At 35.5% G+C, this 72,089-nt stretch overlaps 2 protein-coding genes and 1 long non-coding RNA gene across 9 annotated transcripts; 1 reads left to right on the top strand and 2 right to left on the bottom strand.

The window, feature by feature from the left end:
* Positions 1 to 5,212: 5,212 nt before the first annotated feature.
* LOC116119129 (agamous-like MADS-box protein AGL17) lies at positions 5,213 to 7,292 on the bottom strand. Its single transcript, XM_031405077.1, has 6 exons — positions 7,235 to 7,292; positions 6,256 to 6,355; positions 6,120 to 6,161; positions 5,992 to 6,033; positions 5,523 to 5,677; positions 5,213 to 5,418 (listed from the first exon to the last, which is right to left on the bottom strand). The coding sequence occupies exons 2-6, from the start codon at positions 6,346 to 6,348 to the stop codon at positions 5,403 to 5,405; spliced, it is 348 nt and encodes a 115-aa protein (XP_031260937.1). The 5' UTR covers positions 6,349 to 6,355; positions 7,235 to 7,292; the 3' UTR covers positions 5,213 to 5,402.
* An 8,320-nt stretch (positions 7,293 to 15,612) lies between these two features.
* On the top strand, positions 15,613 to 30,647 carry LOC116119101. Of its 3 annotated transcripts, XR_004126320.1 has the most exons (5): positions 15,613 to 16,027; positions 20,390 to 20,525; positions 27,224 to 27,316; positions 27,441 to 27,532; positions 29,730 to 30,647. It is a non-coding gene; the product is annotated as an uncharacterized LOC116119101 (long non-coding RNA). The 3 variants fall into 3 exon arrangements; XR_004126321.1 differs by lacking the exon at positions 20,390 to 20,525; XR_004126322.1 differs by lacking the exons at positions 27,224 to 27,316; positions 27,441 to 27,532.
* On the bottom strand, positions 20,626 to 38,602 carry LOC116119100 (MADS-box transcription factor 23-like). Of its 5 annotated transcripts, none has more exons than XR_004126319.1 (10): positions 38,464 to 38,602; positions 37,951 to 38,180; positions 30,732 to 30,810; positions 23,871 to 23,932; positions 22,892 to 22,991; positions 22,756 to 22,797; positions 22,628 to 22,669; positions 22,159 to 22,313; positions 21,957 to 22,054; positions 20,627 to 20,975 (listed from the first exon to the last, which is right to left on the bottom strand). XR_004126319.1 is itself a non-coding variant. In XM_031405053.1 (9 exons), exons 2-8 carry the CDS (start codon positions 38,130 to 38,132, stop codon positions 22,155 to 22,157), a joined length of 708 nt encoding a protein of 235 aa, XP_031260913.1. In that variant the 5' UTR covers positions 38,133 to 38,180; positions 38,464 to 38,602; the 3' UTR covers positions 20,626 to 20,975; positions 22,135 to 22,154. The 5 variants fall into 5 exon arrangements, 2 of the variants coding, with proteins under 2 accessions (XP_031260913.1, XP_031260912.1); XR_004126318.1 differs by having other exon boundaries at positions 22,586 to 22,669; positions 37,951 to 38,199; positions 38,464 to 38,596; XR_004126317.1 differs by having other exon boundaries at positions 20,628 to 20,975; positions 22,586 to 22,669.
* Positions 38,603 to 72,089: the final 33,487 nt, after the last annotated feature.

Below are 72,089 nucleotides of genomic sequence, written 5' to 3'. Positions count from 1 at the left end.
TTTGTTGGAGAGTGATTGGTGGATTTCAATGATACTTCTTTCAGTTTGAAAACATGGATGAGAATGCTATCTTCTACATAATCAATCTTTGGTAATTCCTAAGGGTTAAGCCATTTTACAACAATGTTATTTGATACAAACAAAAAGGAAATAGTACCACCATGTATGCTCTTTCCCATTTATTAGAGAAATCATCTTTCTTTAACAGTTCAAGTCAGTGTGTCTTATTGAGTTTTACTGGACCAGTCCAGGAAAGAAAATATATGATTAATAATTTGCATCTGAATTTTTCTTGTTTTGCTACTGAAAGTTTTCTAAGTCTAAATTATAGGTATTGTTGAAAGGAGAAGTAGTGTGTCTTTGAATTTTGCAGTGTATCTTTATAGTTTACAACTCTGAGGCACTAATGAATTTATTAAGGGCGTTTATCTTAGTTTTTGTTGTTTTTAGGACCATTTTACAATGTCCTGATCTCTCTATATTGATCTTTTGTTTATTTAGCGGTCAGGACCTATACACATATAGATATACTGTAGAAAACATGGTCATTGCTCTATAAATCCTTCTTCAACCAATATAAGCCTTTTATCAAATAAAATACTTATTGAAAGAGTCATAGAGTTTGAATTCAAAACTTTTTTTAGTAATCACTGAAACTTGTTATAACCTTTTAACTTATTGATTGATCACATCAGTATACTTGTGCTGTTGTGCATGAAAATTACGTTAGATTGTTCTACTGTTCTAATGAGGATCTTGGATAGTAAAAAACATAATCTGTCTAATAATATAGTGAAAACCCATAACCGCTAGGTTAAGTCCATCTAATGGTTAATTGAGCACATGTTCTACCTACTGCTTGTAGCAAATGTTAAGCAAATGATATCGGCAAAATGTGGTCCACATTTTTTGCTGAGTACCATATCAAGTTCGTGCATGTTTAGTTCTTTTATGTTGGTTTCATAAAGCTGATTTTCAAAATCTTTTTATTAATAATATGTTAGCCAATATTGTCATCAAAGGTGTCTTATGTATATGTACCCTGTGTGAATGGTTAGGCATCTTCTTCTTTTTATATTTATTTTTAAACTGTGTTCTGGAATCGATATGTTCAATGAGAGTAATGTATCTGGTTCTATTTGTTTCTCTCTGATCTTTGAAGGAAGATTTGAATTTATATTTGTTATATCAACCAACTAGCAGACCCTTTCTCATGTATTGTTGGAGCAAGAACGTAATAGTTATCAAGTTTTAAAAGGATATTAAACTTCTTGAGTATATCAACTTTAAGTTTTGTGGGAGAGATTAAATTCCAAGCATATTTGAGAAGAAAGTAAAGTCTTACTTTTTCAGGGATGCAATAAAAGCATGTGAAATTATAGGGTTTTATGAATAAGATGAAGGCATGTAAACCATTTTTTGTAATTTTCTAATTGTTCCAAAGTCTTATAAGTTGAATTAATCAAATTCAATTTTTGTACCGCATGGGCTAAGCTTATTAGTGGTAAAAGCCCTTGGTTTCACTTACGTGGTCAAAGATTCAATCTTTTTGGGGCCACCTATGTGAGATTCCCACATGTTTTCTGGTTATTAAATTTTTAGAGTATAGAAATAGCCTTTAATTAGATCTTGGTGAACATGTAGGGAAGATCGATGGATTTCTAGGTAAAAAATGAAATTTAATTTGACCATTTTGTCTTTTGATAAGGCCATTGATAGTTTAAATTTTCAAGTAGAAAGTAATAAGTGGTTAATTTTTTTTCCTTCTGTTGTCAAATGTTTAGTTTTGAGTTGGCAATGCATGACTTTGGCCATATTCCACATAATGGGCCAAGTTTAGTTCTTATAAACAAATGATAGTTGCATGGTTCGGTTTGGGTTTATTTACTAAATTACCAATGAGAGAGCAAAGTTTCTTTTCTTATCCATCACACTCCAATAAACAATAAAGCTATCTTAAGAATGAAACAACAAGCCAATAAGCCAAAACAAGGGGATAAACATCGTAAGACTAATACACACTGCTTTAAAAAAAATAGATATATTAACGTATCTATGAAATTTTTAGGTTGTTCTCAACTCTCTCTCTCTCTCTCTCTCTCTCTCTCTCTCTCTCTCTCTATATATATATATATATATATATATATTTTGCTTTTCATGATGACACTTCAAACTACCCCATACCACTTGTTGATAGTAATATTTCATTTCTGCGACTACTGACCACTTATTGTGAGGTTTAGATACAAAAATTGATGGTAATATTTTATAACTTCCTATTACAACAGATAAGGTATTAAAAAAATGTTAGAGTTTATCATATTCAGATTAAACAGTAAACATGAACCTTGTTAAATGATGAATCAACATTACATTCAAACCAATTATTTAATTTAAATCTCAAAACAATTTAACAACTTCCCAATTAAAATTTTCCTTGTGTGTTAAAATATCTTCTTAAGCATCACTTATATTGCATTAAAAGGCTTTGAGTTCAAATTTCTCATGTCACTTATATTGACATCTATATTTGTAAGTTTGTCTATTCTACCTGAAATTGTTGGGTTTGATCTATGTTACACATGAGGTGGCCTCATACAGGTTTTAATATTATTGTTTTGGCCCTTGATAGCTTATGTTTTAGGGTCAAGTTGTAATTTAATAATGAAAGCTGTGTTGTAAAGTGATTGTGTAATTTTGATTAGTGTTTTCTTTAGAAGTGTGACTTTGAAATATTGACTTGGACAACCATCATCCTACCAATACTGTAGGTTGGGCAGTTTGTGGCAAATGGTCACTTGTTGATTGAATAAGAATCTATTTACTGATATAGTTATAAAGTCCATTTACTTAAGGTGAACGACATGTGTTCACTTTTGAAGCTTCTACCGTAATTTTTGGTGCCTAAAGTGTTCAGAGTTTCCAATCAAAACTTGTTTATCCTTTGACCTCTGTAAGAGCATCAATTATTCAGTTCCAACTGTTTATTGCAGGAAATCACAAAATACAAATACTTCTGAAAAACCAGAACAAGATGATGAAAAGGATTCTTTTGATCTCTTTTTCAGAAAATTCTTATTCATATTGAATCTTTCTAGAAGTATCTGAGTGAAGTGAGACTGTTTTAGTCTTAATGTTTGGATACAAGTAGGCTATCCAAATTTTGGACAAATTGCAATGGTAGTGAAACGAATAAACTCACTGCCAAAAGCTTGTAAAACCAAATTAAATTTTTCTGTGAACTAGAATAAGAGCGCTGGCCCACCCTTTTATTTCATACCTTACTGTTATTTCATAGTCTGAACTTGGAAGTCTTGGTTCGCTTGTATTAATTAGCAGTGGTCACTGCATCCAACTAATTTATTTATTGTAGCCAACATATGATGTGATTTAGTGTAGCGTGTTTGTTTTTAGTTATATGTTGTGTGCATCATTAGTGAGCGCACATGAATCTGGTTTTTTGAGTGGAAAAGCACATTAGAAATTCAGGTTTTTCTCTGGATGTATTCAACTGTTGATTTGTTAGCATCTTCTTGGTTCTGATATCTTTTATTCCTGACACCTTATACTTGCAGCCAAACTATCCTACTCATAAGCTGCTAGAAGTTTCTCATTTTATCTTGCCTTCTTCTTACGGCCTTAAATACTAAATGGGGGCAGAGTGTAATCATTGACTCTTTACTGATAATGACATGAAAGGGGTCTGCGTAAAGAACTTAAAAGGATGTAAAGGACATAAATAACGGTCTTTTCAGTGCTTGTACTGACTAATGCACGTGTTACAGGGCAAAGCACAAATATGCTGGATTGGATACTTAAGAAAGAGAAAGGGTGCCAAAGCTTAAAGCTCTGGTTTTTGGTTTTTCCACCTACCAGAGTTCTTCTGTCTTGAAGATCTCACATATATATTCTGCAAACTAGGTATGCCAACATCGAAAATTTTAAAAATCTTGTGTAGTTATTGACGACAGAGAAGACAAAAGACTGAATGGAATAATTCTTATTGTCTTAATTCTGAAAGTTACAAGGAAGCCTGGTATACAAGAGTTTTAAAATAGGAATATTCTAAACTAGGAAAAATATAATATTCAGAAAAATAAAAGCCTATTTTACAGCCTTAATTATAGCCCTAATTAAAACAAATATACAATAAAGGAAAAAACCCTAAATTAACGTAATATTGTCAATAGTTATTATAAGATATCTTGGACAAACCGGGCAAAGCACTTATATGCTATGTTGCGCACATAGAAAGTGAAAGGATTCCAAACCTTGAGGTTCTCATCTTTGGTTTTCCACCTACCAGAGATCTCCTGTCTGCAAGAGCTCACATAAACAATTTAGTTGTTTGATGGATCCATGGGAACTACATATGACAACATCAAAAATCTAATAAATTTTTTGAAGTGATAAAAAGATATCTTGGACACCATTTACAATGCAAAGTACATATAAGCTATTTTGGGTAATTAAGATTGCGTAAGGGTGATGGAGCCTGTGGTTCTAGTCCTTGGTTGTCTATTTACCAGAGATTTCCTGTCTGCGAGAGCTTACATTTATGTCGTGTTATTTGTTAGATCCCTGATGAACTAGGTATGGCAGTATTGGAAATCTTATAAGTCTTGTGCAGTGATTTATAAGATATCTTTGACATTTATTCTTCATCCTGTCTTTATGTCATTGTTGCATGGCATTTTGTTTCTAGCCATCTTCCTACGTTGTACAGTTGGGGTTCTCATCTTGCTTCTCAATTTGTTTTGCTCATTATTTTAAATTAGTTGTACCCATTGTGTGTTGTTTTTTGCGTAAGTTATGAATTAGGCATGCCTTGTTTGATCTGGTTTGCATTTGTATGTACTTAGCTACCCACTTAATCTTATTGCTATCATGTTAGTTTAGTATCTTTTATTATTATTTCATAAGTGTCTATACTAGGAGATGAAAAATAACCTTTAGGGATGTGCTATGTGAATGACCCGTCCCATGAATTGCAGTTTTCTTGAATATGTAATTACTAGTGATGAATTATTGGCTATTGTGTTTACAGCAACATAGATCAGGTTTTCTGGAATGCTAGCGAACCTTCATTAAAACCATATAGGTACTACAACTTTAGCAGTATCAATCATAACAACACCTTTTAATAAAAGTTATGTAAGACCTGACACATTCTTTCCCATTATTGCATAAAATTTACATAGATATTGGGTTTGGCAGATTGTTCTACAGTAATAAATAGAGCTTGTTTCATAGAATATTGCACACTAAATCTGTTGATCCTGCAGCTTAATTTTACTTGTATTTAGTAACAGAAGCTTACTGATCAAGCTTGACTTTTGAACTGTGGGGCAAGTTATTGATAGAGTAAGGAGTGATGTGCTTCCACAGTTGTCAAATTTTTGTTAATGCAGCTGCAGTCTGTTGCAAATATTGAAAAACAATGTGCAGGGTTGAATTAAATTAATAAACTTATTAAACATAAATTATATATTACTTACAACTGTATCAAGGAAAAACTTTACCCCAGTTGCATTGATTTTGGTGGTGTCTCATTTTTTTGAGGCTGGGGCTGGCTTAACTGGAGACGGAGAGGTGGGTGTGATTCGTACCCATTGCTGATAGTGTATGGAGGCTGGGAAATCCTGTTTGCTGCATTTACATTTCTTGATCCATAAACCTGAGACCCAAACCTTTTGCTTAAGCATAGCTAATAAGAAAAACTCACTTATACAAACTTAATAATGTATTTCAGAGGCCTTGAAATTTTGTGGTATCAGGGGTGCTCATGGGAGGCCATAGGTTTAAGCTAGCAAGCAGTGTGTTGAGTGGGAGTGTGGCAGTTTGTAGAATAAGGCATGTATACTGAAATTGAGGTATGAAAAGCAGGTTCAATAATGAAATGGTGATGAGATTTTTTTAAATCGTTAGTACAGCTCTCTAGATCAGTACCTTCTTTTGCAGTTCTTTATTTTCTTGGTGGAGGATGTTTACCTTCTTATAGAGTTCTAAATTCTCTTGATGAATGAGACTTCCCTGCAGTAAACTCAATGAGATCAGGTAACATGGAATTAGCCCATAATAAAAATCTCAACAAAATTATAATCATCGTTTGAGGAAACCTTGTGGTTGAGTTCTTTGATCTCATCAGTTAAAATTTGTTCCTACAGAGAACAAAAGATGAATTTATTTCTCTATATATATGGATTATCCTAACCATTGTTGAATGATATCACAATTGCCTTGAGTTTATTTTACCTTTTTCACCCGGACACCCTTCAAACTCATTTCTAGTTGGTTTTCCAGATTCTGCAACTCTTTGACACTTAAACCAGAAAGTTCTTCTCCCATCAGTTGTCTGCATAAATCAAAGTGAAATGTTTGGTATGCTATAAAATAACACTGAAATATTTTTATTAGTTCATGTGATATATGTTGGGGTATTTCACATGGTCTTAACCATTAAATAGCAAGTCCCTATTTTCTTATGTCATAAATTTGTACTCTAGTTGTGTAAATGTCACATTCTTGCCTACCATTAATTTACAATTCTTTCTTTGTAAATGTTTGTTATTTACTAGTTTTTGAATCTTTAGATCATTATTGTGGAAGCATGAATTTTCTCCTATCATTAACTCAACCTACGGATGGATAAATCTTTTCTCCATGTTTTAAAATGATGCATGGATAAAACCTGGAGCAAGTTTTGATAAATTGAATGAATAATGGAGTTTATACCATCTTCTTGAGACTTTTATCCAAAAAGGCTAGATATAGAGATTACTTTTGGGCACTGAAAGTCAAGAATACCTATATTGGATATCCATACTAAGTTCAGATCATATAAGGTTTACACAATTTGTGACTCTAGTTGTCAATTGTCAAGTCAAACTATGTTGGATTATTGAGATTGCATTTAACATATGTCATTTTTTAGGTGCATTAAATTTGCATTTTAAATTTAATCTCAATGGTTGATTTAGTGGAATGATAAAAAAGCAATGTCCCAATCGTGTAAAAAATGTGGTATTGTTGATATTGTCCCTACATATCATGTTCTCTATTCTTTTTTGTGTTTGTTGTAAATACTATTACCAATTTCACTTCTCTTTAATTATTTATTTTTTGTATTATAACATAATTATGCATTCATAAGAATTAGATCCATAAGAATTTTTCTTGCTTTATTATACATGGAAGAATTGATAGTTATACTCTGAGTAACTAGTGGTTCTACCTGTGGCATTCTTGTAAGCCTTGTAGCTGTTGCCTCAAGTTGGCAGCCTCCCTTTGCCAAAACTAGCAAGTAAAATAATAAACATAAAATAAGNTTCCACGAATCAAGTGAATGAAGGATTCCTAGAATTGCAAGACAAATTACAGTTATTATTTATCAAGTATAAGGTCCTCATGATAATCACTAGCCAAGAAAAACCCACTACAATACAATTCCAGCTTTCACAATACAATTCAAGAAAAACCCAGAAACCCTAGACAAATGCAAGCAAAAAAAGAATAAAAAACAATTGTGAATAATAAATTTAATCACGGTCTTTAGGTTTCACAACAATGTTAACAAGGAAATTGAAAGAAAGTGATCATGAATGTTTACCAATTAAGTGTTTTTCTTCAAAGCTCTCTTGACTTCACTGTGAAAGCAAGTAGTAATACTATGGAGAAGAAGAGGGGAACGGAGTTGTGAAGTCTAGATTTCAGGCGCACAATGGAGAAGAAGAGGCGAACGCAGTGGAGAAGTCTAGATTTCAGGCGTCAAATGGAGAAAAGGAGGCGAACGGAGTGGAGAAGTACATATTTCAAGCTAAAATGGAGAAGAAGAGGCGAACGGAGTGGAGAAGTGGAGAGAAATTTACGTTGCCTTAGCATAAAAATACTTTTGGGGATTTTGTGTATCAGATCAGTGACGATGCAATGGAGAATTTTTCTAATTTTTTTTTAATTTTAAGGGTTAAAATAATTTTGTTTAATTAAGGATTTTGGGTTGGTGGTATTAAAGTGTTATTTTCCCCGTTAATATTTGGGTGTTGTAAGGTGACAAAATAAACCCAAATAATATAATGTGACCCCTAAACAATAAAAATGAGACAAAATCAACCTCATTTCATGTTGGCGGGAGTGATATTTTGTTTCCTGTTAAATAATTGGGTTTATGGTAACATTTATAAAATGTTACTGTATTTTGATTATATGATAACATTATAAAAAAGCTACTATATTACTACGTCTATTGTAACACTTTAAATGTTACTGTAGTTCCAGTATTAATAATATTTTACAAAAAAGAGTTACCATTGATATAAAATGTGTTACAAAAAATTAAAGTGTTACATATAAAAATAATTATTGTAACATTTTAACATCAAGTGTTACCATAGATAGTTTACAGTAACACTTTAAGGAAAATTGTTACTGTCCAGTATTATCGTAAACCATTTTTGTTGTAGTTCTCTTAGGAATGTTCTTTTTTTTCTTTTTCCTTTTCATCTTATTGCCATTTCGCAATAAGTGACAGTGAAAAGTAGTGGACAGTGAAAAGTCCAAGAAGTGGTTTTTCCTTTGAGGTAGAAGTTGCTACTCAAGTTATGATCAGGATCAGGAACATGATGAAGTGGAGAAGCTCTTTTAGCCTTAGAACCAAGTAGACTTTTCCCAACCTCTAGATTCGGCCGATCCATGCAATCGTAGATGTCTAAAGCTGTCAAACCTTGACGGTTCTTTATATTTACTCCCATGTATATAATCATCAGCTTCACGACCTTTATTTTTCACGAGAAAAGGACAAGTTATAAACTTATAATTTAAAGAAAATGAGAAGGCAAAGATTCTTATTGATGAATTATTCCAATCCATCCCACCAAAAAATTTCATCCTTCATCCTACAGAAGCCAAGTGCTGGTAAATACAGGAAATTTTCAGAGGGAGCAAGAGGATAATGATTTTAGAAAATATCGGGCCTTTAGTTTCACGTNGGGCCTTTCACACTCCACATAGCTTTCTCGTGCTTCATTTCCTTCTGACAAAAACACTTACAACTGCTTCACCCACGGGCTGTACACATTTCTTCTATATTCTTAGTGATGGCAATGGGTCGACCAGACCGAGTACCCCTTGGCCTAGGTCCAAGCCCGATCTCATGACAAAGGTCCAAGCCTAGTCCGGGTCCATCATGGGTATGACAGATAAAACTCAAGCCCGGTCTGACACGCTTTTTGTAATCTTAGGCTTGGCTCAAGTCCGCCCATTTTTATAATGTGAATTTTTAAATATTAATAAATTTCAATTATTTTATATTTTTAATTCTAGAAACAATTTTTAAATATTAATTTATTTTTGAATACTCACCAAATATATAAATAACTTTCCATAAAGTGCATCCATCCATCCATGTAGGGTTTGGGGAAAATGAGTATATATATGTAGGATAATCTTGTAATTAAATATATAGTATAAGGGCAATTTAGTATAATTAATACTAAAATTGTTAGGCCAGGCTGGGATGGAAAACATACACAAGCCTGGCCCGTACCCAAGGTTGGGCTTTAAAATCAGGCCCAAGCCCAAGTCTAAGCCCGCAAACATCAGGTAAAGCCCGACCTTTTCAGGACGGGCCAGGTCGGGTACCCGAAAATATTGGGCCCATTGCCATCTCTATTTATTCTTAGTTATGCTTTAAAATAAAAAATATTTCTAATTGAACCCATAACTTAAATAAATTACTCCTAGAATTAAAATTAGAAGAAAAGTATTTTAATTACGGACATATGAAAATTATAATTAAAATTTAAACAATTTAAATTACTGAAAATTAACATGCAAATAAAGCAAGACAAAACATTTTAGAATTCAAAGAGAGTAATATGAAATTTAAATACAATCATTTATCTTTTACAAATAACATAAAAAGTATCAGAATTATTACTTATTTATATTATAAAAAAAGAAAGACTATATTTAATTTTTTTGGTTGAGAGACATATATTGTGATGGGACAGATTTTGCTTCCACCTTGCAGGTTACTCATCCAAGGGCGCCTTCTCCGGATATTGTCAACCTTATCTAAAACTATCAATCTATAATAAAATTCATAATAAAATTAATTTATGATTAGATGATTTGGGATGTAATTTCATTGCATAATGTAAACTGTGAAATATGTCATATTTCTCCTATAATATTATTGTAGTTGAAAATGATCGTAATACTTTGAGCTTTAACAATTAATGATAATAAATAATACTACACTCACAAAGTCCTCTTACAAATATATGTGTACAAAGTGATGTGTCATACTATGATTGGGAGAGTGAATTTTTAAAGTCAACTTTTTAACTAAAGTTAAATTCACTGTCTCAATTATAGTATGATTCATCGCTTTGTACATATATCTTTTACAAGGATTTTGTAAATATAATATTACTCAATGATAATGATATTATTTAGGGATGAGGTACGACGATACTAGAACGTTCATACAATAAAAAAATGTAGGGTGCATTTGTTTCATTATTTGCAACCCTATTCTCTATCCTATTTTCCAGATATTGTTTGTTTTATTATTCAGCAAAAAGTTTTTTCAAAAACTGATTTCGACACATGTGACCGTTGCCTGCAATTTTGCAGTCTTCTTTTCTTTCTTCACTTTTGCAGTCTTCTTTTCTTTCTTCACTTTTGCAGTCTTCTTTTCTTTCTTCACTTTTTTTTCTGTCTGTTTGTTCTGTCTTGACTCTTTCACCACCGTCACATCTTCCTGTCAATTCCCAAATCCACCGTGAGAAACAATCTTCCTATGAATTCCAACAACACAAAACCACCTCACATTGTCCGACCTTCCACTTGCAAATACAATCTTCCACCTGCAAATACCACCCAAACACATTATTCCACCATCATCACAACAAAAATGCATAGCCACCACTAATCACCATCTACTTTTATCATCACAAAACAAAACCCACCGTCGCAACCCATCTTCCACTGCCACCATCATCACAAAAGCAAACCATCATCACAATACCATCGTCCATCATTCATTGTCTGCCATCTTAAAACCACCACCATCGATCAGGATCTGCCATGAACCACCATCGTCGTGGTCTTTTCTGCCACGAACCACAATCGTTGTCGTGTTTTCTACCAGGAACCACACCGATCGTCGTCTTTTCTGCCACAAAGATCTCTTGTCGTCGCCGATCTGTCGTGAAGATCTCCCGTCGTCGTCGATTTGCCACGAAGACCTTGCGTTGTCATTGATCTGTTGTTAAAATCTCTCGTCCTCGCTGATCTGCCACGAAGCGAAGACCACCGTCGCAGAACTACCATGAACGCCCACCGTCGTCGCCTCAACGTGAACCAACTCCCACCATATGATACCAACCACCGATCACCACGCAAATGTAATGGCCTATTTGCTTTGACAATTTGCATCAATATATGTAAATATAAAAAGCTAAAAAAAGTTAAAAAAAAAAAAAGTTTATTTTGTTGGTATTATTTTTAACGTTTCAATCTTTACAGGGAAATATGGAAATCGTGAAAAGGGCAAACAATAAAAAGAATATATCGGTAAATCGTGAAAGGGAAAACAATAAAAAGAATATATCTGTAATGGATGAATTTTGGGAGTAAAAAATTGTTAGATTAATGGAAATATTTTTTTGGGATTTTTCTAATTGTGCATATGATCGTAATTTGTTCGTACGATCAAATAACGATGCTGAATCTGTAAAACAAATGTCAGTATAATTTGTCCCAACGTCACAGGATTGATTACTACTTGCAGCAGAGGCAAAAGTTTCAACGTTTTTCCAGACTTGGAGTTCGTCATACACCTTGTTGGTCAACATTGCATGTATCTTCCCCTACATTGATAGCTTCAAGCAGTGTCGGATTGAACGAGGTATAAGTTTATCTGTGTTTACTTGATTACGTTTACATGTACATATGTTTGTTTGTAATGTGATTAGTGATTCGTATGGTGTCCCAATGTTGGTTGTCGTTCTCACCGCACTGTCCTTAGATGCGTGATACTGTGAACCGGTCCACTAAGATGACCCACAAATTTCTGGTCATGTTGTCTGAGCAGGCGAAAACTTCGCACGGTACTTCAATAAAAACAGCAAATTACCAGGAAATGTTGGACGACTTATCATCAGTGGCTGGGAGGAGACTCAACGTCACACAACTAACCTCTAAGTACTTTTGCCTGTGAAGAGTATATCAAGCATGGTGGAAATTGCTGCAACACATGAGGTTTGGGTGGGATCATAAGTCGCAAAGTCCAACGTGTCCCGTAGAGGTTTGACAAGAATATGTCAAGGTAAATTTTCATCTTTTTCAACTAACATTAATCAACGACACCGTAATTGTACGCATTTTTTTTGGACTGCCAAATATTAATATATTATTCTTTTACATTACCAGCAAAACCCACTGGTGCAACAATTCTACCACAAGGGACTTCCTCACAAGGAGCTTTATGAAATCATATTTGAGAAGCAAACTGCCACTGGGAAATATGCATACACATTTACATCTCAACCGGTGGAGACCTTCACTTATTCCAATCAGGATGCGGTTCCCATGGATGATAACGACTTTAAACCTGATCTAGATCAGACGATAGGGGAAAAATGGCCAAACACATCTAGCCATGGAAGAGCAAGAAATAGAAGGAACAGAAGTGGCCTGGGACAATCACTTGCGGATGTCATTGGTAGATTGACGGACGAGCTTGTGGAGAAGTGGACTATGGGATTGAGGGCTAACAATCGCAGTGGAGATGAGAGAGACGAGGAGAACACCAGTGATCCATCTGATCCGTTTTCCATGAGCAATTGTATTGACATCATGACGTCCATGCAAGTACCCACAGAGTTTTACATGCCGGTTGTTAAGTACTTATATCAAAATCCAAGGTGGCGGGAGATATTCGTGAAACTCCCACTCGAGGAAAAGGCTAATTGGATTTATGACGACTTTTGCAATTTGTAGATGACACTGTATGTCCTAAGTGTTTGCCAACACTTTTGTATGCGTCAGTGGGCACTTGTCATTAGAATTAGAATTTATAACGCTATTGTATGAACTTATTAATTGTGCTACTGTTTTATGTGAGATTACATGTTTCATATGAGTTTTGGATTGTCATTAGAATTAAATATTGACTATTATATTTTGCTAAGTAGTACAACAACTGTTAATTGTTGATCAGTGTTTTGTAAATGTGCAAGTTTAAATGGCGTCATCTAGCCGTACAGGAAGAAGATGACGTTCTACAGATAACGAAGAAGAAATACTGATAGATATAGCCATTGCACTCTGCGGTGTTGCCGCGTTAGAAACAACTGAGCATTAACTACGACATACATCCATATTAACTGATCATGAGTACATGTTTGGAAGTACTCAATGGTCATGCTGGCAGGATCTTTGACAAGTGCCACATGGACAAAGACTGTTTTACATACTTATGTGACATTTTGTCAGAGCAAGGCAAATTGCGACCAACCAGGAAGACGAGTTTGGAAGAACAAGTTATGAATTTCTAATAATCGTTGGTAAAAACGAGACAATCAGAACGATGATAGAGGATTTCCAACATTTGGGTGAGACGATCTTTAGATATGTTGGCGCAATTTGCGAGACGATATGTGAGTTGAAGACAGAGTTTATTAGGCCACCTGACTTTAGTGATGTTCCATGGGAAATATCAGCCAACCGAAAATATTACCCTTTCTCTAAGGTACTGGTTCATTATGTTTTCTATTAGTGGATAGTTAAGTTCATTGTGTTATTAATGTTGATAGTCGGTTAATATGAGTAAAATTCAATTTTGATGATAGGACTGTATTGGAGCCATTGATGGCACACATGTAAACGTTTCGGTTCCACATGAATTTGCCGATAGGTACCGGAATCGCAAAGGAATGTTGTCACAGAATGTAATGGCTGCATGTGACTTTAGGATGATGTTCACTTATGTCATTACTGGATGGGAAGGATCTGCACATGATTCAAGAGTTTTAAATTCAATTCTTGATGATCCTAATTCTGGATTCCCACATCCTCCACTAGGTATAAGTATTTTCTTGACGTATTATAGCGTATTTGATCCACTATTAAGGCCCTGTAGTTCAAATAACATGTCTGATTTTATTATAGGAAAATACTATTTGGTTGATGCGGGTTATCCAAAGAGAGAGTGGTTCCTCGTCCCTCATAGGCGAGCGGCTTACCATATTACTGATCACCGCCATAACCGAAGGAGGCCACAAGAGTTGTTTAACTACAAACATGCTTCACTCCGCAATGTTATCGAGAGAACCTTTGGAGTTTTGAAAAGACGGTTCCGTATTCTGAATGGAATGAACAATTACCTGTTGGACAAACAAGGGAAGATTGTTTGGCATGTTGTGTACTTCATAATTTTATCAGAATGTACAATACGAAGGACCCTATCTTCGAACAATATATTGAAAATACGAGTAATGAGCAAATATATTGTGATCGCCAAAACGGGGCAGAAGATGGTCGAAATAGAGAACGACCGAGTTAACTATAGCAAGGTATTATAGACAACATGACAATTGTACGAGATAACATAACGAATGCACTACGGGCAGCGCAGTGGACCATGTCGTAGTTGTTAATGGAGTATACGTGTAAGAACGATTGTAAGGGTTGATAATTAGTACTTTTGTCATATATATATCAATGTGATGTTTTAAAACAGTTGGATTAGTACTTGAAATTAATATGAGATTTTGTTTTTTAATATTTACTGGTTACAAAATTACCAATAAAATGTTTAATATTATTAAAATGTAAATTGATAAGTTTTAAGGTTATAATAATACATTATTTTAACAAAATCCACCAAAATATTATATTAATAAATCATTTATAAAAAAAATAGATTAATCAAATAAAAAACACAAATAACAAGGTTAAAATACTCTACCAAACACATAGGCTCCGTTTGGTTCATTATTTTGATAGTTTTTAGAATAATTTTTTGAAAAAAAAATTAAATTGGACGGGTATTACGATGTATGATTTAGAAATTAACAAAAATATCCCCTATGTTTGTTTATTTACTAAACACCCTTATAATAAAATATTAAAAGTTAACAAAAACACCTCCAACCCACCCATTAAATACGGACAGCCGGCTACCACCGCCGGAGGGTGGCCGGAGTGTTTTTGCAATTTCTAAAAAAAATATTTATGGGTGTTTAGTTAAATTAATAAATTTAAGATGTTTAAAAGAAATTTAAAAATATAGAATAATATTTTGGTAATAATGACATTTTACTATTTAACTTTTTTAAGAATACTAATAATAACGTTCTCAAAAATGAAACAAATGAAACCATGTTCTTTAAATCTTATTCTTATAATAATAACTCTATTTAACTATTTAATACTATTCTCAAAATCGTACCCACAATAATAAAACAAACGAATCGTATATACTCGAGTGATCAGAAGAATCTTATTACGGGACCTCACACTTCGACAGCTGTCCAGCTACATCGACACCTTCTTATAATACTGTCCACACAGAATCTTTCTCCGATTTTCTAATCCACAGACGTGAACGTTGGCTTAGATATTTTTTCTCTCTCTACACACGACGATTTTTATATATTGAACTCAATAAAAACTTTGCCTGATCCAATAAAAACTTTGCCTGATCCTTCACTTTGATGCACTCTATTCTAATTCTTTCCGTTCAGTTGCCCTAGATCTTATTATTCATGGCCTCTTTATCTGTAATGCATATTGTTCCAAAAGAGATTTTCATGCCGATTGTTTTTCTTGAGTTGAAGTTTTTCTCTTGTTTGTTAAACAACTATGTTCAATTCTTGCTTTCTTCCTTTTTACTTGATTTCTATGCTTAATATTTTGCTGTGTTTTCTCTTGCCTTTGTTTTTCGTGCAGTTTTTCTCTCTGTTGCTCGCTCTATGGTAGACGTTTCTACGATGAATCTTTGAACTGTTCGTTTGCTCAGGTATTATATTGCATGTCCATGTTTGTGTTTATGTCTGCTTTACGCTTTTGTTATTGCATTACTTCTTCTGATTTCCATGGTTTCATGCTTGTTCAAGTATTTTTACTTATTTATATTTTGCCCTTTCCGCGTTCATATTTCGTTAATTTGTGGTTGTATTTTAATTGAATGCAGAAGAAATCGGTGTAAATAAAGTAGTTGTGCGGAATTTGTTGTTTTAAATTTAAGGAGTAACATGATGATGTTTATATGAGTTATTAACTGTTTCATTTTCTCATGGATTGAGCCTCCCAAATGTCATATGTACTTGGTTTGCCTTTGAATTGCAGCGAGTTGAGTCCTATGGTTCAGTTGTGAAGAAACTGTCTTATAGTGGCCAGTGGCCTTAAGCTGAAGTAGTTTTGAAATGTTGGATTGATTTTATCATGAAAAGTAGATTTGTTTTTCTTAACTTTGTTGTTGCAACATTATTGTTTCAAGTTTGTGAGCACAATGTAATTTTAGTTTCTATAATTTCATAATGGAGTGTACAATTGTGAATCAAAATTGTGTGCTGTGGTATAATTCAGGGATTTGTTGGAGAGTGATTGGTGGATTTCAATGATACTTCTTTCAGTTTGAAAACATGGATGAGAATGCTATCTTCTACATAATCAATCTTTGGTAATTCCTAAGGGTTAAGCCATTTTACAACAATGTTATTTGATACAAACAAAAAGGAAATAGTACCACCATGTATGCTCTTTCCCATTTATTAGAGAAATCATCTTTCTTTAACAGTTCAAGTCAGTGTGTCTTATTGAGTTTTACTGGACCAGTCCAGGAAAGAAAATATATGATTAATAATTTGCATCTGAATTTTTCTTGTTTTGCTACTGAAAGTTTTCTAAGTCTAAATTATAGGTATTGTTGAAAGGAGAAGTAGTGTGTCTTTGAATTTTGCAGTGTATCTTTATAGTTTACAACTCTGAGGCACTAATGAATTTATTAAGGGCGTTTATCTTAGTTTTTGTTGTTTTTAGGACCATTTTACAATGTCCTGATCTCTCTATATTGATCTTTTGTTTATTTAGTGGTCAGGACCTATACACATATAGATATACTGTAGAAAACATGGTCATTGCTCTATAAATCCTTCTTCAACCAATATAAGCATTTTATCAAATAAAATACTTATTGAAAGAGTCATAGAGTTTGAATTCAAAACTTTTTTTAGTAATCACTGAAGCTTGTTATAACCTTTTAACTTATTCATTGATCACATCAGTATACTTGTGCTGTTGTGCATGAAAATTACCGTAGATTGTTCTACTGTTCTAATGAGGATCTTGGATAGTAAAAAACACAATCTGTCTAATAATATAGTGAAAACCCATATCCGCTAGGTTAAATCCATCTAATGGTTAATTGAGCACATGTTCTACCTACTGTTTGTAGCAAATGTTAAGCAAATGATATCGGCAAAATGTGGTCCACATTTTTTGCCGAGTACCATATCAAGTTCGTGGATGTTTAGTTCTTTTATGTTGGTTTCATAAAGCTGATTTTCAAAATCTTTTTATTAATAATATGTTAGCCAATATTGTCATCAAAGGTGTCTTATGTATATGTACCCTGTGTGAATGGTTAGGCATCTTCTTCTTTTTATATTTATTTTTAAACTGTGTTCTGGAATCGATATGTTCAATGAGAGTAATGTATCTGGTTCTATTTGTTTCTCTCTGATCTTTGAAGGAAGATTTGAATTTATATTTGTTATATCAACCAACTAGCAGACCCTTTCTCATGTATTGTTGGAACAAGAACGTAATAGTTATCAAGTTTTAAAAGGATATTAAACTTCCTGAGTATATCAACTTTAAGTTTTGGTGGGAGAGATTAAATTCCAAGCATATTTGAGAAGAAAGTAAAGTCTTACTTTTTCAGGGATGCAATAAAAGCATGTGAAATTATAGGGTTTTATGAATAAGATGAAGGCATGTAAACCATTTTTTTGTAATTTTCTAATTGTTCCAAAGTCTTATAAGTTGAATTAATCAAATTCAATTTTTGTACCCCATGGGCTATGCTTATTAGTGGTAAAAGCCCTTGGTTTCAGTTATGAGGTCAAAGATTCAATCTTTTTGGGGCCACCTATGTGAGATTCCCGCATGCTTTCTGGTTATTGAATTTTTAGAGTATAGAAATAGGCTTTAATTAGATCTTGGTGAACATGTAGGGAAGATCGATGAATTTCTAGGTAAAAAATGAAATTTAATTTGACCATTTTGTCTTTTGATAAGGTCACTGATAGTTTAAATTTTCAAGTAGAAAGTAATAAGTGGTTAATTTTTTTTCCTTCTGTTGTCAAAAGTTTAGTTTTGAGTTGGCAATGCACGACTTTGGCCATATTCCACATAATGCGCCAATTTTAGTTCTTATAAACAAATGATTGTTGCATGGTTCGGTTTGGGTTTATTTACTAAATTACCAATGAGAGAGCAAAGTTTCTTTTCTTATCCATCACACTCCAATAAACAATAAAGCTATCTTAAGAATGAAACAACAAGCCAATAAGCCAAAACAAGGGGATAAACATCGTAAGACTAATACACACTGCTTGAAAAAAAAAAATAGATATATTAACGTATCTATGAAATTTTTAGGTTGTTCTCAACTCTCTCTCTCTCTCTCTCTCTCTCTCTCTCTCTCTCTCTCTATATATATATATATATATATATATATTTTGCTTTTCATGATGACACTTCAAACTACCCTATACCACTTATTGATAGTAATATTTCATTTCTGCGACTACTGACCACTTATTGTGAGGTTTAGATACAAAAATTGATGGTAATATTTTATAACTTCCTATTACAACAGATAAGGTATTAAAAAAATGTTAGAGTTTATCATATTCAGATTAAACAGTAAACATGAACCTTGTTAAATGATGAATCAACATTACATTCAAACCAATTATTTAATTTAAATCTCAAAACAATTTAACAACTTCCCAATTAAAATTTTCCTTGTGTGTTAAAATATCTTCTTAAGCATCACTTATATTGCATTAAAAGGCTTTGAGTTCAAATTTCTCATGTCACTTATATTGACATCTATATTTGTAAGTTTGTCTATTCTACCTGAAATTGTTGGGTTTGATCTATGTTACACATGAGGTGGCCTCATACAGGTTTTAATATTATTGTTTTGGCCCTTGATAGCTTATGTTTTAGGGTCAAGTTGTAATTTAATAATGAAAGCTGTGTTGTAAAGTGATTGTGTAATTTTGATTAGTGTTTTCTTTAGAAGTGTGACTTTGAAATATTGACTTGGACAACCATCATCCTACCAATACTGTAGGTTGGGCAGTTTGTGGCAAATGGTCACTTGTTGATTGAATAAGAATCTATTTACTGATATAGTTATAAAGTCCATTTACTTAAGGTGAACGACATGTGTTCACTTTTGAAGCTTCTACCGTAATTTTTGGTGCCTAAAGTGTTCAGAGTTTCCAATCAAAACTTGTTTATCCTTTGACCTCTGTAAGAGCATCAATTATTCAGTTCCAACTGTTTATTGCAGGAAATCACAAAATACAAATACTTCTGAAAAACCAGAACAAGATGATGAAAAGGATTCTTTTGATCTCTTTTTCAGAAAATTCTTATTCATATTGAATCTTTCTAGAAGTATCTGAGTGAAGTGAGACTGTTTTAGTCTTAATGTTTGGATACAAGTAGGCTATCCAAATTTTGGACAAATTGCAATGGTAGTGAAACGAATAAACTCACTGCCAAAAGCTTGTAAAACCAAATTAAATTTTTCTGTGAACTAGAATAAGAGCGCTGGCCCACCCTTTTATTTCATACCTTACTGTTATTTCATAGTCTGAACTTGGAAGTCTTGGTTCGCTTGTATTAATTAGCAGTGGTCACTGCATCCAACTAATTTATTTATTGTAGCCAACATATGATGTGATTTAGTGTAGCGTGTTTGTTTTTAGTTATATGTTGTGTGCATCATTAGTGAGCGCACATGAATCTGGTTTTTTGAGTGGAAAAGCACATTAGAAATTCAGGTTTTTCTCTGGATGTATTCAACTGTTGATTTGTTAGCATCTTCTTGGTTCTGATATCTTTTATTCCTGACACCTTATACTTGCAGCCAAACTATCCTACTCATAAGCTGCTAGAAGTTTCTCATTTTATCTTGCCTTCTTCTCACGGCCTTAAATACTAAATGGGGGCAGAGTGTAATCATTGACTCTTTACTGATAATGACATGAAAGGGGTCTGCGTAAAGAACTTAAAAGGATGTAAAGGACATAAATAACGGTCTTTTCAGTGCTTGTACTGACTAATGCACGTGTTACAGGGCAAAGCACAAATATGCTGGATTGGATACTTAAGAAAGAGAAAGGGTGCCAAAGCTTAAAGCTCTGGTTTTTGGTTTTTCCACCTACCAGAGTTCTTCTGTCTTGAAGATCTCACATATATATTCTGCAAACTAGGTATGCCAACATCGAAAATTTTAAAAATCTTGTGTAGTTATTGTTGACAGAGAGAGAAGACAAAAGACTGAATGGAATAATTCTTATTGTCTTAATTCTGAAAGTTACAAGGAAGCCTGGTATACAAGAGTTTTAAAATAGGAATATTCTAAACTAGGAAAAATATAATATTCAGAAAAATAAAAGCCTATTTTACAGCCTTAATTATAGCCCTAATTAAAACAAATATACAATAAAGGAAAAAACCCTAAATTAACGTAATATTGTCAACAGTTATTATAAGATATCTTGGACAAACCCAGCAAAGCACTTATATGCTATGTTGCACACATAGAAAGTGAAAGGATTCCAAACCTTGAGGTTCTGATCTTTGGTTTTTCCACCTACCAGAGATCTCCTGTCTGCAAGAGCTCACATAAACAATGTAGTTTTTTGATGCATCCCTGAGAACTACATATGACAACATCAAAAATCTAATAAATTTTTTGAAGTGATAAAAGGATATCTTGGACACCATTTACAATGCAAAGTACATATAAGCTGTTTTGGGTAATTAAGAATGCGTAAGGGTGATGGAGCCTGAGGTTCTAGTCCTTGGTTGTCTATTTACCAGATATTTCCTGTCTGCGACAGCTTACATTTATGTCAAGTTATTTGTTAGATCCCCAATGAACTAGGTATGGCAGTATTGGAAATCTTATAAATCTTGTGCAGTGATTTATAAGATATCTTTGACATTTATTCTTCATCCTGTCTTTATGTCATTGTTGCATGACATTTTGTTTCTAGCCATCTTCCTACGTTGTACAGTTGGGGTTCTCATCTTGCTTCTCAATTTGTTTTGCTCATTATGTTAAATTAGTTGTACTCATTGTGTGTTGTTTTTTGCGTAAGTTATGAATTAGGCATGCCTTGTTTGATCTGGTTTGCATTTGTATGTACTTAGCTATCCACTTAATCTTATTGCTATCATGTTAGTTTAGTATCTTTCATTAAGTTTATCATATTGAAATTTTACAATTATTTTATAAGTGTCTGTACTAGGAGATGAAAAATAAGCCTTTAGAGATGCGCTATGTGAATGACCCGTCGCATGCATTGCAGTTTTCTTGAATATGTAATTACTAGTGATGAATTTTTGGCTAATGTGTTTACAGCAACGTAGATCAGGTTTTCTGGAATGCTGGCGAACCTTCATTAAAACCATATAGGTACTACAACTTTAGCAGTATCAATCATAACAACACCTTTTAATAAAAGTTAGTGTAAGACCTGACACATTCTTTCCCATTATTGCATAAAATTTACAAAGATATTGGGTTTGGCAGATTGTTCTACAGTAATAAATAGAGCTTGTTTCATAGAATATTGCACACTAAATCTGTTGATCCTGCAGCTTAATTTTACTTGTATTTAGTATCAGAAGCTTACTGATCAAGCTTGACTTTTGAACTGTGGGGCAAGTTATTGATAGAGTAAGGAGTGATGTGCTTCCACAGTTGTCAAATTTTTGTTAATGCAGCTGCAGTCTGTTGCAAATATTGAAAAACAATGTGCAGGGTTGAATTAAATTAATAAACTTATTAAACATAAATTATATATTACTTACAACTGTATCAAGGAAAAACTTTACCCCAGTTGCATTGATTTTGGTGGTGTCTCATTTTTTTGAGGCTGGGGCTGGCTTAACTGGAGACGGAGAGGTGGGTGTGATTCGTACCCATTGCTGATAGTGTATGGAGGCTGGGAAATCCTGTTTGCTGCATTTACATTTCTTGATCCATAAACCTGAGACCCAAACCTTTTGCTTAAGCATAGCTAATAAGAAAAACTCACTTATACAAACTTAATAATGTATTTCAGAGGCCTTGAAATTTTGTGGTATCAGGGGTGCTCATGGGAGGCCATAGGTTTAAGCTAGCAAGCAGTGTGTTGAGTGGGAGTGTGGCAGTTTGTAGAATAAGGCATGTATACTGAAATTGAGGTATGAAAAGCAGGTTCAATAATGAAATGGTGATGAGATTTTTTTAAATCGTTAGTACAGCTCTCTAGATCAGTACCTTCTTTTGCAGTTCTTTATTTTCTTGGTGGAGGATGTTTACCTTCTTATAGAGTTCTAAATTCTCTTGATGAATGAGACTTCCCTGCAGTAAACTCAATGAGATCAGGTAACATGGAATTAGCCCATAATAAAAATCTCAACAAAATTATAATCATCGTTTGAGGAAACCTTGTGGTTGAGTTCTTTGATCTCATCAGTTAAAATTTGTTCCTACAGAGAACAAAAGATGAATTTATTTCTCTATATATATGGATTATCCTAACCATTGTTGAATGATATCACAATTGCCTTGAGTTTATTTTACCTTTTTCACCCGGACACCCTTCAAACTCATTTCTAGTTGGTTTTCCAGATTCTGCAACTCTTTGACACTTAAACCAGAAAGTTCTTCTCCCATCAGTTGTCTGCATAAATCAAAGTGAAATGTTTGGTATGCTATAAAATAACACTGAAATATTTTTATTAGTTCATGTGATATATGTTGGGGTATTTCACATGGTCTTAACCATTAAATAGCAAGTCCCTATTTTCTTATGTCATAAATTTGTACTCTAGTTGTGTAAATGTCACATTCTTGCCTACCATTAATTTACAATTCTTTCTTTGTAAATGTTTGTTATTTACTAGTTTTTGAATCTTTAGATCATTATTGTGGAAGCATGAATTTTCTCCTATCATTAACTCAACCTACGGATGGATAAATCTTTTCTCCATGTTTTAAAATGATGCATGGATAAAACCTGGAGCAAGTTTTGATAAATTGAATGAATAATGGAGTTTATACCATCTTCTTGAGACTTTTATCCAAAAAGGCTAGATATAGAGATTACTTTTGGGCACTGAAAGTCAAGAATACCTATATTGGATATCCATACTAAGTTCAGATCATATAAGGTTTACACAATTTGTGACTCTAGTTGTCAATTGTCAAGTCAAACTATGTTGGATTATTGAGATTGCATTTAACATATGTCATTTTTTAGGTGCATTAAATTTGCATTTTAAATTTAATCTCAATGGTTGATTTAGTGGAATGATAAAAAAGCAATGTCCCAATCGTGTAAAAAATGTGGTATTGTTGATATTGTCCCTACATATCATGTTCTCTATTCTTTTTTGTGTTTGTTGTAAATACTATTACCAATTTCACTTCTCTTTAATTATTTATTTTTTGTATTATAACATAATTATGCATTCATAAGAATTAGATCCATAAGAATTTTTCTTGCTTTATTATACATGGAAGAAGTGATAGTTATACACTGAGTAACTAGTGGTTCTACCTGTGGCATTCTTGTAAGCCTTGTAGCTGTTGCCTCAAGTTGGCAGCCTCCCTTTGCCAAAACTAGCAAGTAAAATAATAAACATAAAATAAGAAAGCAATATTTTAAAGCTAATATGATATAGGAGAGAAATTCAAGAAGTTGAGGAAGAAGATATGAATGTTTGGAAAACTAGGTTTGAACTTTTTTATTCTTTTTGGTCTTGGTTACGTTGTTGCAATAAGGCATGATAAAGCCTGACCTTAACAAATAGATTTGTTGAATCTTTGCCATCAAGGAAAATAAGATAAACATATATGGGAAAGATATAACCAATCTTGCGTTTTTTCTTGTGGTACATGCTCATTCACTCACTTACCACAGTACTAAGTGTTTTTTTTTTTTTTTTTTTTTTAATTCTTTTTGCTCTTGGTAAGGTTTTTTTTTTTTTTTTTAATTCTTTTTGCTCTTGGTAAGGTTTTGACAAATAGGCATGATAAAGCCTAACCTCAACAAATCTCAGTTTTATCTTTAAGTCAAGGCACTCGAGATATCTATTGAACTTTGAGTTGAGCCTTTTGGGTTTGCCTACCAAATTAGGCTTATGGGTTGCTTGGCTACAAGTATTTTTGGTGTATTATATCTATCTTTTTGTATATTGTCCACATGTGTCTTTCTTTCTATTATTTCTATTATTTCTATTATTTCCATTTTTGATTTTAAATCTTGGAAGAGGCTTTACACCTTCTCTTTTTCTTTATTCTCAATATTTATTGTTTTTCATTTCCTTGTGAATGATAAATGTGAAAGAAGGCTTTACACGATTCTTAGACAATACTTTGTTATGTTGAATTCTATGTGATTAGATAAAAATGGTTGGATCTTGAGTTTATAAGCGATGTCAACTAATATACTAGTTTTTGGTTGTTGGCAAGTGGTCGAACTGTGACGAGCAGTATTAGAGTTGGCCTAGGTTTTCATATATATCGTCTGACCATGGGTAATTTGGACTAGTTAGTGCTAATTGTGAGGAGGCTGTCACAAAAGTTGGTGACGGTAATGTTTGTAATCCATATCAATGCCTATAAAAGTTCTAGTTAAGCTAGGTGGGACTAACCAAGGGTAATTTGGACCTGTTATGGTAATTGTTGATTGTGACAAAGGTGCCTAAAAAGGATCCAGGTAGGGTGGGACTGACCAAAGGTGATTCGGGCTGACCATGGTTCGTGTTGACTATGATTAGAGCGTCACATGAATAGGTAGGGATTAATGTTGCAAGCCCTAGTTAGATATATAAATAGCTTGGATCTTCTGCTTATCAAGGTGGGTAAACAGCATTACTTAAGAAGTTAGTTTTTTAGGTAGTAGGCAAGTCTTTGACCTTTGATATTACTATATTAGACACAGTAGAGCCAATTCTCTCTCTCTCTCTCTCTCTCTCTCTCTCTCTCTCTCTCTCTCTATATATATATATATATATATATATATATATATTGTAGTTGGAGATACTTGTCAAAGGTAGGTTATTCTCATGAATATTTATATAACTAATATGATTTTTTTGTTTTTAACTTACTCTTTATATTGATCCTTACCATGATAATATTTTATTTACGTGTTGGTATTTTATAACATCCTATAGGTTCCTCCCTTACGAAACAAAGGGTTTTTGAGTGGCAGATGAGTTCTCGGGGTGTGTTAGAAGATAGAGGAAAAGTACAAGAATGTGTTGAAACCTTCCATAACCTTTAAAAGCCTTGTACCATGTTCGAGAGTGTCCTAGAGTTCCCTATCCTTCCTTATGTCTCTTGATTTGTCCATAACCTTTTCCAAGGCCCTAGAGACTTCTAGGACACTCTATCTCCAAGTCTTAGGGCCTGATGGAATCTTCTACAACATTGCTTAACCTTGCGGAAACTTTCGCACCCTCCTAGAACCTTCTGAAGGCTTCTATCATGTTTTGGATCTTTCGACACATTTCAAAACCTTTTGCTTCATTGCAAAATCTTCTACGAAATGCAAGTCACCATTTGTACAATGTGAACTTTTTGTCGCCCTCTGAAAACCCTTTTTTTCCCTTGGGACAAACCTATTTGATGCAACATTTTGCAAGGGACACTTATTTGAAGGTTGAGCTAAGGACTGGGGATGGCCTTTGCTTGCTTGGTTGGCGGTTGGGGAAGATGGGGGCTTAGACATAGTACAATGATTTTTTTTTTTTTTTTTTTTTTTGATACAACGTAATACATTTTACCCAAATACCAACCAAACTGTATCATTGTATTCTTGTTGCCTATGAGCAATGGAAACAAGGACTCAACGACTATGCCAAAGTCATAATCTAGCACTCTAGTCGTCAACTACTATGCCAAAGTCACAATCTAGCACTCTTTTGTGCCTCATCACAAACAGTGATTTAACCGAAAAACCCTGAAATTTACTCATATACGAACCAAACTATATCATCGTATTCTTGTTGCCTAGGTGCCACGAAAACAAGGACTCACAATCTAGCACTCTTTTGTGCCTCTTAACAACTGTGTCCTGTGCTGACACCAACACAGGAAAACTAGCTATGTGGAGCTTGCCCTTGTTTCTATAGACGAGGAATAGGGGTAGGGGCCACAACCCTTGAACTTTTGCCATCCCTAATATTCTTATCTTTTATTAGGTGACATGATTATTACTACGTGTGGCTTTGATTGGCATCTCAACTTGGAAGGCTTCTTGGTCTTGCATCGATACTAGTTTATTCCTTATTATTGGTTTTTGAGCTTCTAGCTTTTTCTTATGTGCTCTAGGTAGGTGATACGATGGTTGTAAACCCACTCCCTTCTTTATCTCTTGGAGAAACAAGACGCTTATAATTCTTTGCTCTATTAACAGAGGTTGGGTTTTTAGATATGGCTGCTACAACAAGAACATTAGTATATTCTGAGATGGTTGCTTATGGATCTAGGGGTTTTTTGATCTTTGTGTTTCTTGGTATATTGTGATAAATTAGTTAAATTATTGCATGCAAGTAAGGCTTATGTCTGGATCAACATGTGGAAGTTTAGATCCATGTCACAAATTTGGAAACCAAGTTCAGCAATGCAAGTGAAGAGGTGATATTAGAGTTTAAATATTACTGGTGAGCCTTAATGATGCAACTAACAGTTCTATAGTTCTGACAAGCTTAAGATTTCTGTTTTGATTAGAATAAAACTGTTGACATATTGAGTAGAAATCGATATGTAATTAGGGGAAAATTATTAATGCCCCGAGTAGTCACATACTGACCTACATGAGGTCATTGATGGTCGAATAGATGTCTAGTGATAGAGCTAGGTCCAAGGGCTGATGGTGACTTCTAACCTTCTACATGATTGTAGGAAGTGGCAGTTGGCAAGTAGTTGCAATGGACCAAACAGAGAGAACCTGCAGAATGGATCAAAGCAATCATGAGTGAATGTTGTCTACTTTAGGTAGGGGGATTTGATAATGACTTGGGATTGTCACATACTCGAGATGACATTTCAATTATCGAAATGCCATCTCAAGGGCTGCTTATTTAGAAAGCTATGAACACAAGTCCTTTGTTGTTTGCAGATATCCTGCATTTGGCAGTGTAAAGGCCAAACTTTTTTGGAGGATGCAATCCAGAAAGCATGTTGAATTGTGGACCTCCTAAGCAACAGTTGGTGGGTGGTCTCATAACCACTACATTGTTTACTTCCCAACTAGTTTATTGTTGGCTTGGAGAAAAATGCATTGTCTACTTTCAGCACAATGGTTTTATAAATCCAAATGGTTGTTCCTTGTGTTCAATGAATGACATTTTCTTTAAAATATATTATTTATGAAACATTTTGATGATGAAGGAATTGTATCTTGTTAATGTAACTTGATTTCTACTGGTATCTTCTATCTGAGATACCCTGAGGGGTTACAGGATACAGTTCTTTCAGGCTCTTATAATTTGCTGACAAGTCATACACAGTTGTCAATGTTTTGTTGTTGGTTGGACTTCATTACAGTAGGAAAATTATGGGTTTGCAAACTATTCACTTCTGGGATTGCATTGCATTTGGCATGTTGTGTATGTTTTACAGGCATCAAGATTTTGGTTGTGAAAGTTGCGGGAAGTTTTATTTCTGGTCATTGGGCTTCTTTTGACTACCAAAATATCTGTTGTCTCTCTATTTTAATGACTCATGCGGTTTGTATTATATATATATATGTTCATCTGTTCTCTGAGCGGTTGTTGTACATGTCCTGAAAATTTTGAAGGAAGGGCAGAGATTCTTATTATTATTGGATCTCAACTCAATGACCATCAGCTGTATGTAGACTCTGTATCTTCTTCCTTTGTCTCAGACTTGTACTGAATCCGGGAAAAAGCTGATAGTTTGATACTGTCCCAATTAAGCCTCTTTACCTCCTCCAAGGCCTGGCACAAAATGCTCTCTCCAATTCTTGCTAATAATCTATATTCTGCTATACTGGTGTACCCTCCATTTCCAAGAGAGGATTTAGGCTGTCTTCCAGTTCTTTTTGTGTAGAAGTCAGGTACTGCTGCTTTTCTTCCATGAGCTTGGGGATATCCTTACAGCAGTTGCTGCTCAACTCTGAAGCTTAGTATTACGCTTCTTCAGCTTCAACAATTTTCAATCAAGACCTAAGTGGATTATAAACCTAGAAAACATGCTTACGAGTTATGACAGCCATTGCTTAATATGTGATGTCCAAATGTTCAATTGACTTCATATGGTCATCAACTGATTCATATCCTGAAAGAGATTTACTGTTCTATCAATGTCTTCAGTAGAAGATGATCCCATCTTTGATGCCTTTACATTTGGATTGAGGGAGTATTAAACTTTATGATGTTTGAAACTGTGGTTATGTCTGAAACTAANGGAAAATTATGGGTTTGCAAACTATTCACTTCTGGGATTGCATTGCATTTGGCATGTTGTGTATGTTTTACAGGCATCAAGATTTTGGTTGTGAAAGTTGTGGGAAGTTTTATTTCTGGTCATTGGGCTTCTTTTGACTACCAAAATATCTGTTGTCTCTCTATTTTAATGACTCATGCGGTTTGTATTATATATATATATGTTCATCTGTTCTCTGAGCGGTTGTTGTACATGTCCTGAAAATTTTGAAGGAAGGGCAGAGATTCTTATTATTATTGGATCTCAACTCAATGACCATCAGCTGTATGTAGACTCTGTATCTTCTTCCTTTGTCTCAGACTTGTACTGAATCCGGGAAAAAGCTGATAGTTTGATACTGTCCCAATTAAGCCTCTTTACCTCCTCCAAGGCCTGGCACAAAATGCTCTCTCCAATTCTTGCTAATAATCTATATTCTGCTATACTGGTGTACCGTCCATTTCCAAGAGAGGATTTAGGCTATCTTCCAGTTCTTTTTGTATAGAAGTCAGGTACTGCTGCTTTTCTTCCATGAGCTTGGGGATATCCTTACAGCAGTTGCTGCTCAACTCTGAAGCTTAGTATTACGCTTCTTCAGCTTCAACAATTTTCAATCAAGACCTAAGTGGATTATAAACCTAGAAAACATGCTTACGAGTTATGACAGCCATTGCTTAATATGTGATGTCCAAATGTTCAATTGACTCCATATGGTCATCAACTGATTCATATCCTGAAAGAGATTTACTGTTCTATCAAAGTCTTCAGTAGAAGATGATCCCATCTTTGATGCCTTTACATTTGGATTGGGGGAGTATTAAACTTTATTATGTTTGAAACTGTGATTATGTCTGAAACTAACTTTGCCTCACAAATGAGACCAAATTTCTGTATTTTTCCTACTTTATTATTGTTTAAGTTAAGAGTTCGTGAACTTAGAAAATTTTCTTCATTTTCTAAGGACCAAGGTCAAGATAGACATAGACGACTGGAAGGAGAAAAAATAAAGACATCAAGTGGTAGAAAAACCAAGATGGTTATGGTGCTGAAGGGATTGGGTATAGCAAGGCGTGGGATCCAATCCATGCTTCAAAACTTGAGGGTTAGTTGAGCAAGTTAGGGTGCTGTGGCAAAATACTGTTCTATGAGGCCCTCATGAATATGCTACTGAAAGTTACAGCAGCTGGTTGCAAACTTCTATTTCAAATTTTGCCGGTAAGTTTCTTTTGCATTTCTTGTGTACCACTTTTTCCCCTTTTAGATATCAGACTTATAATAATAAAGTGGTTGCAAACTGTAAAGAAGTAGATGAAAATCTCTTGAAAGATGAAGTTAATGATAGGGATAGGTTCTACAGATGGGAACACTCAATCCCTCATTGAGCGCCATATTTGCTTGAATTGCTATGATGCCTTGAAAGTTCAACATCAACAAAGGAATTCTTTTGCATTGTAGCAAATTTTGTATTGTGACTAAACTACTGCCTGTGCATTAGCAGACTAACGATCTTCTATTTCTAGTACTAATCACTGCATCTCAAACAAAAAATAAGTTGAGGTAGAAAATAGAAGTTCATTTATTTTGAAGTTCCTAGGCACAGCAAGAACTACAACTGCATTGCATGGGCTGTAATCATAGCATGGCAAATATAGGCAAACTTCTATTAAAAAAATTTTTCTTAGGTAAATTGTTCATTTTTTGTACTTCAGAGCTATCTCTTTGTGGCATCTTTTTGTTTATACCATATGAAAAATTAGATCACATCGCATGATAGTATGGCTTGATGAAGTTCAGCCAGGTTGTATATGATCAAAATGATATTGAATCCAATGAATAGAAGCTCGAGATTTTAACATTTTGGGTGATGCTAGAAAGTCATAATTTTGTTCCTTTTTCTATTTAGGGGATTAGCTTCTATTCTGGAATTAAGATGTCAATCTTATATTAGTTGGCAAACACGTACCTTGACTTCTGAAGCAGGGTTGAGCAGCTGATTTTGTTCCTGTTTTAGTTTGCTGTAGCGTTCAATAACAGATGTCATGCTGCCAAAACGACTTTAAACATTACTATAAACTACTTTTGCAAATAATCACCAGTGCTATGACAGAGTAAAGAACTTGTGCAAAAGCAAAACAATATTGTAATTATATGACTCATTGAGCACCTTCGTTCTATACAAGAAAACCTTTGGAAAAGTTGAAACAGTGTCATACAGCAGCCATCTCATACAGTCATATAGTTTAGTAACATGTTAAGAATCAAATTATTTATAAAATCAATATGACAGTTTAATATTTATGTGAATGTAAGAGTCTATATAGTATTAACAATAAACGAAGAGATAATGTGACAAATGCTATGACAAGACAATGTTAAATAGTATGACCATCAGCCTATAATCAGAATTTCGATTGTTTTGGACGTGTAACATTATTCTATAAACCAGTATGAACAACAAAATTATTTTAAGAGAAAGTTCAGAAGGTACAAGATAAAATTTAATTTCTCTCTCAAGGTATTGAATATAGTCGGAAATTTGTCCTAAAAAATAAATAGTAAGAAGAGAAAATCAAAATTCATATAATAAAAAAAGTTGTGACTTAATTGAACCATAATTATATACTTGTTGCCTTTAAGTTTACCAAACTATTCAATGTTATGAAAAGCAAGAACTCTGTCTAGTGTTTTGGCATCTGAAAATTGAGGACCATCTAGTAAGAGGCTTTTGTCTATCTATATCTAAATTCTCTTTCTATTGTTTCTCTACCTTCAACCCTATTTGCTGACTGGAGAGTCATGGTTGACCATCTGAATAGCATCCTTTGACCATGACTATTGTTTGAGGTGAAGTCATGACCAAACCAAGTATGAGCATGTCAAATGAATGACCAAGTAAGGAGAGATCAAATAGACGACTAGGCAAATACGTTATAGTATATAACCAGACCATGGTCTTTAGCACATCGAAATGGATGGTTAGATGATCCATGGGTGGGTCAAAATGGATGACCAGGCCCGGGCAAGAGCAGGTCATTCTTCAGACTTGGACTTGAAAAGACCAAAATTTTTAGCTTATCCAAGTCCGTGACACTGGATCAGGTATGACTCCGAGCTAGCCCAAACAGATTACTAGACAAAGTAAGAGCGAAACAAAACAGATAAAGATGATGAGGCCAAGCCCAGGAGAGTTAATCATGTGAATACCTTTGGAGAAACACATTCGAGTAGCAATTTCTATGGGGGGTCAGTGATGCTTAAGTAAACACTGTTTCAGGAGACCCTAAACACTATTCAAGGAGACCGCCATGCACAGCCACTTAGAAGAGATCCTCTAGGAAAGACCTCCAAGTTAGACAGACATGCAAAGACTTTCGAGGTTAGACATGATAAAGCAAATCTTTTGAAATCAAACATGAACCCTTCTTGTTGAGTCGTGTCGAAAAATGAAGTATTGAATTAGTTGTTAAGTTAGTTACTTTGAAACTAAATACATGCCAAGTTAGTTGACTGTTATTAGGAAGTTAGTAAGGCTGATAGTTGCAGTTAGTTTGTATAAGTGGCAATATATATACACTTAACTTGATATCAAAGGTCACACAAGTCCAAATCCCTACATTTCAATTAGACAACAAAAAAAAAAAAAAAAGTTTCATGTGAGTTTGAAGATATCAACAAAATATTAAACTTATACCTATTAGCTTAAGCTTTTAGGTAGAATGGTAAGACAATGACAATACATATATTTATACCATTGGACAATCTCAACTTATCATCAAAGTTAGATGGTGAGTTTATCTCTTAAGAGGATTTCACCCTAGTGGTATACCTTGCATAAAGTCACATAAAATGCAATCAATAAGTGATACAATAATAGTAATAATAGATGTTAAGTGATAACTTAACAATGACGACACATATCATAATTGATATATCTCACATAAGACAAAAATTGCATAAGCGGTGCAATAATAGTAATAATACTGAGAACATTATTGGGGTATAAAAATCAATGCCAAGCATAGCGACAACCAATTTACTTTTATGCATGCTGCCACATTTGCAATATATCTACATATTTGCCACATGTATAAGATAGTCTATCTACTCTTGGTCACATAAAGAACAACCTCGTTATGGAAAAAGGGCTTTCTCTCTCTCTAAACTTTTCTCTTACTTCTTGAGAGAATATTCTTTTCTTCCTAGAAAGAGAAATAATTATGCATCCTAAGACATACTGATTTTTCCTTTGATTCCAGTATTTTTTAACACTATTTTCTCTACAAGTTCATGAAAAACATCGTATTGATTTGAGCGTAAAAGAGTTTTATGATCACCTTGTCAACACATTTTAGATCATATATTGTGCATTGTATAATACTCAGTGTATATAAGTCAAAATGGAAGAACATATAAGGTATTATTAGGTCAAAATAGTTAATCGAGGTCTGAGGAAATTAAAATGGATGACTAGCTATGAGTAGATCACATTGGTTATGAACAAAATAACTAGATGACCAAGCTAGGTCATGAGTAGGTTGTAAGTATAATGACTAGGCCAAGGTCTGAGCAAACTAGAATGGATAACTTGAACTAGAAGGTATCAACATTATGAAAATAGATGAACAAGCAAGTATGATCATATTAGAATGGATGAACAATCCCCACTGAGTTCATCATACAAGTTATATTCCGTGTGGTGCAACTTTTGTTCTTTTTATATCAACACCAAAATTGAAATCAAAGAGTTTTCTACTTGTGGTGTTATTGATGCATGCATGTTCTATACTAGCACCATCAGAAATTAAAACTGCTCCGACGCCCACGTTTCCAACTACGGGAACCGGTGTTATAATTCAAACAAAATACTAACAAGCATCCTAGTTGGTGTACTGTTTCCTACCGGACACAGATTGCGCCGGGCTATGGAGGTTCTTCGACGCCACCTGCTTGCCTCAAGGAAGTCCATCGAAATTAGCTGCCCGGTTAACAGACTCGACATATCATTGTTACATATGCTTTGTGGTTTTTGGAAATTAGCCTAAATGAGCAATTTTGAAAAGTCTTTTGAAAACCTGTCAACCAAGCAAGAAATGACATATCTTGACGAAGATACGCTTGAACTACATTACACAACTCATTCGATATGCTGCATGGAAACATGCCAGAAGAACACATGGAGTGTCCTTAAGCACACAGTGTTAATAAAAAAGATGTAAGAAAGCCGTTCTATATGGTGCTTTATGAAGAGTTGAAGAAGAAAATGCAAGCATGGACATTTTTGTTTGTTTACAGCGATTGATTAGCTAAATAGTAAAAACTATGGGGTCTAACAGAAAATATAAGCAGAGATCTTTCATGCAAACAACATAAAAAGTTGGATTCAAGAGTTCGAGGATTTCATTTAAAGTTGTAAATTAAACGGATCTTACAATCATCTCCTTCATGCACCAAGATATATAGGGTAGGGTTTCCTTTAAATTAGTGAACTTATGGGGGGAAAAGAAAAAAAAATTCATACCCCCTTAATTCACTACAAAATGGTTCAACAACGTAAATATTAACATGTATTGCTAGAAGTCACACCTTAGATATTGTAAGTATTTCAGTCAATGAAAGTTTCTTCCAGCTATGATAATAATTAATATTAAAAGAAAAACTACTTGCTAGTTTGAGAAAAGTGTTCCAATTACTTTTATTAAACACTTTTGACTTTGTTTTGGAGTTAACTAAGAATACATTAAATGAAAATATGCTGGTAAATAATACAACCCAGATTTTTAAGTACGCAAACTAAGAAGATTGACTTAAGAACAAATTTTCAAAGAATATTTTGCAAAATCCAGAAAACCATTAAAAAGTAGAAAATTAAGCGACTGAAATGATGGATTGATAACAAATTTCAACTGAAAACCATTAAAATGTACCAGGTGGAATTAAAAAAAAAAAAATTTATTTAATTTCCAAGAATTACTGGGTGATGAAGGAACGGAGGGTGTTCTACATATTAATCTTGAGAGGTTTTTTTGTATCGCTTAACCAGAATAAATGAATATATAATGTGCTATCACCATATCTAAGAAATTTTTCATGATAAAGGTTCACTATTTATCTGTAATGATTTTGGACAGACCAAATCTAACCACTGAGTGCAGAAATTCTTATTTTTGGTATGTGAATTGTCCTGTTTTGGAGGAAAACGAGGAGTCGATCCCCATGCAAACAATAATAAGGTGACTAAACGTATATCTATTGTATCTTTTGAGGAAAGATTGGCCATAACCAAGTGAGAGCCGAGAGGGATGCACTCAAAAGCCTTTTAACAATATATATAGAACAATGCAACATGCATCTTGTTTCTTATTTCATAATTCAGTGGCAGATGTGTAGGGTTCCTCAAATTTCAGGTCATGTGCCAGTGTTTAAGCATGATGCTTGGTGTTTTGAGCGATTTGAGACATTCATAAAAATCAAAACTCTTTCAAAAACATTATAGAATTTGAATTACACAAATGATTCGTATTATATAATAATAATTTTATAATTTACTATGTAATATAACATTTATTTAATCTTTATTGTATAGGATATGACACAAATTCATAATATTAATCATCATACTATTTCATTATTGAAGTGATAATTTAATTGATAACTTATCAGGAGTAACACAGACTTGAAATACAAACTTGTGTGATGTATAATAAAAAATAAATTAGAATGTTATGGAGTTATTAGATAATTATACCATAAACCAATATATTTATGCCATCTATAAAAAAATTTATCTATCTTATATCAATATGATATGCATCTATTGGCATGATACCACTAATGTTGGTATAGTGTTGATACTATAGACTTTCTGTCTATAATTATTTTAATTTATTTTTTTGGATCCCCTAAAGAAGATAATCTCTATTATATTTTAGGGAAATTTTTATAAGATTATATATAATGTTTACAAAAATGGAAGGTATAATATTATATAATCTCGTGATTAGTCGAATTAATTAAGTATCAATATCCTCTCCTTATGTGAGTTTTCTTTAACTTTCAAGATTTGATAACACGTGTGCATTTTCACTTATTAATGGTTGAGATTTACTTGTCTATTATATTCTTATTTCGTAATTACCAATCACAAGATTTTATTTATTTATGTAAAAAGCTCATATAAGAAGACAACCCTAGTCTATTAAATAATTAGAAAAGAGCTTTAAGTTGAATAAAATACAGATTATATATTCCTATAGGAGAAAAAGATTTAAAACTTAGGGGCTTTGATGTGATCACAGTATGAAATAATCACACGCAACCGACCATAGAACATACAACTATTTTAAGAGTAAGGCATCACATAGAAAGTTTGTATCCCAAGATTTACATACAAAGTAATGGGATGAATTCACAAGAAAAGTTAACGCAATAAATATGCAATATAAAAGTTGAATGACATGACAATATAAGAGTAATGACAGTCAATTTGTATGAAAATCTTTGTTTACACATTTTATATATATAATATTACTCATACTTTAAACCAACATATATGCCACACAAATGTGTTTCTTTAGCTTCTAATTTCCTCATCTAGCATACATGTCTTGCAAAATATATCTAAAAAGGGCTATACATAGATAAACCCTTAACACGAATAAAATATCAGATTTAGAGTCACTATATATTATTAAGTACTCGAATCTAAGTAAATGGAAGAACTAAATCCTTGTAAGAATATGAAAATTAGGTTTACTTGCCTACTCAAATCCTCTCTTACAAGTTCAAGGTTAGAGAAACACTGGTCCAAACTTTTACGAGTTTCATGTGACAACCACATAAACGTTCGTGCAGGTTTGCCTAAATAATGCATGGAAGTGTGAAAGCTTTTGGGGACCAAGGAAATTCTATTGTTTTCTTTTCTAAAACTTGTATATATATCAATGTTGTACCATCTAGAAGTAGATAGAAAATAAAACAAAGATTTAACCATATATCTATATTACTATATATATACATGTACGGCAATACTCAGAAGACAGAGAATAAACGGCTCAAATAGAAAAAGCCTTGGTACTTCTGAAACTACTAAAAGTGCCACACAAGTTCAAGGCCATTCCCAAGAACAAAACGCACTGAAGAGCAAAGACAGGCAAGACTCTATGCAAATCCGTCATTGCAATACTCTGAAACTCCTAAAAAAGCCACACAAGTTCATGGAATACTCTTCTGGGAAAGTTTTGTGAAAGATCCCCTCATCCGTGCAAAGTGTTTCCCCCCGTTTATTGAGAAAAAGAGAGAGCGTTTTACAAGCACTTGAGTACGACTTTGAATATTCAAGGCTTATGCCAAACTGAAGTTGAATAAAGAAGATCAAAACTAGAATCACTTCTTATTTTGCATAACGCTCATTTCTTCTTTATTCAACATCAGTTTCGCAGATGCCTTCAACATTCAAAGTCGTACTCAAATGCTGGTAAAACGTTCTCACGCTTATTTTTGTTTGGCTTGTATTATTTCTGAAAGAATGAGCGTTATGTAGAATAAAAGTATCAAAAGGAGAATCATTTCTTTTCTATTTTCTTCCAAAAATACAATATACATGATTCAATCTTCGAGGCAATAATCTCCAATCAGCAGTCTAATTATTCGTTTCCTTTACCTAGTTGAATGGTGCAAACCACTCACATTTTATAACCTCCACCACTCTGACCGTATATACTTTGGATTAATATAGATAATTAACTTTAAAGTTATACACATCCAAGAAAAGGTGTATGTATTAAACTATCAAGCTAGAGATGGAATCATCCTTTAAATCTGTTGATAGCATAGAGAAAACCTAGTCTATAAAAAGTAATGACATCTGCAGCATGAGCAACTTCAGTCCTCTGACCCTTCAAGAAGCAAACCATATATTTTCTAAGAATCCAAGGTGGCAACCATATTTTATGTAACCTTGATGCAACACCGACACTAACTTGAATCCTATTAATACAAGTATCTCACTTCAAATCTCAGTCAAAAGTTGAAGAAAAAGAAAAGGAAAGCAATAAAGGCATAATAAATAGAGAGAAAGAGCAAGTGAATCTGTATATATATTCAAGAAAACCAGAATAACTTTAAACCAGATGGATGATATGCAATAACTGGAAGAGGGAGAGGGAAAGAGAGAGATATCTAACCTAGTGCTTGAATATTCATAGAGCTTGCTGGTGCTGGAGAAGATAATTAGCCCCACTTCTGCATCACAAAGAATCGATAGCTCTCTCGCTTTCTTCAGCAACCCGTTTCTTCTTTTCGAGAAAGTCACTTGCCTACTGGTCGAATTGTCAATCCTCCGGATCACAATCTTTCCCCTTCCCATCTTCTATCTTCTTCAACCGTCCTAGGGTTCCTCCGCTCTTAGTTTCTCCTAGATCAGCAGATTTGAGCTGGTCAGTTAGAAGATCACACACATAAAAGGAAGAACTATTATAATAATCAAGACAAAGGAGAATAATAATTCCAAACTTGAAACGAATTAAGATCAAATTAAGATCATCGCGAGAATGAAGCAAACCCAGATGAAGCATGAGACAATAATTACAACACAGATTGAGATCAACCCGATGGCAAGATTCTTTCAAACACACATGTATAGTGATATAGAACATGAAAAAAACAAGAATAAAAAGCAAACTATAAATAGAACTTACTTGTTTTGATCTATAATGAGGAGGAGAAAGGGAGAAGAGAGAAAAAAGCTATAAATTCTTTTGTAGAGATGTCTATTATGGAAAGCTGGAAGTGATTTTAGGGAGTACAACCTCTTATTTAAGGAAACATGGAGCGCTTCTGAGTACACCAAAACAGCTTGGTGGTTTTCTTAAAGCATATTTCTAAGTGTAGTCGCGATTGCAATAAAAAATCTGGGTATTCTCTTGGAGAAAGAGACAATTGTCAGGGTGAATCAAACTAACATGTGTTGACCTCCGTTAGAGGATCAGAACAGAACCTAAAGTTACGAGAAAAGATTGTTATGGACAAGTGTCGGCATGACACAGCGAGTGTTCGAATTTCCTACTCGGATGTTGGGGCGATTTGGCTCCTAGGACTCTCAGAGAGGCCCAAGAATCGTGGGGTGAGTGTGGAAATAGTGGAATTTATGACATTGTGTATCAAATAGATCACTGACACGTGCTATTGCAAAACCAAGAGCGGTTTCTTTCGGGGCTCTTGGAGAAAGAGAAAAACTCTCTGAGTCTTTCTACAATTGACAAATTAATTTACTCTATCTGGCAACTATGAATTTGCGCACTCGCCATGTGTGATTTCTTTTTTTTTTTTTTAAATTAAAACTCTTAACAATACAAACAGTTTGCTCCAAGCAAGTAATTACTCACTTTCTACTCAACGTTAATATTCCTATAATTTTTTTAATAATTCAGAAATCTCTTTCTTTGGTTCGAAACTAGAGCCCCCAATAAACCCTATCATCCCTGAAAAAAGGTTAAATATGTCTTTATAATTTTATTCTTTTTTTTTTTTTTTTGGTTGAAAAACCTAAGTAAACCTCATTAATTTTGTTTTTATATTGATAATCTTCTTTTTAGGGGGGGCTCTTACAGAATTTGAAGTAAGTTTTGGATGAATCTTTGCTGAGGTTTTTATCGATTTTTGAAAAAGTTAATAGTATTTTCCTGTAACTTAAACTTTACTAAGTTGAGTTTAGCCAGCTATAAAAGTTTCATTTTTATTTGATTTGGTTAATAAAATGGGTTGAAGCTTTGATTGTTACCATTTATGTCAAATTTATTGCCTTTGGATGTGTGGTAATTACAATAGATGATATTTTTTTTTTTTTTTTTTTTTTGAGTTTATTAAATTGGAGTATTGACCTTAATAATAATTAATGGATGACTTTTCCTTTCTGAAAGGGTTACATTTTTCTAGTCATTTTGTTTGTTATTAAGTTCTAAATTGACCTGACAATTGTTTATTTCGTTTTTATAATTATTAGCCAGTGCTCAGCTGTTTTGTAATCATCTCCTAGGCCCGATCTTTAGTGAATTTAAAATTTAAAACTGTTAGCTCATAAAAAAACATGGCTGATATAAATTTTTTAATTGAATAGATTAAGGGATTTAAACAATTGTCTAACAGTTACAAGTGACATCAATCATCATAAAGCTTATGTCAAATTGGTTATCAAAATATACATAAGATTTTAGATTTGATTAAAGGTTGAATTCCCTTGTGGCCATGAAACTATTGCCACCATTAAGGGTTGATTAATTAAATATATGGCACTAGATAGAAAACGCTTTGTTAAATTGATACAGGGAATATTTATCTCGTCATATAAATAGTAGAGAATCTTTAAAAAGTTATCACTACATTTGCAACTTTTGATTTCAACGGCTGCCTGTGCAACTTTTGATTTCAACGTGGAAGCATACACACATGCAATTACATCATTTAGTTTTCCGAAAAGACATGACATTGACGTTAGTTGGGTTAGATACTCTACGAAAGGACCTATTCTTACCAAGACTCAATGAAAATGTGAAGTACTAAAATTTGACTCAAAAGTTAAATTAGTAAGTAGGGATTTTACACTCTAATAGCTTTCTCACCTGTTATGTGGATTCAATTACAGTAGATTGATGTGCAAAATATGAGACATTAAACTCAAAAGCTTAAATGAGCATTTGCATTCTCTAATATCTATACAACTCCATGTATGCAAGTGGGGTTTGCAACTTCATTTACTATTCACAAAAGTGGTTTTTATTTTATTTATATATTTGTTTCATTAAGGTTTCCAAAATAGGAAATTGAGGCGTGCGCACGCAACCCTAACATAAAAAGGCTGAATAGTGAGTTCTCTTCTCTTTCTATCTAGTTTGTTGAAAGAAGTTGCAACTGTCAATCATCAACCCCATCTAAAATTCCATTAGAGAAGTGAAAAACAAGACAAAACAATAACAAAAGGTAGAAAATTGTTTATAAACTTTATTGGTTATACCAAGATTTTACTCACCCTTTCCACAGAGTTTCCACTACTTCAAAGAATTAAATCCCACTTACTATTTATTTATTTATTTTAAATATGAATGAATCAATATCGAATCATCGTTTTTCAAAAGAACATCATGATAAGATAGCATATTCTGCATGCATGTGTTTCGTTTACTTTCCAAGTTTATTTACTTGTCTTTACTGATATATATATATATATATATATATATATATGGGAAGTTTTGATTTAGTGATACCCACTCAGTTGAGAGAATATTACCGCTGTACCATAGGATCTCAACTATTGGTTTTGATTATTAAATTCAAAATGGAATATACTATTTACAAAGTTTGGAAATATATATTTTGACAATTTCAATTCTATTTTTTAAATGTCTAAGTTGGTAGGTGATGATGAGATATTATTTTTAGCGTATAGTGTCAGACAAATTATATTTAAGTGAGTTGTCAAGATACAGAAAAAAAAAATTATAATAGTTCATTCCTAACAATATAGATTGAATCATTGATGGTTCTTATTCTGTAATACAAATTTTCAAAGTATATGTTCAATAAATCCAAAGTAAAAGTTCATGTACCCATGTCGGTTAATTTTCTTCATATCATTTTTTTGCAACTGGTAAAAGAAGTTGTGAAAATGTGGTACCATAAGTCAATACATGTATGTCAAGTAATTATTGTATTTAAGAATTAAAAATCAGATTTAATGTAAAAAACAATGAGAGAAACAAAAACAAAAAACAAAAAAATATGAATAACATAAATTCATTGGATAATGGTACTATTAATGTGATATTCAGTTATCATTTTATTAAAAGATTAAATGTTAGGTACTGAAACTGCGAAGGGATTATTATGGAAGAAGAACATCTAACTTAATTTTGTCGACTAATACTACACTTTCCAATGGAATCCGAATTTTTTCATGATATTTCAGTCAACTCTTAATTTACACATTAAAGTCACATAAGACGATCCATCATTTAGGATAGGAAAGCTATTCCTTAATAGCTTAGTGGTGAGTATGGACGAAATAGAGAGATGCGAAACCAAAATAACAGAAAAAAACATACAAAAACAATAGTAAAACAAAAGAGGAGATACCGCAATTTACCTGTTCACCCAATTAACAGGCTACGTCCAGAGAGTAAATATTATTTCAATACCACTCACCTCTCTCGTTTAGTGAAGTAATTTGCCCTAAATTGTTATCACTCATTATAGAGAAAATGTATTTATATACTAATTAAAAGACTAAATCTAGTAGACAAGATTCTTATTCTAAGTCAAACACAATAAGAATTAATAATTAAAAAATCCTTTAGGTTACATATAGAAAAAGCCCACTCACCGGGAGCGGAGCTCCCACATTGACGGTTAACGGATCCCCAATACGTCTGTGTGGCCCATTAATGTTGAAATATTCCACAACTCTAACAAAGTGGTCAACATTTGGGATTTCATTTAGAAAGTGTAATATTATTCAAATTTTATATGAAAAAAGGTAATTAAATTTTCCTAATCAAACATAAATAAAATCAGAATTTCGATTTCATACTTAGCATCATAGTGTCTTTGCTGGAGAGTACTATTTATGATCATTCAATCAATGTTAGTGCATTAAAGAATTTCTATTAACATTTGAGAAAAGAGTACTACTCATCTCCGACTAATATCCCAAATTTCACATCCTAATAATTTACCATGATATGAGTATTGACATTCATCAATGCATCATAACTTAATTTACATATCAATGTCACATGTGATAACACATCACATGGGATTTATAGTTTTGGCAGAGCAATGTATTGTTTGGGAAAATTGTCATATATCATAGAGCCGTGTCATTAAAAATGCTTTCATATAATTAGTTATAGAGATGAGGAGGGCTTTCCAAATGAAATTGCCAAAGCTATATATATATATATATATATATGATCAGGAACAGTAAATTTTCCATGATATACTCTTGCAATGCCCAGTAAATTTCAACCATCACATGTTTTGCCAATCAAAATGCTAATTCTGGAAATGCAGATTTAACCCTCATGCCCTAAGTTTTTTTTTCCATTAACATTAATGGATGTCTAGAGATGAGGCTAGATCTGGCTCTCATGGTTATGGGAAGGTCGAATTCAGCCTTTTGCAAGAGGTCCAATCTAACTTCGACATGTCTATTTCAACTTTATTTCATATTTTATTTGAAATTTATTAATCGATTTGGACTGAATAGGGATTAGGGTTCAATTTTTCAAACCCACTGATATTTTGTATTGCTTTAGTTAGACATAGATCCTCTAAAGTATGATAAGATAACAAATTTTTTTTTGAGATTTTTGAAATAACAAAAATTTTCTTAGTGTTAATGAACAGTTGACGAGCTATTTAAATTTTTACTATTTTGAGTTAATAAATATTATTAAGTTACCATTTTATTGTTTAATTTAATAACTAAAATTTAATAGTAGGAGAATTTAATACCTCAAGGGGTTAATGTGAATAACTCTTTTACAAAACCTATGACGGTTTTGTGTAATTAACCCGTGCAAAGCTATCAAGTTACCAAAGTTTAATTAATAATTTGTATACAGTCTATCTTCTTGCTCTGTACCACTTCTCAGTAGATGGCTGACTTACTGTGACAATTGTATTGTGCAGGTTCCTGACTTACTGTGACAATTGTTGCAACCTGTAGGCTTTAGGCAGTAGATGGCTGGAATGTTGCATTTAAGCTCCGTGGTTCAGTATGTTAAATTTTTCAAGATTTACTCTTTTTAATTAAGTTTAAATACTAGTGTTTTAAATTTAAGCCAAAATCTCATCCACATTCTTTGAGTAGATAAACACGGACTTTTTGAATGTCAGTGAAAGGTAAAATATGAAATGTTTTCATGGATTCCTTGAGTCTTAACTTGATTAAGTTGTCTAGGAAAAAGAGAAAATGATATAAATTCGACTAAATAGAGGGAAAATAAAGAGCTTTATGAAATGCTTTTTATATAATAGGAGTTTGAATTTTCTTTGAAAATCTGCTCACGTTTACGGATACATCCAGTCAAGGGCTTCGAGGGGCATGTAACAACTTGAACAAATGCTTGAACTTCAAGTGCACAAGTTTTTACAAGAAACTCTGATATTTCGTACTCCACCACTAGGCGTGATTTCATATATGCAGGCTTTTATTCATTTTGATAACTCAACTGGGATATGTTTTATGTGATTGTGTTTTTGTAAATTGTTATTCAACCCATAACCTTCACTCCAATCCAAAATATCATATAAAATTTTAACGTTAACGTCTAAATCTCACAATATTATTCAAATTCAACACAACGTCAACTTAATTACGAGAGTTCACTTACTTGAAAGAGAAGTTCAATCATTATATACATATATCTTTTATCCGCCATGAATAAGCTAATGCTATCAGTATTTTTAAAATTTGTGTTATTAAAATGGTCGTCCTCGATGCACGGATGTACTATTATCATATAAATTAAAAACAATACAGAAGAGTTTCGGGTTTGTTGTTGAGTCAGTCCCCCTACTTCCGCCGTCGCGTGAGTCTTTTTGTAGAAATAAAATAAGGGAAAAGTGTGTCAGAGTCCAACTTCTAATTGGCTACTGCCCACGTGATCCTGATTCCCTGCACTATCCCTTATCCAATGAAGATGCGATGTTTCCTTGAATCAACTAGTCCTAGGATTAAATTTAAAAACCCCTGTTTAGGTTTTAAAAAAAATATAAAATCCATGCCTCTAACAACGTGGTTTTGCCAAGTGTCAATCATCGAGAAATTATGGATAACCATTGACCAAGTACAAAAGAGACTGCCCATATTTATTTATATTATCTTCTGATATATCTTAACCAAAAAGAATTGTCATTTAACTAAATCATATATTCATTTTAATAAATAATCTTGGCAGTCGTTTTTCCAATGAAATGGTCCCTTTCTAAGAGGAGAATCTTAGCTGTCATAGCACTCTTCCACCGCCATGATTCATAAGTCTATAAGCTTTTGCCTTAGGGCTTTCTTTCTTATATTTCTAGCACAGGCGAGCTAGCTAGAGAAGATAACTTTCTTTTCTTACCATCAGATCCAATTTGGTGCTTTTTAAACCCACTCATCTCTTGCACTAGGCAATAGCTACCAACTGCAGGTCATTAATTTAATTTAATTTATCTTGATTTGAGAGCAAGAAAATGAAGCAAGACGAAATATTTAGTTATCTATACGTGATTGATACAATCAAATATTATAGCCCAAACTAATTGTAGATATCTCACTCAAAAATTATTATGATTACTTAAAAGTTTAGGTTAATAGGTTGAGATTCAACATTAATATTTGAGTTAACTACCTCTGGGTGATCGAGTGATTTGATAGGGACTCTTAGGTGTATTACTCAAATTTTTTTGAGCAAGAGTTTCTCTTTAAGTGATAATAGCAGTAGTCACCAGAACTCTTACTCGATTGATAGTTTTAAGGTTTCAAGCAGGGGCAGATCCAGCCACATTTTGGGTGGGCCATGGCCCACTCTCAATTTTTTTTTAAAAATATTAATATGTATAATTTATATATTTTGGCCCACCCTAACAAAAATATTAATGGACAAAAGTATTAATGTATAATTAATTTTTACTTTGGCCCACCCTAGTAGAAATTTCTGGATCCGCCACTGGTTCCAAAGGATTAATTGAGATGCACGTAAGCTGATCTGGACACTCCTGATCATCCATATATATATATATATATATATAATTGCAATAGACTTCCTAACCTAAATTCATATGAGGACATCTGTTGGATTTTATTTATGAGCTCAACATCTATATTTATATGTCTGGTAGACCACTCACATTAGATCTTTGATTTGGATATAATGTTGAAGTTACCACAATTGGTGACATAAGATGTGATTTATATTTATATATAGTATAAGATATGTATATATCATGTTATAACTTATCAGTATATTTTTCAGTTTTATATTCAATCAATCAATCAACAATGTAACATTTTACGAAGTAAATTTTACGTTGATTAATGTTCAAGCTAGCTAGGATTTTTTTTTTTTCGCCATTTCAATTGGTCATGTTAAAAATCTTCATCAAATATTATTGATATTGTTGCATTGATCATGTGAATATGCTTTAAATTCCAAGTTTCAATTTGAAAATATAAAAGGATCAATGCCTCTATATTTTATTTAAAATTATATAAACGGTACGAGGATCTTTTGAAATCGTGCTATATTTTAATGGCAATTGCAAGCTGTAAAGTGCTCCTATTATGGTTGCCGACCTTTCGGATCCCAACAGTTTTAATGTTGTCGTGCCAAACTAATCCCCACATACCAATTGCCACTCCCTTTCACGATCCAAAATGCAAACCAAACAATATAAATATTGTAAACCTATGCTTTCTGCCATTGTTTCCTGAAGTTCTTTTTTATCTTTTTTCCAAACTTAAACAGAAAGTGAAATCGGATAGTAATTTGATTAGATTGCTTCCAGTCTGGTATTCATAATAATATATAATACAACGTGTATTTTATGATTAATATATATGAATTGCAATCTTATTGGCCTGCTTATTGCTGCAATTAAATTATGATCAAGGAGACCATGTTTAAACCCTTGACTACAATCCAAGGGTACAAACTACTTCATTGTAACAAATAAATAAATAACATGTTAGGGTATTTTCACTAAGCTTGAGTTCAAATTTGAACCATTCATATCTTCCGATTCAATATATAAATTTTTTTAACTCAAATTAAATTAATCATCACAAGCATAAAAGAAGTAAGTAATATTACAATTAAAACAATATATTTAACTTTGTATTCAAAAGAATGTGACGACTGATTTACCTACATCTTTTGAGACATACAAATAATTAGAGTTTATTTCATTTTCTCTTCTATGAGATTGTTAAGTATATAACTCATTTACTTTGCTTACAAGGTATTAGATACCCTCTTACCGAGGGGCTTTTACACTTTTGTAAGAAGATGTTTGATATTTTCAAAGGGGTTTTTAATATTTTATTAAACAGGTTTTTGATAATTTTCAAAGGGTTTCTTAATACTTTCTAAACGAAACGAATGAGTTCAATATAAGGGATTTGGAAAAATGAAATAAATCTTATAAAATTATGATATTTGATTTTTTAAAGTATAATGTATTAAAAAGTTACTTGAATTATTAAAATTCTTATAATAAATTCAACTATCTGACCATAATTTATTTAGAAAGGTAAATTAATTATTAGTTATTACTCTTAAAAGATAGTGTTAAATATTTTAATTTTCAGCCAATGAAGACACGCAGATTATCTGCTTATTTATGTGATATTCTGACATAAGATAATAGTAATACATGGCATGAAGTAAATGAAAAAAAGAATTTGGAATACAAAGGCTTTGGTGAGAATCAAACTATTTAAATTATATATGATATATATATATATATATTATTATATATATATATTATATATTATATATATATATGAAGCAGTAAATTTTCCATGATATACTCTGTCAATGCCCAGTAAATTCAACCATCACATGTTTTGCCAATCAAATGTAATTCTGGAAATGCAGATTTAACCTCATGCCCTAGTTTTTTCCCATTAACATTAGGGATGTCTAGAATGAGGCTAGATCTGGCTCTCATGGTTATGGGAAGTTCGAATTCAGCCTTTTGCAAGAGGTCCAATCTAACTTCGAATGTCTATTTCAACTTATTTTCATATTTTATTTGAAATTATTAATCGATTTGGACGAATAGGGATTAGGTTCAATTTTTCAAACCCACTGATATTTTGTATTGCTTTAGTTAACAATCCTCTAAAGTATGATAAGATAACAAATTTTTTTTTGAGATTTTTGAAATAACAAAAATTTTCTTAGTGTTAATGACATTGACGAGCTTTTAAATTTTTACTATTTTGAGTTAATAAATATTATTAAGTTACCATTTATTGTTTAATTTAATAACTAAAATTTAATAGTAGGAGAATTATACCTCAAGGGGTTAATGTGAATAACTCTTTTACAAAACCTGACGGTTTTGTGTAATTACCCCGTGCAAAGCTATCAAGTTACTAAAGTTTAATTAATAATTTGTATACAGTCTATCTTCTTGCTCTGTACCACTTCTCAGTAGATGGCTGACTTGGTGACATTGTATTGTGCAGGTTCCTGACTTACTGTGACATTGTTGCAACCTGTGCTTTAGGCGTAGATGGCTGAATGTTGCTTTAAGCTCCGTGGTTCAGTAGTTAAATTTTTCAAGATTTACTCTTTTTATAGTTTATACTAGTGTTTTAAATTTAAGCCAAAGTCTCATCCACATTCTTTGAGTAGATAAACACGGACTTTTTGAATGTCAGTGAAAGGTAAATGAAATGTTTTCATGGATTCCTTGAGTCTTAACTTGATTAAGTTGTCTAGGACAAAGAGAAAATGATATAAATCCAACTAAATAGAGGGAAAATAAAGAGCTTTATGAAATGCTTTTATATAATAGGAGTGTGAATTTTCTTTGAAAATCTGCTCGCGTTTACGGATACATCCAGTCAGGCTTTAGGGGCATGTACCACTTGAACAAATGCTTGAACTTCAAGTGCACAAGTTTTTACAAGAAACTCTGATATTTCGTACTCCACCACTAGGCGTGATTTCATATATGCAGCTTTTATTCATTTTGATAACTCAACTGGGATATGTTTTATGTGATTGTGTTTTTTTAAATTGTATTCAACCCATAACCTTCACTCCAATCCAAAACATATAAATTTTAACGTTAACGTCAATCTCACAATATTATTCAAATTCAACACAACGTCCTATTACAGAGGTTCACTTACTTGAAAGAGAGTTCAATCATTATATACTATATCTTTTATCGCCATGAATAAGCTATGTATCAGTATTTTTAAATTTGTGTTATTAAAATGGTCGTCCCGATGCACGGATGTACTATTATCATATAAATTAAAAATAACAGAAGAGTTCTGGTTTGTTGTTGAGTCAGTCCCCCTACTTCCGCCGTCGCGTGAGTCTTTTTGTAAAATAAAATAAGGGAAAAGTTGTCAGAGTCCAACTTCTAATTGGCTACTGCCCACGTGATCCTGATTCCCTGCACTATCCCTTTCCAATGAAATGCGATGTTTCCTTGAATCACTAGTCCTAGATTAAATTAAAAACCCCTGTTTAGGTTAACGTGGTTTTGCCAAGTGTCAATCATCGAGAAATTATGGATAACCATTGACCAAGTACAAAAGAGACTGCCCATATTTATTTATTTATCTCCTGATATATCTTAACCAAAAGAATTGTCATTTAACTAAATCATATATTCATTTTAATAAATAATCTTGGCAGTCGTTTTTCCAATGAAATGGTCCCTTTCTAAGAGTTGCAACTGGTAAAAGAAGTTGTGAAAATGTGGTACCATAAGTCAATACATGTATGTCAAGTAATTATTGTATTTAAGAATTAAAAATCAGATTTAATGTAAAAAACAATGAGAGAAACAAAAACAAAAAACAAAAAAATATGAATAACATAAATTCATTGGATAATGGTACTATTAATGTGATATTCAGTTATCATTTTATTAAAAGATTAAATGTTAGGTACTGAAACTGCGAAGGGATTATTATGGAAGAAGAACATCTAACTTAATTTTGTCGACTAATACTACACTTCCCAAATTGGAATCCGAATTTTTTCATGATATTTCAGCTCAACTCTTAATTTACACATTAAAGTCACATAAGACGATCCATCATTTAGGATAGGATAACTGCCATTCCTTAATAGCTCAGTGGTAGAGTGTGGACGAAATAGAGAGATGCGAAACCAAAATAACAGAAAAAAACATACAAATCACAAATAGTAAAACAAAAGAGGAGATACACGTAATTTAACCTGATTCACCAAATTAACAGGCTACGTCCAGTAGAGTAAATATTATTTCAATACCACCTCACCTCTCTCGTTTATGATGAAGTAATTTGTCCTATAATTTGCTATCACTCATTATAAGAGAAAAATGTATTTATATACTAAATTTAAAAGACTAAAATCTAGTAGAACAAGGATTCTTATTTCTAAGTCCAAACACAATAAAGAATTAATAATTTTAAAAAATCCTTCAACGGTTACATATAGAAAAAGCCCACTCACCGGGGAGCGGAGCTCCCACTATTGACTGGTTAACAGGATCCCCAAATACGTCTGTGTGGCTCATTAATGTTGAAATATTCAACAACTCTAACAAAGTGGTCAACATTTGGGATTTCATTTAGAAAGTGTAATATTATTCAAATTTGTCCAATGAATAAAAGGTAATTAAATTTTTCCTAATCAAACATAAAATAAAATCAGAATTTCGATTTCATACTTAGCATCATAGTGATCTTTGCTGGAGAGTACTATTTATGATCATTCAAATCAATGTTATGTGCATTAAAGAATTTCTATTAACATTTGAGAAAAGAGTACTACTCATCTCCGACTAATATCCCAAATTTCACATCCTAAATAATTTACCATGATATGAGTATTGACATATCACTCAATGCATCATAACTTAATTTACATATCAATGTCACATGTGATAACACATCACATGGGATTTATAGGTTTTGGCAAGAGCAATGTTATTGTTTGGGAAAATTGTCATATATCATGAGCCGTGTCATTAAAAATGCTTTCATATAATTAGTTAGACGATGAGGAGGGCTTTCCAAAATGAAATTGCAAAGCTATGTATATATATTATATATATATAGATATATAATATAATTATATATATATAATATAATTGATCAGGAACAGTAAATTTTCATGATATACTCTTGCAATGCCCAGTAAATTTCAACCATCACATGTTTTGCCAATCAAAATGCTAATTCTGGAAATGCAGATTTAACCCTCATGCCCTTAGTTTTTTCCATTAACATTAATGGATGTTAGAGATGAGGCTAGATCTGGCTCTCATGGTTATGGAAGGTCGAATTCAGCCTTTTGCAAGAGGTCCAATCTAACTTCGATGTATATTCAACTTTATTCATATTTTATTTGAAATTATAATCGATTTGGACTGAATAGGGATTAGGGTTCAATTTTTCAAACCCACTGATATTTGTATGCTTTAGTTAGACAAGATCCTCTAAAGTATGATAAGATAACAAATTTTTTTTTGAGATTTTTGAAATAACAAAATTTTCTTAGTGTTAATGAACATTGACGAGCTATTTAAATTTTTACTATTTTGAGTTAATAAATATTATTAAGTTACCATTTTATTGTTTAATTTAATAACTAAAATTTAATAGTAGGAGAATTTAATACCTCAAGGGGTTAATGTGAATAATCTTTTTACAAAACCTATGACGGTTTTGTGTAATTACCCCGTGCAAAGCTATCAAGTTACTAAAGTTAATTAATAATTTGTACAGTCTATCTTCTTGCTCTGTACCACTTCTCAGTAGATGGCTGACTTACTGGACAATTGTATTGTGCAGGTTCCTGACTTACTGTGACAATTGTTGCAACCTGTAGGCTTTAGGCAGTAGATGGCTGGAATGTTGCATTTAAGCTCCGTGGTTCAGTATGTTAAATTTTCAAGATTTACTCTTTAATTAAGTTTAAATACTAGTGTTTTAAATTTAAGCCAAGTCTCATCCACATTCTTTGAGTAGATAACACGGACTTTTGATGTCAGTGAAAGGTAAAATATGAAATGTTTTCATGGATTCCTTGAGTCTTAACTTGATTAAGTTGTCTAGGACAAAGAGAAAATGATATAAATCCAACTAAATAGAGGGAAAAAGAGCTTTATGAAATGTTTTATTATAATAGGAGTGAATTTTCTTTGAAAATCTGCTCGCGTTTACGGATACATCCAGTCAAGGGCTTTTGGGGCATGTACCACTTGAACAAATGCTTGAACTTCAAGTGCACAAGTTTTTACAAGAAACTCTGATTATCGTACTCCACCACTAGGCGTGATTTCATATATGCAGGCTTTTATTCATTTGATAACTCAACTGGGATATGTTTTATGTGATTGTGTTTTGTAAATTGTATTCAACCCATAACCTTCATCCAATCCAAAATATCATATAAATTTACGTTAACGTCTAAATCTCACAATATATTCAAATTCAACACAACGTCAACTTAATTACGAGTTCACTACTTGAAAGAGAAGTTCAATCATTATATACATATATCTTTATCCGCCAGATAAAGCTAATGCTATCAGTATTTTTAAATTTGTGTTATTAAAATGGTCGTCCTCGATGCACGGATGTTAATTATCTATAAAAATAAAAAAATACAGAAGTTTGGGTTGTTGTTGAGTCAGTCCCCTACTTCCGCCGTCGCGTGAGTCTTTTGTAGAAATAAAATAAGGGAAAATGTGTCAGAGTCCAACTTCTAATTGGCTACTGCCCACGTGATCCTGATTCCCTGCACTATCCTTATCCAATGAAGATGCGATGTTTCCTTGAATCAGCTAGTCCTAGGATTAAATTTAAAAACCCTGTTTAGGTTAAACGTGGTTTTGCCAAGTGTCAATCATCGAGAAATTATGGATAACCATTGACCAAGTACAAAAGAGACTGCCCATATTTATTTATATTATCTCCTGATATATCTTAACCAAAAGAATTGTCATTTAACTAAATCATATATTCATTTTAATAAATAATCTTGGCAGTCGTTTTTCCAATGAAATGGTCCCTTTCTAAGAGGAGAATCTTAGCTGTCATAGCACTCTTCCACCGCCATGATTCATAAGTCTATAAGCTTTTGCCTTAGGGCTTTCTTCTTATATTTCTAGCACAGGCGAGCTAGCTAGAGAAGATAACTTTCTTTTCTTACCATCAGATCCAATTTGGTGCTTTTTAACCCACTCATCTCTTGCACTAGGCAATAGCTACCAACTGCAGGTCATTAATTAATTAATTTATCTTGATTTGAGAGCAAGAAAATGAAGCAAGACGAAATATTAGTTATCTATACGTGATTGATACAATAAATATTATAGCCCAAACTAATTGTAGATATCACTCAAAATTATTATGATTACTTAAAAGTTTAGGTAATAGGTTGAGATTCAACATAATATTTGAGTTAACTACCCTGGGTGATCGAGTGATTTGATAGGGCTTTAGGTGTATTACTCAAATTTTTTGGCAAGAGTTTCTCTTTAAGTGATAAAGCAGTAGTCACCAGAAACTCTTACTCGATGATAGTTTTAAGGTTTCAAGCAGGGCAGATCCAGCCACATTTTGGGGGGCCATGGCCACTCTCATTTTTTTTAAAATATTAATAGTATAATTTATATATTTGGCCCACCATACAAAATATATGGACAAAGTATTAATGTATAATTAATTTTTACTTTGGCCCACCCTAGTAGAAATTTCTGGATCCGCCACTGGTCAAAGGATTAATTGAGATGCACGTAAGCTGATCTGGACATCCTGATCATCCTATATATATATATATTATAATATTGCAATAGACTTCTAACCTAAATTCATATGAGGACATCTGTGGATTTTATTTATGGCTACATCTATTATATGTCTGGTAGACCACTCACATTAGATCTTTGTTTGGATATAATGTTGAAGTTACCACAATGGTGACATAAGATGTGATTTATATTTATATATAGTAAGATATGTATATATCATGTTAAACTATCAGTATATTTTTCAGTTTTATATTCAATCAATCAATCAACAATGAACATTTTACGAAGTAAATTTTACGTTGATTAATGTTCAAGCTAGCTAGGATTTTTTTTTTTCGCCATTCAATTGGTCATGTTAAAAATTTCATCAAATATTATGTATGTTTTATTGCATTGATCATGTGAATATGCTTAAATTCCAAGTTTCAATTTGAAATATAAAAGGATCAATGCCTCTTATTATTTAAAATTACATAAACGGTACGAGGATCTTTTGAAATCGTGCTATTTTAATGGCAATTGCAAGCTGTAAAGTGCTCCTATATGGTTGCCGACCTTTCGGATCCCAACAGTTTTAATGTTGTCGTGCCAAACTAATCCCCACATACCAATGCCACTCCCTTTCACGATCCAAAATGCAAACCAAACAATATAAATATTGTAAACCTATGCTTTCTGCCGCTGTTTCCTGGAGTTCTTTTTTTTCTTTTTTCCAAACTTAAACAGAAGTGAAATCGGATAGTAATTTGATAGATTGCTTCCAGTTGGTATTCATAATAATATAAACAACGTGTATTTTATGATTATATATATGAATTGCAATCTTATTGGCCTGCTTATTGCTGCAATTAATTATGACACAAGGGACACCATTAAACCCTTGACTACAATCCAAGGGTACAACAATACTTCATTGTAACAAATAAATAAATAACAGTTAGGGTATTTAAACTAAGCTTGAGTTCAAATTTGAACCATTCATGTCTTCCGATTCAATATAAATTTTTAACTCAAATTAAATTATCATCACAGCATAAAAGAAGTAAGTAAATTAAAATTAAAAAATATATCTAACTTTTTATTCAAAAGAATGTGACGACTGATTTACCTACATCTTTTGAGACATACAAATAATTAGAGTTTATTTCATTTTCTCTTCTATGAGATTGTTAAGTATAAACTCATTTACTTTGCTTACAAGGTATTAGATACCCTCTTACCAGGGGCTTTTACACTTTGTAAGAAGATGTTGATTTTTCAAAGGGGTTTTTAATTTTATTAAACAGGTTTTTGATAATTTCAAAGGGTTTCTTAATACTTTCTAAACGAAACGAATGAGTTCAATATAAGGGATTTGGAAAAATGAAATAAATCTATAAAATTATGATATTGATTTTTTAAAGTATAATGTATTAAAAAAATACTTGAATTATTAAAATTCTATAATAAATTCAACTATCGACCATAATTTATTTAGAAAGGTAAATTAATTATTAGTTATACCTTAAAAGATAGTGTTAAAATTTTATTTTCAGGCAATGAAGACACGCAGATATCTGTCATTTAGTGATATTCTGACATAAGATAATAGTAAACATGGCATGAAGTAAATCAAAAAAAGAATTTGGAATACAAAGGCTTTGGTGAGAATCAAACTATTTAAATATCGAAAAAAGCTAAGCTAAACTATTCAAGGGAAAAAGTTTTATATTAGAGTAATATATTTGAATAATGTTACATTTACCTCACTCTTTTACACTATTTTCATATATCATGATGTGGCCTATGTCATAACCACATAAATTCTATTATAATATTAAAAAAAAATAATTAAAAATTTGTGTATTATGACATATGCCACATCATGGTGTAATGAAAATGGTGCAAAAAGTGGTGTAAATATAGCATTATCCATGTTATTTAAGCCTTATAAAAAATCTTGGTAAACAAATTATGTTAATTTATTTAAAGAAATAATTTAACCTTATTATTTTTTTATTCCCAAATTACCCATTTTAAGCTTTCCGTTTCTAAATTTTAGAACTCTTTATAATTAACCCCCAATCGTATTTATCTTTAATTCAAACAATGAGATGGGCATGATAAAAACCCAAAAACTTAAAAAAAATCTGACATGACACAGGGAAAGCTTTATGTGCCATTAGTTGTTTGTTGAATAGACAATCCAATATATATATATATATTATTATATATATATATATATATATGATACTTTATATAAGAATAGACTCCACGTTTAATAAGTTATAATTTTTTTAACTCCCGTCTTAAGAAAAGTTGCCTTTACATAGTAATAATTATCTGTATATTACAAAAAAAAAAATATGATATATTACATTAAAAGTTTAAGATAAAATAAAATATTTATCTGAAGTTATTTGGCACAATAATTTATGCTTTAAAGTTGTTACTACATCTTTTAACTTGCGGATACATTACTTGCTAGCATGAACATTTTCTTGTTAGAGCCAAAACATTTCTAACTTCTTGGCATAAAACTTTTTATATTTCCATACTATCATCCTCATAATTATTTCATTTCTCTTCTTGTTTAATTGTAGAAATAATTTCTTATTTTGTTAAAACATACATGACTTGTTACTCATTTGGATGATTAAGGAAGACATAAATATTCATTCGATTAGTATAGTGAAATTGTCGAATCTGATCACTCAATTCTAGAATGACTTTTTGATTCTTCTCATTCACTTCATTTGTAACTTGCAATTCATCGACATCGGGGGTCCTAATTTTATAATGCTTAAAACAATTGACAATTATCTGTGGTTTCACATCAGTTGCCATACAGCAACTGCATTTACAATTCCATCAAGTATAATTATCTTTGTTGGTTTCAAAACAAAATTTTTTATATATTTCAAAAGTAGGCAATTTAAACCTTAAATTGAAACCCTAATATTATTAAAACATGAATTGAAATTCTAATATTATACTACTAAAATATGAATTATGAAATAAGAAATTTTTTTAACTACACCTTTATTAAGTTATAACCTCCTCATAGTAATAAAATTAATTAGTCCCACCATTATAACTATAGAGAGGTTTTATTGTATATATATATCATTGTCAAAAAGAAAGCTTTCTATAAAAGCTAATAAAGTTTTGGAAAAAGAAACACTCTAAACATGGGTAGTTTAAAAATAATATAATATAATTTTAAATTAATGTTTCTATTAGATTTTATGAATATTGAAGCTTACAAAAGATTTGAAAGGGTTTAAATAACATTACTATTCTACTAATATGTTGAAGCCAAGAGGGCTATTAGACAACTAACGAGCCCAATTTGCTCTTTGATCCAGCCCAAAGGCCTAATTTCATAAATACAAAAATGCCATGAAATATTTTTATTAAAATATAAAAATATTTAATTACTAATTTGAACTCATATTTAAATATTAAATAAAAATAAACTAAAAATAATTTTGGATACTTTAAAGTTTAATCATCAATTATAAATAAGAACCTTAAAATTTTTATTTTAACCAAGAATTCATAAATTACAAGTAAAATATGATGTATACCCGGGTTGGGCCTAGCATCTTCCAGGAAAGTCGCCCCCCAACTGGGCCCGGGCATATTATATAAATTTCGTAAAATTACAAATAACCCTAAGAAAATTACATAGAACCCCCTAAAAGTTTGTTAGCCCCAAAAAGTTTCAAAAAGCCCATATATTGCATTCAACATACAACAATATAATTTAAAATTACAAATAAAACCCTATGAAATTACTCCAGGCCCACTTGTAAAGTAAAATTAAAAAAAAAAAACCTCTCTTTATATCAACTAAACTTAGGCTCCAAGCCCGGGCGTGCCTGGCCCGGGGCCTAGGGTTTTTACCTCCCTAATTCTAAGAAATTACTTTAATTTTGGCTTCTAAATACATTCAAGATGTGTAATATGAGCTATAAACCTGTTTTACAATTGAACAAAGATTGGCTTACAACCCAATTTTATAAACTTTCTCTTATAATCTCGATGCGACAGCTTGCAATTGGACAGACAGGACTCATTTGTGAGCTAACCAATTGCGAGTTGCCACGTCGGGGTTGTGAGAGAAAGTTTGTGAGATGGGTTGTAAGTGTATTATTGTCTTTTACAATTTTGTAACACTATTAGCTAAATGCATAAAAAAAATGCAAAAATTGCCAAAAATAAGTTTATTATTAACCCTTAACCTGTCTCTTATATATATATATAAGGCACCATTGAATTGATATACTTGCCTATGAGAGAATTCTGAGTAAATACTGTCGAATTTACTAATTGATTAACCTATTTTCAAGGGGCAATGTGTATGAGAAAGCATGAAAAGAATTGGATTCTTAAGAACTTAAAGAAAAAAATAGAGATATTACCAATCGGGGACATTTATTTTTTCAAGGAACAATTTTCAGTTATACCACCTGTTAGGGCCAAAAATCGTCCTTGGCCCAAATGGGAAAACGAGTTTGACAATGAGGAAAAGACCAGGCCCAATCCCGATGCGGCCCAATCCAAAACTCACCGGATTAGGTCCATTTGATACGAGGTACAGTCGGCCCAAACCGTCTAGACGCAAGCCTCCTAGTCCCAGTTCACTTCCTAGATCTATGAATGAATTCAGAGCCCATGGTCACCTACATATCACATTCCTATTCGAACACTGGTAAAGTAGTCCACTATAACCCCAACTCCTCCAAGGTCTGTGTCAGAGTCATACTTGGACTTCCTTGCACGCCAAGATAAGCGGATCAAAGGATATATCCCTGGAGGAAACGGATTGCTAAGAGAACTCCCAATCCCACCAGGATTGGGAGACTAGACAGTCACAATTTAAACATAGGCCATCCCTCTCACAAGGCAGATTATACTACACCTTCAGACCCTGGAGTTCTAGCTTGAGAACTTCACATCACAGTTGTAGTCACAGTAACCAACTAGACTTCTGGTAACCTCTCTACTCCCTAGCCCTCACTAAATTAGCCTCTTTCAATCTTGTTAACTTGAGCGTCTGAGTGCCTACGGCAAACACCACCCCGGTGTTTTCTGTCACTTCACGTTTGTTTCTCTTACGTGTGTAGGTATAGTAGATCGCTAATGGCCTCAACCTCACGGGATCAATCCCTCTTTCCGTACAGGTAGATTTTTACATCTACAGTTTGGCGCCCACCGTGGGGACTCTAGAAATCATTCAGTTCAACAAACCTTGCTACGTAAAGGAACTTTCCATGGCTGACAATTCTGACAACGTTAACCCCGACCTCGAGGCCAAACTGGAAGCTCTGACTGCCCTCATGCAGTAGAATTCAGATAAGGTGGTTGCATTGGAAGCTGAGAACACTGCCATCCAGACTGAAAACGTCTCCATCAGGGCCGAAAACCAGTCTCTGAAAGAGAAGGTAAGTTAGTTTTATGACCTTGAGCTTCTGCCTTCTCAAGTACCATCGAATCGATTTCGCGCCTCATTTCCATCTATGCAACCTCTCCAAACCCCAAAGCCCAGACCCGTGGCCTCAGATAAAAGGTCGCGTCAACTATGTTCATCGGTGGTTGACAATTCGGTCCTGACCCATGGAGAAAAAGATTTGCCAGCAGAACCCCGCTCGGCCGAACCATCACAAGATCAAGGTGTCCAAGCGACAGAAAGCCCACTTTAACAAGAACCACCCATCCTAACCATCCCACCTCACCTCCAGTCAACCATCCCTACACAAAACCCATTCAGCTCGGCTCACCCTCACGGGTCGAACGACCACCCACATCAAACCATCCCCTTCGAAGTCCATCCATCTCGATGGATCGAGCGAGTACCAAACAACCCCCCTGACTATCCATGTAGGGCGAAACACTCGATCAGTTACAATGGGAGTCATCCAACCGGGGGGAGTGAACGGTGATCCAAGCTACCAGGCGATACATGAAGGAATGATCCATTAGGCAACACCTCGCGGGATGACCCAACAAAATTTGCCGAATGCAATGGTTGACTGAGTCAAACGAGATGACTTAGTGGTATCACCCTCTCCTATGGAAGAGATTCTGGCCAAGAGGCTGGCCGATGTAGAGGCAGTGATGAGGCGCATACCAGGGATGCCGATCCCCACCAAGAAGAGTAGGCCCCACTGCTATGCCGATTCGCCTTTTGTAGATGTGATTGCCCTAGCCGACATGCCCCACAAATTTACTATCCCTAGCATGAAGCCCTATGACTGCACAACTGACCCATATGATCACATAGCCTCGTACAAGCAGCGAATGTTCACTGTTTCGATACCCCAAGCGCTGAGGGAAGCCTACATGTGTAAGAGTTTCGGTTCAAGCTTATCTAGTCTAGCACTTAAGTGGTACACAAATCTCCTGAACGGTTCCATCGACTCGTTCGCATAGCTCACCGACACCTTTGTAGAGCAGTTCGCCAGCAGCAAAAATCTCGAGAAACTATCGGTTGACCTATACAGAGTATACCGGAGAAGGGGGGAGCCACTGAGAGAGTATGTCAGTAGATTCAATAAGGAGAAAATTTCCATCCCTTCTTGTAACCCCGAGACAGTTGTAGATGCCTTCAGGAAGGGTCTCCACCCGGATGAAGAGTTATACAAAGAGCAGATGAAGCTTGGCTGCAACACGATGGATGACGCATTGGCCAGAGCAGTGATTCAGATAAGGTGGGAGGAACATGAGATGAATCGAGCAGTATACGCTAGGTATGACCCAAGGCGGAATGATAGAAGGCCAGAATTTAGATCAATTGAACCCCGTCACTAGCCCCCTCCTCGTAACCAGAATAGAGTAAGAAAACCATATGATCGCCAACCACAATATGATTTGCAGCTACCTAGAACCGACAACAGACGGGTCGGACCGAGCCGATACAAAATACCAGAATACAACCTCAACGTCGAACCAGCCCAAGTGGTGGCGATCATGAAAGGAATGGGATCTAGTGTTAAGTGGTCAAGTAAGCTCAATGCCGAAGCAAGGAGAGACACGACCAAGTGGTGCGAGTTCCACAGCGACCATGGACATAACACCCTGGACTGCATTGCCCTGCGTTTGGAGGTTGTCGCATTATTAAAAAGGGGACACCTCTGAGATCTGCTGACAGATAAAAGGAAACATACCATCAGCCAGAAAAGCACTAAAGAAACATCTCTACCCCCGCGAGAGCCCACATCGAAAGGATTCTGTTCACTTATCTCCGGAGGGTCAGAAATCAGTAGGGTCAGCTACTCCTCAGCCAAACGCTACGCTAGAGCCAACAACCACCATGAGATCCAGTCCATCCGTCCGGCTTTTCGGTTACATTCCTATTAGGTAATTTAGTTTGAAGATGATGAGCCGGTCACCCTGGCCGCTCCTCATCACGATGCTCTAGTCGTCTTCCTCTAGATTGCCAACATCTTAGTCAAGGGGGTATTCATAGACGGGGGGTCATCAGCGAACATTTTGTTCCTTGCAGTAGTAAAGGCTATGGGTCTAGAAGAAGAAAACATCAACAAAAGGTCGACCCTACTGGTTGGCTTCAGTTCTGAGCAGAAGTACACCATCGGAGAGATCATCCTTCCTATCTATGCTAGTGGAGTAAATAAACAGTCCGTCTTTCTAGTGATCGACTGTCATTCACCCTACAATGTCATCTTGGGCCGAACCTAGATCCATGACATGCGAGCGGTCCCATCCACTTTCCACCAAACAATCAGGTTTCCTACCAAATGGGGAGTACGAGAAATCAAGGGTGACCCGAAAGCTTCCAGAGATTGTTACAAGAATGCCTTCAAGGGCACGGGTAACGCTTTATAGCAATTACAGCCCCATCCAACCCCTCCGACCAAGCCAGATCAACCATCTATGGAAGAGTTGGATGAAGTGAAGATACACCCGGATGACCCCAAGAGAAAGACACAGATAGGTTCCCGCCTCAGGCCCGAGACAAGAGAGAAGCTGATAGAATTCCTCAAACAAAACCAAGACTGTTTCGCCTGGTCCCACACCGATATGATAGGAATTAGTCTAGAGGCAATGGTCTACCACCTCAAAGTAGATTCAGATCACTGGCCAGTGAAGCAGAGGAGAAGGAAATTTGCACCAGAGTGCAACTGGATCGTCAATGAAGAGGTTGAAAAGCTACTGAGCAACGGTATGATCAGAGAGGTCCACTACCCCGAATGGTTGGAAAACATCGTGGTTGTAAAGAAAAAGAACGGAAAGTGGAGAGTCTACATCGACTTCACGGACTTGAACAAAGCGTGCCCTAAGGATTCCTTCCCGCTCCCATATATCGACATGATGGTTGATGCGACTGCAGGCCACGAGCTCCTTAGTTTCATGGGTGCTTTCTCAGGTTACAACCAAATCTTGATGCACCCAGACGACCGAGAGAAGACAACCTTCATCACAGATAGGGGAACCTGCTGTTACAAAGTGATGCCATTCGGTCTGAAGAACGTCGGGGCTACCTATCAGCGGCTAGTCAACAGGATGTTTGCTGAACACCTCGGGGACACTATAGAGGTTTACATCGACGACATGCTAGTCAAGTCCCTGATAGCCGAATAGCACTTTGGCCACCTTAGCTAGGCGTTCGCTGTCCTAAGGAAGTATAACATGAAGTTGAATCCGGGCAAATACTCATTCGACATCTTGTCAGGTAAATTCTTTGGCTATATGGTAACTCAACGAGGGATAGAAGCCAACCCTGACCAGATCAGAGCGATCCTCAGTATACCATCCCCAACTTGCATAAAAGACGTCCAGCGCGTTGCAGGACGAGTAGCCGCCTTGAGTCATTTCATATTCAGATTCGTCGACAAGTGCCACCTTTTCTTCCATGCACTCAAGAAATCCAACAAGTTCGAGTGGACCCCCTCCTGCGAGGAAGCCTTGCAATAGCTGAAAAGGTACCTGACCTCCCCTCCGCTCCTTTCCAAGCCTGTGGACGGGGAAAAGCTTTACACCTATCTGGCGGTCTCAGAGATAGCAATCTCAGCAGTGTTAGTCCAGGAAGAGGATGCGAAATAGCTACCGGTCTACTATGTAAGCAAGTCACTCCTCGACGCAGAAACACGGTATAGTCAGGTGGAGAAACTGGCCCTCGCACTCATCCATGCATCTAGGAAGCTTAGGCCGTACTTTAAGTGTCACTCCATAGTCGTGCTTACCTCATTTCCACTCATGAAGATATTGCACAAACCAGAGCTATACAGTAGAGCTTAGTGAGTTTGACATATCATACTAGCCTCGTACTACCGTCAAGTCCCAAGCATTGGCAGACTTCATTGCAGATTTTGTTAGAGTAGATGCCCTAGAGCCAATCAATTATTGTAGAATTGACTCTTTGTAATAATGTTCATTAATCAATAAAAGGCATTTTATTCTATATCGCGTAAATCATTATTATTGCAATATGTATTGATATATGTCCTTAGAATGGTAGAGCCGTGACGAGGGTATCAAGTGTTTCAAATCTTGATAGTGAGAACCCTATGAGCACATATGGTGGCCATTCTAGAAACGTCCGTAGCCCCAGTATTATTCTGAACTAAGGGCACAGATAATACGGTAAGGCTATCATAGTGTTGAACGACCCTGTCGAAAGGCAGTGACTGATCTCACTTGTCAAGGTTGTTTGGTGACAACCTGGTGCAACACATGGGTGTTTGTTGTAGGCGATTACACCACAGCAAGTTCACTGGACTGACCCACCAGAGGATTCCATATGGATGGTAACCCCAGTGTCTATGGAACAAATCCTCTAACGAATGGTGGTGCATGTGATCCTTAGACTTGAGATCACCGGAGCGCCTTGTGCACCGATTGGTGTAGTTTGACACTAGCCTAACGCAGTTCTTTTCAGAGCTGTCAATACGGTGGTGATTGGCTGCATCAAGGAGTGTATCAAGACTATGGTGGATTGACAGAGGATTTATCACTCCCGGGTACGGGAGAAAGTTATCTCACGGCGCAATTCAGTATATGGCAATGACACTAAAACTGTGGCCACAGTGGGATTGAGTTGTTGCTCTATCCAGTTTATAATACGGGTCATTGGTCCAGAAACTGAATAAATAATATCGAGAGTAACCGAAGGTTGACACTATTTCTATGCCTTCGTCTCGTCGAGATAACGTATGATGAAAGGATCGAATTGCACGGTAACCATATCGTTGACAGGTAGCTACTTTGCTGAATCCGAATCTATCGGGTGGCCATGATGCCTTGCTAGGGGCCAATCTTGGTCTGTGTATTAGTGAGACGATTAATTGGTGTTAATCGCAATACTATACACTGCCGATATGATGAGGAGCCTAAGGGTCACACACATAGAAGACAATTTAAGATGCAAGAAGAAAGAAGGGCGTTTTCGTCTTTTAAGGCGAAAGGGTATTTTGGTAATTTCACAGTGCAATTAAATTTGCTGAGGTCGTAGCCTTTATTTAATTTGTTAGAAAAATTAAATAAGTGAAATTACGTTTAAATGTGTGTTCGCACATATTTAAATATATTATCATTATTGTTAAATGTTAATATATATTTAAATATATATATTAATTGATTTTAATTGAGATAATGATGGAAATTAAAATAAATCAAATTGGGAGTGTTTGGCAACATGGGGCGTTTGGGTTGGAGCCCAAGCCTATTCCGTATGGGATTAGGGCAAATTGTTTTTAAATATAAAAGGAAAAATGTGTGTGATTTTAATTAATGATTTTTCTTTGTAAAACACAAAAACACACAGCAGCCCCCTTTTTGAATACACTCCCACGGCAGATTGATTAGGCTTTGGAATCAATTTCATTGATTCTTCTTTTCTTCTTAATCTTGAAGCCAAAGAGGATCTAGCAAATCCCTCTTTGGTTCTTTTAAGATTGTCTTCGTGTGGACTACGCAGGTTCGATCCTACACTTGGATCGGTAGCAAAACGTTCGACGACAAATTTGGAGGAGCCTTCAACGTGCGTTTGTTTCTCTTAACTCATGTTGTATATTTATGCAGATTTTATTTTAATATAAATTGTTAAAATCATACCCTTGATCTTGGCTCATGTAAACGATCATGTTATTTTATTTTTCGTTTCCGCTGCGTATTCGGGATCGTTTACTAACAGATTTCACCCCGTGCACCACCGTCTAAGCAGAAAGAAAGTTATTATGAATGAGCAATTGGTCACCTTCCAAGTGGACTCTCTCAATGGATGGTTCAAGCAATGTGAATGGGAGCGGGCTAGGGCTCGGGCTCGTACTGACTACACCAGAGGGAGACGTCATCCAGCGGCAATATGATGTGGGTTCAAGTGCACAAACAACGAAGCCGAATATGAGGCTCTCATCGCTGGACTCTCCCTGGCCAAAGAAGTCAGAGCAAGGATACTGGAGGTGAAGTCCGACTCCCAACTCGTAGTCAACCAGCTGTAAGGCACTTACCAGGCACGCTACTCGAAGATGACGGCATACTTGAACCTGGTCAAAGAATTGCAGGCCCAATTCGAAAAGTTCTCCATCACCTAAGTCCTAAGGGCGGAGAACTCTCACGTTGATGCCCTTGCCAACCTCGGCTCAGTGTTCCAATGTTCTTCCCAGTCATCCATCCCTCTGTTATTCCTGTAATGGCCAGCCAACTGGAAGGAGCAACCACTAAACAAGTCACCCGAGGAAGCAATGGATATTGAGCTAGTCGATTGCTAGATGACCCTGATAGTGAAGTACTTAGAACACAACGAACTCCCGGCTGACAAGAACGAAGCACGCCGACTAAGAGCAAGAGCCGCCAGATTCACCATCTGTGAGGGCCAACTCCTCAGGAAATCATTCTCGGGTCCCTATCTCAAGTGTACAAGCCCAGAGGAGGTCGAATGTGTTCTCGCCGAACTCCATGAAGGCAAATGTGAAAACCATAATAGGGGACGCACCCTTGCACACCGAGTGATCACCGCTGGATACTACTAGCCAACCATACGTACTGATTCGGCTGTTTATGTTAAGAAGTGCGACAATTGTCAAAGATTTGCTCATGTCTCACACCTCCCACCCGAGCGACTCCATTTCATCCTCACACCTTGGCCCTTCATGGAGTGGGAAATGGATATAGTGGGAAAGCTACCGACCGCACCCGGGCAACGAGTTTTCCTGTTGGCCGTGATAGATAACTTCACTAAGTGGATTGAAGCTAATGCCTTCGCACAAGTCAGAGACCGAGAGGTAAAAGGTTTTATCTGGAAACATGTCATTTGCAGGTTCGGGATACCAAAGGAAATCGTCACCGATAATGGATCCCAATTTATCAGTTCAGGCTTCAGGGATTTCTAAAACATGTGGGGGATCAAGCTTAGCTTCTCCACTTGCCGCAACCCCTAGTCTAACGGTCAGGCCGAGTCGTCAAATAAAACCATCATACAGACCTTAAAAAAGCAATTGCAGAAAGCGAAGGGTGCATGGGCAGATGAACTACCTGGAGTCCTTTGGTCCTACCGAACTACAGCTCGCTCGTCAATAGGCGAGACCCGCTTCTCCCTCACATACGGTTCTGAAGCGGTCATCCCGGCCGAAGTATCAGTTTCGTCCACTAGGCTCCAATAGGCGGACGAGGAAACCAACAGCCAAAACCTTTTCCAGAACTTGGACAGTGTCGATGAGCTACTCGAGCAGGCGAGCATTCGCAACGCTGTCTACCAGTAGCAGGCCGCCCGGCACTACAACCGCAACATCAAGATCAGAACTTTCAAAACAGGCGTCTGGGTCCTCTGCAAGGTCTTTCAAAACACTAAGGAGATCAATTCTGGTAAACTGGGCCCCACTTGGGAGGGTCCCTATAAGATAATCAAAGAAGCGGGAAAGGGCGTCTACTGACTTCAAACTCCGGAAGGCAAAGACATCAGCAACAGTTGGAATGCAGTCCACCTCAAACGCTACTACTTTTAGGTGAACTCATTCGTTTAAATGTTTGTTTTCTTTTTGTTTTTATTTTTAAAGGGATGAGTGGGCCTATCCACCTCCTCATAGACAGTCGGCCTTATGGCCCGAATTTAATGAAGTATTATTCAGAATTTCACATCTTCAGATCGACCTTGCTCGATCAAATTATGTTTACACCCTCGGATTGACCCTGCTCGATCCATAGATTTACACCTTCGGATCGGCCTTGCCCGATCTATGGATTTACACCTTCAGATACACCTTGCTCGATCCACAGATTTACACCTTCGGATTGACCCTGCTCAATCAATGGATTTACACCTTCGGATCGACCCTGCTCGATCCATGGATTTACACCTTCGGATTGACCCTGCTTAATCCATGGATCCACACCTTTGGATCAGCCCTCCCCGATCCATGGATTTACACCTTCAGATTGACCCTCCTCAATCCATAGATCTATACCTTCGGATCAGCCTTACCCGATCCATGGATTTACACCTTCGGATTGACACAGCTCGATCCACAGATTTACACCTTCGGATTGACCCTACTCAATCCATGGATCTACACCTTTAGATCGGCCCTGCCCGATCCATGGATTTACACCTTTGGATTGACCCTGCTTGATCCACGGATTTACACCTTCGGATTGACCCTGCTCAATCCACGGATCTACACTTCAGATTGGCCCTACCGGATCCACGAATTTACACCTTCGGATTGACCTTGCTCAATCCATAGAACTACACCTTCGGATCGGCCCTGCCCGATCCACGGATTTACACATTCGGATTTACCTTGCTCGATCCACGGATTTACACCTTCGGATTGACCCTACTCAATCCACGGATCTACACCTTCGGATCGGCCCTATCCGATTCACGGATTTACACATTCGGATCGACCCTGCTCGATCCATGGATTTACACCTTTGAATCGACCCTGCTCGATCCATGGGTTTACACCTTCAGATTGACCCTGCTCAATCCACGGATTTACACCTTCGGATCAGTCTTGCTCGATTCATGGATTTACACCTTCGACCGGCCCTACCTAGTTCATGAAGCTACACATCCAGACAGCCAAACCGAGTGAAGGGTTCTTACACCTCAAAATCGACAAGTCATCGACCCAGCCTAGCAGAGAGTTTACACGACTCAGCCACTAGGCCACACCAAAATCACAACCCAAGCATAAGAGTTCAACCCCTAGTGCATCTACGAATAAAGAAACAATCAACAACTCATTCACCCATCAGGAAAACATCAAAAACAGAACAGCAAGTTTTAACATATAAATAGCCTCAAGCGGCTTAGTTCAGAAATACAATAAAAGGCATACACGCTAAGAAAGGGCATCGTAGGCCCCAAAATACATGAGCAAAGCAGAAATAAAGCTAAGTGTCATCGATGCGAGTCGTCTCTTCCATCTCCGACTCGGTCACCCCATCGCCAGCACCAGTACCCCTCCTTGCAACCTGGTCGCTCACATCCCCAATAACCGATGGTCTCGGTCGACTAGCAAAATCAAGCACCTGCTCATCGGCAATAGTGAGACACTGCTCCTTGAGGGACTCAACCTCTGCAGTTTTCTCAGCTAACTCTCTCTTCAGCCTCTCTAACTCACCCTCAGCCACCTTCAGACGCTACTGGCTCTCCTGCTTGGCCTTCTGGGCTACCGCCTCCCTCTGTCGCAAACTGGTGTTCGCCTTGGACACATCTTGTATCCTCTTCTCCTGCGCCACTACGGACTTCCTTAGATGCAGGCTGCTCGTGAATGCTTGCACAACAAAACATTGTTTTCAGTACAAACCATGATGAACAAAGTAAAATAAAACTCCTGCCCTACCTAAAAAGTGCTGGATACCCCCCAATCAGCGGCCGTGACCGCACCCATCTGGTTCAAACGGGTCTCGTCCGCTGGGAATAGGAAGGAGTCAACCAATTTGCTTATAGAAGTTGCGTCAGAGTAGGTCGACGTGGAAGCCGGAATATGGAAGGTGATCATCTTAGTCTCTTCATCCAAGTTCGCTGTCTGGGATGACCCGGCTCCGGCGGTGGGCTTACGGCTCGACAGTGCCGCCACTACATCCTCCACTCTTCTGTCCTTTCTGGCCAAGGATTCCCTCTTTCTCTTTTTTCGACATCGGGCGATGGACTCGCTCGCACTGGGGACTGTCAACTTCTTCATCAATGTCTCTGTAAGCACAAACTCTCTAACGGTTAGTGGGTTCAGCCTGGACCTACCGAAAGTGGTATGATTGTAGTAGCGAGTCAGAAGCACATCCCAAGTTTGCTTCAACGAAGGGAAGGGAATACCTCGCTGAATCGCCTCTACTTCAGCCCAGAGATGACTGCTCCTTAGATTGGCCTCCGCAAATACTACTCGCCAATCCTTGTATGCCTTCGAAATGGCTAGCACCTTTTGGGTCTACACGTCCAAGCCGTCTACGCTCTGCCAGGCCCGATTATACTCAAGCTCTGCAAGCAAAAAACAAAATAAGATTTAGTAATCAAAGTACAGAAAAAGACAAGGTTCCCACCAGTGGCTCGCCAACTGCTCGGAATATCGCCCTGGCCTCTCTCCCTAAAGACTGCCTGACCCCGTACAAATAAGTATCGATCCTTCCAGTTCTTGTCACTAGACCGGAGGTCGGTCACCAGATAAGACTGATCATGCCTGAGGTTGATCAGATATCGACCTTTCTCTTTATCGTTCTTCTTCAGAAAATACGAGTACAAAAGCTCGTGCAGCCCAAACATCACCTGGTTCCGCACACAGAAGTCCTCAAGCGCCATAAACAACCTCCAACCATTCAGCATGATTTGCGATGGGGCAATCATGAAGTGGTTCAACACCTCCCAGACGAGGCAAGGAATAGGCAACCTCAGCCCGTCATGAAACCACTTCTCATAAACACTCACCTAGCCTTTTGCCTCCCAATCAACTCGCTCGTACGACCGTGGTGCCCAGATCTCAACCGAACCTGGAATATGGTACATAGTCTGGATTCGCCACACGTCGCTATCCTTGAGCACAGGCGGATAATCCCTGGTCAAGATCCCACTACCCTGTTGGCTTCGCTCCTCCTCAGAGCTACTACTAGACGAGGGTGAACTACCAGCACCTTCAGAGTCTTCCCCACTTCCCCCCTTCCCCCATGCCTGCCCGAACCACTCGGACCAGTAGCACTCGTCCCTAGGGCAACTACACTAACACTGGTCAACACACCCATCGGAATGCCCCCCTCGAGCATCATCACTATGGTAGGAGCACGTTCATACTCATTCGCAACATCTGCCCCAACCCCACTCGAACTACTCGATTCAGAATCTGAAATCTCAGCCTGTCCGACCTACCCAACCAATCGATTATTCTCGATAACCTAACCTCCCAAAATCCTAAGTGTCAGACCACCGCTCGCCTTACACTATCGACTGAACAACGATGCAAAAACCCCAACTATTACTCGCCCTTCAGCACTAACTGACCTATCCCCATTAACCACCTGTCTTTTGAGACCCTAGAACACTGATCGACCCTCGCTACCGACCGACCTAGTCCCAGATTCAGCACTACTATCATTCACCCCAAGCGACTAACCTACGCTCGAGCTCTCATCGTTCCTAATGGGTCCACTCACCCTGAGTCACTGACTTACTAATTCACTGCCGTACAACCACCTACTCGGTCTGGATGACTGATCCCTTGTTCAAGTCCACTTCGCACGATCCTCTTACCACTCGGTCGGATGGACCGGATGACCTACCTATCCAACTGAACCTGAATATAACCTGTCACTTGATTTGGTCAGGCAGACCGATCGAGTTGAATCAAGGCGATACTTAAATCGTTTTTGTCTTCTCGGTTCCATCCAAAACACCCGAAAATATCCAAAAATAGGCCAAATCACCAGAAACCCACTGGAAATCCCAAAATTCACGCCGATTCTAGAAAATCAAAACTCCAACACCTCAAAACCAAACAAAACCCCTCGAAACTTTAAGAAATCTCACCTTCTCCCAAAAACTCAACACAAACGAAGCAAACAAGCAAAACAAACCAAAAATCAGCCTAAGGAAATAGTATTTACCGTAAACGACCTTGGAATCTGCAGAAAGAGAACCACCATTGCTATCAAGGAAACTGGAACAAAGAAGGAGAAAAGAAAAGGAAAAAAGATTGCAGAAAAATAGAGGAAAACGCGAAAATGGGAGACGAATGGTGAACTCCCTCGTTTTTATACGAAAAATCTAACAGAGGCAGACACGTGGCAGCCCGCGATTGGCCAATGGTTAGAGTGACTCTTAATTTTCCCCCCTCCAAAACAAAGGATTGATTGCCACTGTAAACATGGCAGGGATCCACGACATCTAGGAAAATCGCAGCACTATATGGAAACAGTGCTCAATCGCCATTTCTTCTCGACCGATTTAGCACGCGACTACCGAAACAGACCCAACACACTCTCGTGTCACATGCCGAGGACATTCCTGACTGGTCTACTAGCCTGGAACAGTCCAGCTCGTGTTCCCCCTCGAAATGATCAAGGCAAGAGGCCTCGCCCATTCAGTCTTCCATAGCAGACGAATGGGCAACCAAAGGTCAATGTTCACACATTTTATTCAGCCCTATGGCATCAAGTAAAGACAGCCCTATGGTCACACAAGCGTCAGTCGTACGGTTGAGCAAGCTGGCAGAGTCGATCCTATGCACTCGTTCACCCAAGTACCCTGACCAAACGCACCTTCAGTTTGATCTCTTCTCATGTACTCGACCAGGCATGCTGATCGAAAACGCCTGTGATAGGATGCTCGCTCATTTCTCCACTCGGTTGGGCACACCAAATGGATTCATGTACCCCAGAAGTTCAGTTATCGCCTCAGCCCGCTCGGCCCCCCACACTGATCGGGCACACCCTCTTGGGTTGGTTGCATACTCTGGCTTTGTAATGGGTACTGAACGACCTTTGACCACAAATCACCTACATCAAACTGGTCAGCTGCGCTGACAATCGGTCATCCGAGAAGAGAGACCGAATATGCCTCGCTCGCTTCCTACTCTCTGACTTAAGAAAACCTTAACCCAGAGAGTGGGGGACAAACTGTTAGGGCCAAAAATCATCCTCGGCCCAAATGGGAAAATGAGTTTGACAATGAGGAAAAGACTAGGCCCAATCCCGATGTGACCTAATCCAAAACTCACTGGAGTAGGCCCATTTGATATGAGGTACAGTCGGCCCAGACCGTCCGGACACAAGCCTCCTAGTCCCAGTTAACTTCGTGGATCTATGAACGAATTCAGAGCCCATGGTCACCTACAGATCACATTCCTATTCGAACACTGGTAAAGTAGCCCATTACAACCCCAACTCCTCCAAGGTCCGTGTCAGAGTCATACTTGGACTCCCTTGCATGCCAGGATAATCGGATTAAAGGATATATCCCTGGAAGAAACAGATTGCTATGAGAACTCCTAATCCCACCAGGATTGGGAGACCAAACAGTCACTATTTAAACAGAGGCCGTCCCTCTCACAAGGCAGATTACACTATACCTTCAGCCCCCAGAGTTCTAGCTTGAGAACTTCACATCACAGCCGTAGTCACAGTCCTCGACTAGACTTCTGGTAACCTCTCTACTCCTTAGCCCTCACTAAATCAGCCTTGTTGACTTGAGCGTCGGAGTGCCTACAGCAAACACCACCCCAGTGTTTTCCGTCGCTTCACGTTTGTTTCTCTTACGTGTGCAGGTACAGCAGATCGCTAGTGGCCTCAACCTCACGGGATCAATCTTCCTTCTGTACAGGTAGATTTTTACATCTACACCACCAAAAACTGCCTA

The sequence above is a fragment of the Pistacia vera genome, unplaced genomic scaffold, assembly GCF_008641045.1.
Source record: "Pistacia vera cultivar Batoury unplaced genomic scaffold, PisVer_v2 Contig873, whole genome shotgun sequence".
Taxonomy (NCBI): Eukaryota; Viridiplantae; Streptophyta; class Magnoliopsida; order Sapindales; family Anacardiaceae; genus Pistacia; species Pistacia vera.
Note: the sequence above shows the minus strand (reverse complement) of the source record. Positions and strands in the feature narration are given on the sequence as shown.

Bases quoted from the DNA above. Each gene is read 5' to 3' on its own strand.
- LOC116119129 (XM_031405077.1), bottom strand. From the start codon at position 6,348: ATGGGAGAAGAACTTTCTGGTTTAAGTGTCAAAGAGTTGCAGAATCTG. The intron at 6,162-6,255 runs GTAAAATAAACT...TGTTCTCTGTAG, and splicing joins AGGGTGTCCGGGTGAAAAAG to GAACAAATTTTAACTGATGA. The intron at 6,034-6,119 runs GTTTCCTCAAAC...AGTTTACTGCAG, and splicing joins TCAAAGAACTCAACCACAAG to GGAAGTCTCATTCATCAAGA.
- LOC116119100 (XM_031405052.1), bottom strand. From the start codon at position 38,132: ATGGGAAGGGGAAAGATTGTGATCCGGAGGATTGACAATTCGACCAGT. The intron at 30,811-37,950 runs GTTAGATATCTC...TCGTTTTGGCAG, and splicing joins TATGAATATTCAAGCACTAG to CATGACATCTGTTATTGAAC. The intron at 22,314-22,585 runs GTACTGATCTAG...TTTGGGTCTCAG, and splicing joins ATAAAGAACTGCAAAAGAAG to GTTTATGGATCAAGAAATGT.